Source organism: Eleutherodactylus coqui, chromosome 10 (genome assembly GCF_035609145.1).
Source record: "Eleutherodactylus coqui strain aEleCoq1 chromosome 10, aEleCoq1.hap1, whole genome shotgun sequence".
Taxonomy (NCBI): Eukaryota; Metazoa; Chordata; class Amphibia; order Anura; family Eleutherodactylidae; genus Eleutherodactylus; species Eleutherodactylus coqui.
Window position 1 is genome coordinate 55,085,994 of NC_089846.1, and position 72,089 is coordinate 55,158,082.

Here is a 72,089-nt window from a genome sequence, read left to right on the forward strand (position 1 = left end):
TACGTAGGGTGGCTTTTCTCCCCTGCTGTCTGATTAGGATAGCAGTTCAGCTCTATAGCAGCCACCCCTAGGAACTGCTGGTATTAGTGTATCTTGACGCCACCGGAAGAGTGGGTGGTGACCAGATACAGTGTTTTTGACACGCCGGCCACTCTCCCCTGTCAGGTCCTGGCACTCACTAACAGCGGCTTAGCGGCGTTGGAGTGCCCTGCGTATCCGGACAGTGAGGGAGCAGCGGCACAGTGAAGTTCCCGGGCGGCTGTCAGCATTCTGCAGCGGTGGGGAACACAGAGTGAGCGGCAGAGCCGCTTCCACGTCGGCCTTCCTGTACTCACCATCGGCAGCATCAGCAGCAGCGGCCGCCGTCCTGCGATGCCTTAGGGTGCCTACCCACTAGCGTTTTTTTTACTGCGAAATTCGCAACGTTTTTTTTTCCTGCAGGGGTCTTTGGGCTATGGGACATGTAAAGCTAAAATCGTGATCGCGCAAAGTCGCGATACTGCGGTAAATCGCTATTTTCCCCCAGTCGTCTCCACGACAGCACCAATGAGATTGCCTCCTCCTGGTAGGACAGGAACATACTGAGAGGTTAAAAGCTCCCCCCCTTCCCCACTTTCCTCAGTGTCTTCCTGTCCTGCCAGGAGGCAGGATCTATGAGAGGAGCTGGTGGAGAAGCCAGCGAAAGCATACAGGCGGATCGGAAGGCAGTGGCTCACCCTGTCATCCCTTCGCAGCCAGACGACTCCCGGGACGCCACATCAGGGTGGTAACCCCCGGGCCAGGTTCCTCCCGCGGCGGCCCATAGGGGGTTCAAAGCGGGAGCCTCAGTCCCCCTCGTCCTCCGGCAGAAATTACAGCGCGGCGCTCCAGGAAGCCCTTTGACGGCAGGGGGCGGGGCGCCGCATCTCACGTCCAGCGCGATGACGTCATCGCGGCTGCATTAGGAGCGGAGGGGGCGGGGCTTAGCGCAGGAGCGCGAAATTCAAATAGGAACCTGAGAGAAGCCAGAACACCAGCATCACAGGTCGCAGGGTGTCTGCAGCACTGGTATAAAGATGAGTGCTCCAGCCCCAGAGACAGCTGAAACCTCAGCCTCAGCGGCCGTAAGTAGCCAGTGCGGCAAAAATACAATGCAAATATCCAGTATGTTGTGTATGGAAAAATTGCATGTTTACCCGCAAAAATGCTTTGTTTGTCAGGGGGATAAAAAAGACATCCCCCCCAGAACAAAACTGCGAAAGTGCGTGGAATGCGGGACGAGACTGCCAGCCACGTATCAGAGGCCTCTATGCAAGGCATGCGTGGCTAGGCTAGTCAGAGAGGAATCGGGGGGATTCCTGGATGACGTTAGAAAGCTGGTGAAGGAAGAGGTTCAATCAGCTCTAACGTCACTGCCGGCACCGCCAGCAAAACGCCGAAGAAAGGCATATGTTCCCGAGGAGTCTTCTGATTCTGAGAACTCCATCGGATCAGAGCAAGAGGAGCAGGCGGCCGAAGAGTCCTCAGAAGAGGAGGACTACAGGAAATATTTGTTCCATCAAGATGAATTGACGGAACTAATTAAATCAGTTAGGGCTACGTTAAAAATAGAACAGCCCAGAGAGCCGCGGACCCGACAGGATGAGATATTCAGTGGACTTGGGGAGAGGCGCAAACATACCTTCCCGGTCCACAAAAACATCTCTAAAATAATTCAGAGAGAGTGGAGTAAACCAGACGCAGGTTCCTACTCCGCTCGAGGCGTAAAAAGGAGATACCCCCTGGAGGAGGAAGCTTGCGCAAGCTGGGACGAAATACCTAAGGTAGACGTCCCGGTGGCCAAGGTAGCCAAGAGGACGACTCTGCCCTTTGAGGATGCCGCACAGCTAAAAGACCCCATGGATCGCAAGGCAGAGGGACTCCTAAAGAAATCATGGGAGGCAGCGGCAAACATCCTTAGGCCAGGGATCGCAGCCACTTGCGTGGCGCGGACCCTGGGGGTATGGTTAGAGCAGCTGGAACTACATCTGACCAACAAAACGCCGAGGGATCAGATCCTTAACTCCCTTCCCATACTGCGCATGGCCACTAACTTCTTAGCGGACGCCGCAGCCGAGACAGTCAAACTCTCAGCAAAAGCCACAGCCCGCGCTAACTCAGCCAGAAGGGTGTTATGGCTGAGGTCATGGTCAGGCGACCTGGCCTCGAAAAACAAATTGTGTGCCCTCCCTTTCTACGGCCAATTTCTATTCGGACCGGACCTAGATAAAATTCTAGAGAAGGCGGCCGACAGGAAAAAAGGGTTCCCTGAGGAAAAACCACAGAGAGTGAAGACCTTTCCCCGGGCCCCAATGCAGCAGCCCGAGGCCTACCGAGGCAAGGGCAAGACAGGCCGCTGGAGTTACCCCAAGGGGGGCAGAGGAAGGAATATCCTCTTCAACCCCCATCAGGGGGAGCCGAAGCAAAGACCCTGACGCCATCCCCGTAGGGGCAAGGCTGGGGAGCTTTGTGGATCAATGGGCCGCAATCTGCGGGGGCCCATGGATCCCAAAGATCCTACAGCACGGATACCAGATAGAGCTGGTATCCATCCCCAGAAGGAAATTCATTACCACGCGAGCCCCAAAAAAACAGCTACATTTACTAGGGCAAAGCGTTCGCGACTTGCAGCGGTTAAACGCAATATCTCCCGTACCGCGAAACGAGGAAACCCAGGGCTATTACTCCAGGCTCTTTTTAGTAAAAAAAACCCGGCGGGAAACACCGGACGATAATAAACCTGAAAGACCTGAACACCTGCGTCCGATACAGGAGATTCAAAATGGAAACCATCTCCTCGACAATAAAGTTGATCCCCAGAGGAGCCTACATGGCGTCCATCGATCTGAAGGACGCGTATTTTCACATCCCGATCCACAAAGATTCACAGAAATACCTGCGGTTCGCAGTGGACATGGGCGGAAGAACAGAGCACCACCAGTTCAGATGCCTGCCCTTCGGGATATCCTCAGCTCCCAGAATCTTTACCAAGATTATGGCGGAGGTAGCCGCCCACCTGAGAGAAAAATCGATCCTAGTAGTACCATACCTGGACGATATTCTATTAATAGCAGAGTCCAAAAAACTCCTAACCAAACATCTGGAGACAGTGCTACAACTTCTCCAATCATTGGGATGGATTATAAACTGGGAAAAATCCAGCCTAGATCCCGGCAAGCAGAAGACGTTTCTGGGAATAACTCTCGACTCAGAATCGCAATGCTCCTACCTACCCGAGGAGAGAATACAAAAAATCCGCAGAATAGTCAAAACCTTCCTACGAAGACGATTCTGCACAATTCGGGAGGCAAGGTCTCTTCTGGGGAGCTTGACATCATGCATCCCAGGAGTAGCATGGGCCCAGGCCCACACCAGAGCCCTACAGGCCGTAGTCCTATCCTCGTGGGACAAAAGGCAGTCCTCGCTAGGGGCAAGGATGTACATCCCAAACAGGGCAAAAACATCCCTGCGTTGGTGGACATCCCCAGAGAACCTGCGGAGAGGGGTTCACTGGCTACAAAACCCAGCCATCCACATCACAACAGACGCAAGCGCCTGTGGATGGGGAGCGCATGTGGGGAACCAATTCTTTCAGGGTCCCTGGCCTCAGAGGATAAAAGAACAATCCTCAAATTTCAGAGAACTACAGGCAGTTTGGCAGGTTCTACAGCAGTTGGGCAACTCGCTACAGAACCATCACATAAAAATACTGTCAGACAATGTCACCGCGGTCGCTCACATACGACACCAAGGGGGCACAAGATCTCCCCCACTGCAAAGCATCGCACAGAAAATCTTTCACTGGGCGGAGGGCCGGATCCTCTCGATCACGGCAACCCACTTAAAGGGGACACTAAATGGAAAAGCAGACTTCCTCAGCAGGAAGCAGATAGACCCAGGAGAGTGGTCCCTCTCCCCAGAGGCATTCAGAATCTTAACCAACCGGTGGGGGACCCCACAGTTGGACCTCTTCGCAACCAGGGAGAACACGAAAGTAGGCAACTTTTTCTCCCTCCGGCCAGGAGATCGTCCGATAGCGGTAGACGCCCTGGGCCAGGACTGGGGACAAGGACTGGCCTACGCCTTTCCTCCCATACCACTAATCCCCAGGGTTTTACAACACTTCAGAACCCAGGGATGCACGCTAATCCTAGTGACCCCCTTCTGGCCAAAAAGAAGCTGGTTCGGTCTTCTGACAACACTGAGCGTCCAGGACCCAGTCACCTTGCCTACCTGGACGGATCTTCTATCGCAGGGGCCACTGAACCACCCCGGCCTAGACAAACTCCATTTAACGGCATGGCTCTTGAGGAATCCTCGCTAAGACAGAAAGGATTCTCAGAGAAAGTAGTAGAAACCCTAATGTCCAGTAGGAAAAAGACGACCCACCTGATCTACCAGAAGGTCTGGAGAAAGTTTTCCTCATGGAGACAGGGAAGGGATCGCGGGGATTCTATCCCCGACACTCCGCTAATCTTAGAATTCCTGCAGGAGGGCTTAGAGATGGGCCTCTCCCCGAGCACCCTAAAAGTCCAGGTTTCAGCCCTTAGCGCTATCTGCGACACAAAATTCGCAGACGATAGATGGGTCCACAGGTTCCTAACAGCAGCAGCTAGATTACGCCCTAGGCCCATAAACCTGTTCCCAGACTGGAACCTTAACTGGGTTCTAGGGGCCATGACAGCGGTACCATTCGAACCGATCAAAGCGCTACCTATAAGAACGCTGACAATCAAGACCATCTTCCTAGTAGCCATTACATCCGCAAGACGGGTTAGCGAACTACAGGCCTTGTCCATCCGCCACCCGTTTATGAAAATTACAGACACCAAACTAATATTTAAAACAGACCCGGCCTTTATGCCGAAAGTAGTGTCAGATTTTCATAGGTCCCAGGATATAATAATCCCCTCATTCTTCAGCAACCCAAAAAACGAGGAGGAAAGAACCCTAAGCTGCCTGGACGTTAGGAGAGCAGTCCTAACCTACATAGATACAACGAGCCACTGGAGGCGGGATGACAACCTGTTCGTCCAGTTCAGTGGCCCAAATAAGGGTAGCAAAGCAGCGAAAAGTTCCATAGCCAGGTGGATCCGCCTGGCCATCATAGAATCCTATAAAGCCCTCGGGAAGGAGATCCCGTTAGCGCTTAAAGCCCATTCCACAAGGGCAGTAGCGTCCTCATGGGCCGAACACAGTTCAGCCTCGGTCGAGCAAATTTGCAAGGCCGCAGTCTGGAAAAAACCCCACACGTTTACTAAACACTATAGGGTAAAAGTGCAGCAGGACGAGGACATGGCCTTCGGCCGCAAAGTCCTCTCGGCAGCAATCCCACCCTAATAAACTTTAGTTGGTACGTCTCATTGGTGCTGTCGTGGAGACGACTGGGGGAAAAAGTGGATTATACCCACCTGATAATCAGGTTTCCAGTAGTCTCCACGACAGCACCCGTACCTTTCCCGCCCTAGAAAAATAAAATAATAAATTTAAAATTAAAAAACCCCGGTTAGGGGAAAAAATTTAAGTTTAGCTCCTGCCCCGGCAATTCGTTAGAATCCACTGAGGAAAGTGGGGAAGGGGGGGAGCTTTTAACCTCTCAGTATGTTCCTGTCCTACCAGGAGGAGGCAATCTCATTGGTGCTGTCGTGGAGACTACTGGAAACCTGATTATCAGGTGGGTATAATCCACTTTTTGCGTGATCGTGATTTTAACATTACAAGTCCCATAGACCCCTGCAGAAAAAAAAAAACGCTGCGAATTTCGCAGTGAAAAAAAACGCTAGTGGGTAGTCACCCTTATACTGAGTAACGGAGGGAGAGGGAAGGCCAGCGGCGGACGTAGAGGAAGTCGCTTTCCCGTCGGCCTCCCTTCACTCTGCAGCGGACCGCGAGACACGGAGTGGGGGAGTTGCGGCCCTGACTGTCACTGAGGGAGACACTGAGGGAGCGGTGCAGTGCCGCCAGAGCCACTATCCATCGCCCTCCCTGCACTGTGCAGAAAATAAAGGACCTTCCAGCCTTGAGCCTATCAGGAGCTGGGGGTGTGACGGGCGTCCTCCTGTCTAAACCCTAGCTGCTGGTGGCGTCAAGAAACACTAATACCGGAACTGTTGGTCCCCCATCAATCAGCTTACTGCTCTCCTCCATTCCTTATCACACAGCTGGCTACATAGCAGAGGAGGAGAGCTGTAAGTACAGCTCATTTCAGCACAACTTGGCACCAATGTATACCTCACTATAATCAGAAGTGCCATGCAGGGTTTCCCGAAAATTTGTGTTACTACTAATGGAATCGTCCTTTCATTGTAGCTCAGCTCTTCAAGGATTCTGAATGCCAGCTGCAGAGTTATGCAATCATTACATTGCTATAACTAGTCAAACATGGCATTCAGGGAAAGCTGAGTGACAAGTAATAAGATCACCATTACATTTACACGCAGCTGTCCCTGGATCCTGAATGGCAGGTTGACCTAGTGGTGTATATACTTCATTCCGAGGCGGTACTACTGCTCTTTATTCCTCCAACACGTCCTGGTCTGGGTTCAAAATATTTTTTCCCTATTTTCCTCCTCTAAAACCTTAGGGGCGTCTTATGAAGCAAAAGATACGGTAATCTTTCATGGTTTTTGAAAAAGACTGCAGATTCCAAATTCGCAGCGTGCCTTTTTATGCTGTAGCTGTCTGATGCCGAATTCAGTCTTTGGAATGCAAGGGTTAAAATTCTTGACAAACCCACACCATTTAGGTGCAGATTTGGCCCCTGTGGATTGCCAGCATGTGTGGGATGGAAAACCTGTACAGTCACGCTGTGTGAAGTCCGACTTTGAGAACAAGTTGTATTTTATTTCCATGAAATTTCTGCAGTTTTACAAACAAACTAAAACGTGGCAATTTGATATAATCACATTAATAAAATGCGACTTGGCTGCACTGTCTGAATAAACCCTTAATTAGACTTATTAGTCTTGGGCAGAGTCCATTCTTCTCATGTGAGATGCAGCTGCTTCTACCTGCAGCCTGTTCTCCTTCACTCGCCTCCCCCTGTGTGTCCCAAGGTTATCCCCATCATACATATACACCCGCCGCCGCCTCCATCTGAAGCTTCATTATGGTCCCTCTGCTGCTGCTCCCATCCCTCCTCATCCTGCTGCTTCTATATGTAGGATGTTCTCACATCAAATGTCGCCTCTCAGGATTCAGCCAGAACCAGTTCCCTCCTTGCCCCACACCTCTACCTTGTTTGGGCAATCTGCTGGATTTGGGGCACAGCGATCTACCTCTCCACTTCATGCATCTGGCCCAGAAATATGGCCCCATCTATCGGCTCAGCTTCTGGGGTCACGGTGAGTATATGATGGTCGGGGAGATTTTGGGAAAGTTCTTACTATAACTTTGCATTATTGCTAAAACTCTTTTAAGATGTTGTTTTAAAGTTACAGTAACCTATTTTTAGCATTCATTCTGCACCATACGATGCTTAAAGAGATACAACCTATAGTAATGACCTGCTGTTTCCGCCACTTCAGACATTGTCATATTGAACAATGCAGCTTTGATCCGTGAAGCTCTGATTAAGAAGTGGGCTGACTTTGCCGGCAGACCACTGAGCTACGTGGGTAGGTCCATGTTGTATTGGGGTATTGGATGGCTTTCCTTCTCCGATTTAGTCGTTATACGTAAGTTGACTATTGTTAGCGTTGGCTTACGCTCTACCTTACGTTGCAGGTGATCTGATCTCACTGGGCGGGAAGGATCTTTCCCTTGGAGATTACACGCCTATCTGAAAAGTGCAGAGACGTCTCACTCACATGTCCCTACAGAAGCGGGTGAGAAGGAGGCTGGAGGTGACCTTGGTGGCAGAGGCCAAGGAGATGTGCCAGGTGGGGACCACTTATCACTATGTCCCTCAGTTCTATAATAATTGATCATGATAGGTGGTAGAATTAGAAGTGGGCGCACAATCCCCGTTCCTGGCAGAGAAGTTGGCAGACTTGACTGCATTTATCAGCCAGGGAGTTGGCACCAAAGGTTATAGGATAATTGGGTTCCAGAGTCCTCACCAATCACAGCAGCTCTAGTGAGGAATCCATATGGGATACTGAGGCCCCTTCTCTTTTGCAGGACTTTATGGACAGAAATGGGGATCCAATCAACGTAGCAGAAGACTTCTCCCTGCGCACATGTAAAGTGATCGCAGAGCTGACATTTGGCATATCAGTAAGATTTCATTCTACTCCATATCTGTATTCCTGCTGTACAACTACAGGTGTAGCAGAGCTGAGTGTGCGACAGTCATCGTGATACCATGATGTGCTATGCATCCTTAAAATTGAAAGTGAACTTATTGCAAAATCACGAGTTATCCCAGTGCTCAAAAGAAACGGACGAACTGAGCTCTGCTACATCTATAGAGGAATATTCATAGTTACATACCTTAAAAAAAGTCATCTGTCAAAGCTCAATCCTACAGCGTACAAATAAGGCTGCTATCACTACTTTTCAAGAAAGTGGGTGCGGTTTAGCGGAGGGGCGGGACTCGCAAAACCCAACATATTAAGTGTGATTCTTCACCAAGAAATCAGCATAAACTGTAGTGCAAATCTATGCCAGCAAGTGTAAATTTCAGTTTTTGCTATATGGGTATATGGGAACAGGAGGTGAGCCGCCAGCAGATGGACACCAGGTGGAGCTCACCATGAGGAACTGAAACATACAACAAACTAAAAAGTTGTAGAACTTGATATGATGATTAAGCTTTATTTACATAAATATGTTAAAAACCTTTTAAAGGGGTTTTATTAATATCCTAAAATATTTTCTAGCGGGCTGGCCCGAAGTAAAATAAAAAAACATATACTCACCTCTCCTCAGCGGCCCGGGGCGCCGTTGAGCAGCTCTCTTGGTTTCCGGGAGTATGGCCCGTTGGAAGTCAGTTGACTGCTATGGCCAATCTTGGCATCAGCTCTCAAATCTTGGGCGCCATGATGTCAGGAATTTGAGATTGACGCTGTGGCCTCTGATTGGCCGCAGTGGTCAGCCGAATTCCATCGAGCCATACACCCAGAAGCCTATGTCAGGGCCATAGGAACAGCTCAGCTGCGTCCCAGGTTGTCAAGAGGTGAGTATATGCTTTTCTTTATTTTAAGCCAGGCCCAGCCACTAGAAATCATTTTGGGGTAGTGATAAAACCCCACGTAAATTCATTCTGCATTTGTGCACTGTATGGCGGTATTAGCACAGCGGAAGATAGCATGAAACCGCTTCCCCGCCTACCGCCGCCGCGTCATATGACATGGCCGGCCGCGTCATGTGACGCTGTGGGCATGTCATGTGACGTGGCCGGCGTGTCACGCAGAAGCATCATGCGGGACTTAGGACGCCGGATCCGCAGGTAAGTATTGGGGTCTCTGGGGGGCGCGGTGGCGGAGCCTGTGATAGACATGATGATTAGTCAGTGTAAAATGTCTATTGATTTGTACTAAACTAGAGGTATTATGCAGCTGTAGTGACTTTACCTCTTAGAGGCTAATGACTGCATAATTTCATTATAGTAATTGCTGGACAATGGTGAAAAGATATGTGTTTTGTGACTTCAGCCTAATGTGGAACTCTGCTGCATAAGGAAAGAGTTAAATCACAGTGTTATATGTTATTGCTTGTGTTCATCTTGAGTGTTTTCCCAGTCCTTCCATCCCCCCACACAGAATCTTCTTCAACAAAGAGATACTTACTTTCAGTTTCAGGTTTGAGCACATGTTTGTAAGACAAAGACTTGCTTATACATTGGAGTTGAGAGAAGGTGGGCAGGAAGAAGGGGGGATTCTATATGATCCGACAAATGAGAATCCTATATGTTACTGATGTAATCTGTTGCACGCCCATTAAAGGGCAGGTGTTATGCTTTACAATAAAAGGGGCTGTCTGGGTGTTTCTGCCCAGAGAGCCATTTTGGATATGAGACTAATAACTTGTGTCTGATCTGGTCGATGATGTGTGCACACTATACAATTTGGAAGCTACAAAATACCCCGAAACCTGCTGGAGAAAACCATAATCCAGATCAAGCCCGCCATGGCCGTGTGCAGCCGGCCTAATGCATGGAGAAATTTTTGGGATACTTCATCTCAGGAAGGATGTCCCTCCATAATGTTTTTCTCAAGGATCTCCACAGATCTTGATCCAGCCCTGTGACACCTGCATACAGGTATCACTTTCCCTATGTACAGTCTGGCAGTTGTGGGGTACAGCACCCCTCTCATACACATCATTTATATCTACTCCTTTCTATACACACAGTCACTTTGCAGACTTTATACTTCAGCTCACATTTCCTCCTAGTTCCAAACTGAAAGCAACTTCTCTGGAAACCCCCTGCGGGACAAGTGTGTGTACCAAGGCCAGAAGTAATTTATATCTCCACCCCAGCAAATAGAGGCAGATATAGCAGAAGCAAACTGTAATTTAACTCCTTATGGGCTACTCACACTTTTTAAAAAGGCTGACCTGCAGTCCCATGTAAAAATCACAGGTGAAATATTTGTATGCCGCAAAATGAGTAATGAGTCGGCGTGGGACTGGGGGCGGGGGGAAGTAAGTAAGTTTTTTGAATAGCGAGCGGTTAGGAGGAAGGGGCGGAGTTATAGACAGGAAGAGAAGAGAGTGGGGAGCGAGAAAGGCAGTACGAGTGGAGCTAGCGAGAGAGAAGGAGTAAAAGAGAAGACACCCACCCACCCGCCTGGTGGAGGGTAGGAGGAGAGGTTGTTTTGGCATAGGGACATTTAGGGAAGTTGTCACAGCGGAGGTAAGGCCGGGAGCTTCCCATGCGGGCTACGGCGCAAAGGAAGGTTTTCAGGCCCATGGATACAGGGGCTTACGAACGTCCTATGGGCCGTTACGGTATTAAAATAGTTCAATTAGGCATGGGAGGTTTATAGTCAGAGAAAGTTAATAAAGTTAAATTAAATAAATAAAGTTAAAAGTATATGTTTGAAAATATTTAATAAAGCTGTGGCCAACCCACGTTTTCACCAAGAAGTTGTTGGTATGTTTTTGTTATAGGTAAGTGAGCTAGAACTAAGGTAAGGTGCCCCCAGTCTCAGGCACACAATGTTGGTGTTAATCTGGATTTGTCCATAGCGCATCATCCTACAGGCTCCTTCGCACGGGCATATCTCCACACACAAAATTTACACGTGCAAAATGCAGAGAATAGAACTAATTGATTTCAGTGGGTTTGTTCACATGCATGGATTTTCCTGCACATTTTGGTCACGCAAAAAACGCAGCATGCTCTATTTTTCTGAGCATTTACTCACCAAAGGTCCCCATAGAGTCATTGGGGGGGTGCGCAAATGCTCACGCAATATGCAAGGAGATACATGATACGCCGTGTAATTCCACTGGAAGAACACATCTGGAACTAATAAGCCATTTCAAGCGGTGCGTTCTTTGCCACCTGTAAATGAACGTGCCTTTTGGGGGCGGGAAAAGTACAGTAAAATACGTTGATACATGCACAAAAAAGCATCATTCGTTCCATAAAAACACAGCGCTGAGGCACGTGCAAATATGCATACAGTCATGTAAAGGAGCCCTATCACTGGTTCTGGCCACCAATAAACCAAATCACCCCTTGAAGGTCTATTGTCGTATCCTACATGTGGCTGTGCCCTGTACTGCAGAACAGCCCCATGCAGGTACCAGTCACAGCCCCTTTATTCCGTCGATTTAGTGGGGGAGACGAGAAAAGAAGACCTCACTAATCACATATTTATGGCCATTGCAGTGACCCAGTATATCATCCTGGTCCCCTCAATAAATTTCATACATGTTTGTCTTATGTGGATGCACTGTGCAAAGCTTTTCCTGTCATATCCAGTGTGTGTGTTGCACAGCTGCAGCGCTTGAGGGGTTAACTTTAATAAAATCCAAAGCCTGCATGTAAATGTATCAAGTCTATCATGTCATGTGGTATGAAAGAGATTATAAATATGAGTGTTTGAGAGGGGAAAGAGAGTCCATGCCTTCAGGAGTGTGCTGTTCAGGAGGTCCAGGTACATGGGGGGTACCTTTAGGCCTCCTTCCCACAGACGGATTTCCGCTGCGTAATTCGCGGCGGAAATCCGCTGCGTTGCCCGCAGCTATTAGGTTCTATTGAAATGCCGCGGGTGAGGTCGGGTGAATTCACGGTGCGGAATTCCGCGGTGGAATTCCGCACCGTGAATTCACCCGACCTCACCCGCGGCATGCTCTATTTGCCGCGGGTGTACGCGCGGACGGCTTCCATTGCAGTCAATGGAAGCCGTCCGTTCACGCTATCTTCCGCTGTAGCACAGCGGAAGATAGCGTGAAACCCCTTCCCCGCCCACCGCCCATAGGCTGTGTCCTATGACGCGGCTGACGTGTCACATGACGCTGCGGCGCGTCATGCCGAAGCGTCGTGCGGGAGCAAGGACGCCGGATCCGCAGGTAAGTTTGGGGGGCGCCGTGACGGGCTCTGCCGCGGAATTCCGCGGCGGAGTCCGTCACGGCCGTGTGCAGCCGGCCTTAATCCTCATGTACTGAAGCATAGAAGAGAAGGAGAGATTTCCCGTGTTGCTTGTAAGGAGAATGAGCCCCGGGAGAGTGAGATCTGTATAGCCCCCTGTCCACGGGTGTGATTCCGCCGGTGGTAATTCGCGGGCGAATCACGCCATCTAAAGCTTTCCATAGCTATTCTATGGAAGATGCCGGCCCCTGTCCACGAGCAGAGAATCATTGCGATCAGATAGGCTGACAGCGGAGATCCGGCTCCTGTGGTGTAGATCCGCTGCGGGATACCGCAATGCCCGTAGACAAGGGGCCTAAGTGTCAAACTGTTCTTGTGCAAGGCCAGGGCAGAGGTACTATCTTAGCTGTCATTTTCCTACATGGCTGTCTGAAGCTTGGATCACCATGTAGAGGTACACCCTTTAATTGTCACACGCACGCGTCTGCAAGTTTATAGTCTCTGTTTACACATGTGGGTCTTGGAGTCTGTAACAGTCTGCACAAGTGAAATTACTGAAGTGTATTCATTTTCCTGCACTGAGAAAACTGTCATTGAATTGCCTTGTATAATTGATTACCATTCAAGTAAAGTTATTGCCGGGCTTTAACCGTTCCTAGCCACAGATTCAATACTGTCTGTGGCTGCATTTATTACTCGCAAGGGTCATACCGGCATATGTAGGAACGGTGGCGTCACGTGTGACAATTTACTCACTGCCTCCAGTTTGTCGTGTATTCCCTATCCTAGGAGTGGGCCATGGCGCTACTCTTGCCTTTGCTGCGTGTGTCCCTCTGGGATGGAACATGATAAGTGCCACCGTGGCAAGTCAGCACTCTACCCTCCCAGCTCCCCACGTATGTCAGGTGCCCGGGGTCTCCCTATGGAAACTCCGTGCCTGCCCCACCATCAATGTATTTTCCCAGTAAAACCCTTTAGTTGTCTGCTTCTCAACCATATCTGCTGGAAGGCTGCGCAACAGATCCATCCCTCTTTCGGGTACATTCACACGGGATGGGTCCAGGTTAGCGGAAAATTCACAGCCTATCTGCTGAAAATTCGCAGTGCGTAATTGCTGTGGGTTTTGCAAATTTCACCATATGCATTGCAAAGATCTGCGGTGAAAGCCCACGGCATAATTAGAAATACTGTGGATTTAAAATTTGCAACGCAGGTCATTTATGGCATTGATCCCATGCAGATATGATTGGTTTAAATCTGATCCATTTTGCTGTTCCTGTAAGTGCTGCTCCACATGGAAAATCTGCAGCGGACCCTTCCCATGTGTACATGCCCTAAGGCCTCCTTCCCACGAACGGATTTCCGCCGCGTAATTCGCGGCGAAAATCCGCTGCGTTGCCCGCAGCTATTAGGTTCTATTGAACCTAATAGCTCAGGGCACACGGTGCGGAATTTCACCGCGGAAATGCTCTATTTGCCGTGGGCGTACGCGGTGACGGCTTCCATTGCAGTGAATGGAAGCCGTCCGTTCACGCTATCTCCCGCTGTAACACAGCAGAAGATAGCGTGAAAACGCTTTCCCGCCTACCGCCGCCGCGTCACATGACGCGGCCGCGGGCGGGGAAGCGCCAGAGGGAGGCGGCGGGCGGGGAAGCGCCAGAGGCCAGATCCGCCGGTAAGTATGGGGTCTCTGGGGGGCGCCGTGACGGGCTTCGCCGCGGAATATTCCGCGGCAGAGCCCGTCATGCTCGTGTGCAGCCGGCCTTACATTTCCTTAAAGATGATTTCTCCTTAAATCAAAGTCTTGTGGTGACTAGCTCATCATGCCTGACTGCAGAGGGGCAGGGGCAACTTAGTCCTCTGGACTGTTTAATATAATACCTGGCCACAGGGTTGGCTCTAGGTGTATAAGTCATTCATACGACCAATGATCGCCCTCTCCCTAGCAGCATTGTGGCAGAGGCCATAAAACCAAGCTTTTCTCGTGCCGTCGCTAGGTGACGACGCAGGTACCCGCGACCTTTCAACAATGTCATTGTGGAAAAGCCGCGCATCGGACGACTTCCATTGAGTTCAATACAATCCGTCTGCGCGAAATCCGCTTAAAAAGAGAGCATGCTGCGATTTTTATTTATTTTTTTCCTCCACAAGCAGAAAATTGCGATTGATTTCCGCCCGCGTGCAGAAAAAAGCGGTTTTTCATTGCATACTACGGGAGGTATTTGCTGTGGAATCAGGAGGCAGACGCCCACACTGGATTCCGCAATGCAAATATGCCCTTGTGCAGTCCGCCTAAGGCCTCATGTCCACGGCATGCGCGGGGCAGTGAATCTCGCACGGAATCCAGCACTGCCCTCGGCCAGTGAACACTAAAGAAAGCTGAAGATTCTTGTTATTTTGAAGCAATAAACTGTTCAATCTTTGCACCTTTGATTCTCCTGGAGTCCCTTCCCACCACTCACTACCTGCACTAAAGTACCGCACTATACTTCAGGGGAAAGAAACGTTTTCATTTTTCACATTATTTTATTTGGTCTGTATACGGACTAGCGTCATGAACTTGACTGTACACCTTTTCACCTGTCGGAAACTGCACCATAAACACATATTTTCTAGGGAGGAGAGCAGCGGCGCCACCGTGACAAAAAGCTGCTTTTCCACTGCTCTCACACCTGGGTCTGGTTTGGCTTGCTGCATAATAAAATTAAAAAACAGTCCATATTCACCTCCTCTGTCGCTTTCCGGCAGCTGTAATGAGCGCGCTGTCCCACATTGACTTCTGTGTTGTGTGATCATGTGACAAGAACACGATTGGTGTTGACATTTCCCAGCCTCACCAATGCTGGGGCCAGTAATTGACTACTGTGATCACGTATTTGTCACATGATCCCACAACGTGGAAGACGGCGAGTAATAGAACGGCCATTGCAGCTGACACGGAGCTACAGAGGAGTATGGACTGAGTTTTCTTTTAATTAAACACACTTCAAATTAAAATCAGGAAAGCTTGACTGCTGTGCCTGACTCACCAGCCTGGGTTCCCCCTCCGCCCCATCTCTAGTCAGCGAGTGGAGTGGGCCTCGGCCACACAGAACTGTATTTAGAGTGACCCTCCAGGTTCCTGGACTGGAGGTTGGAGGTAGTGTTGCCACCTTTGTCACAAAAAAATACCGCCCAAGATCAAAGGGGCGGTGATTTGGGCATGTGGTTAGAAGCATGGCTTATCACAACATACGTTTTTGCCCCCCCCCCCCCCCCCCCCCGTTATTCTAGGGGCTCCAACTAGGGGCCCCAATCGTAATAGTGCCCCCTTAGTGGTCCCAGTAGTAATAATGTCCTCTTTGTGGTCCCAGTAGTAATAGTGCCCCCTGTAGTAATAGTGTCCTCCTTAGTGGCATCAATATTAATAGTGACCCACCCCCACCTTAGTGTTCTTCGTAGCAATAATGATCCCACTAGTGGCCCCAGTATTAATAGTATCCCACTATAATAATAATAGTGCCCCCTCTTTGTGCTCTCCCCACCCCTTAACCTCCAGCTAGGCAGTAACCCACACAATCAAGTATTTCACTCATCCTCTACTGTAGCTTCAGTCCAGCCACTGCTGACATAATCAGAGACTCTGACTCTTTCCTCCCTCCTGGCGAAGCTAGCCTGTATGTCTTGCATGCAGCAGAGACACTCGATGGGGATATCAGGAGTCAGAGTCTCTGATTACGTCAGCAGCAGCCGGACCAGAGCTAGAGAGATGTGGGGTTACCGCCACCATCATGACTGCAGGAAAATGACAGCCGGAAGTGGCAGAATGGAGAGACTGTTGAGAAGATCATCTACGAGTAATATACCCCCTCCACATTCTGATCCTGGGACTGATTTGCTGAATTTAAATGGGGTTGTAGGCTATTAGAAAAACATGGCAGCTTTCTACCAAGAAATAGTCGCAGCTGCTCACAGGTTGTTTGTGGTATTGCAGTTCAGCAGTATGAATGTGAAGGGAGCTGCAATGCCACAAACAACCAGTGGACAGGTGTAGTGCTGTCTTTTGGTAGACAACAGCCATGTTTTCCTAATCCTGTACAATCCCTTTAAATCTGTGTCCCTCTAATTTCAAGTTTTGGAGACTGCAGTAATAATCATTGTCTTGTAGGGCAGCAGTATGTGTTACCATGCAGGGCGGCGCTGGGTCCCGCGGCCGGCACGCGCCGCTTCGAGCTCGGCTTCGGCGTCCCGGAGCTGTGCTGTCAGGGATCTCCCGGCGGCGTGGAGCAGCCAGCGTGCAGCAGCGTGGAGCAGCCAGCGTGCTGCGGCGTGGGCGTGTCCGCCCGTAGGGTGCCGCCCGCTCTCATCCACCTCCCTTATGCAACAGGGGGAGAGTCGGCTCCTCCCACTCTCCGCCCCGGGGCGGAGGCTTTTAGTTAAAAGGCTGGCAGTGACCTGAACTCACTGCCAGTTATTGGTTCTGCTAGCCTCTAGTCAGGTCTATTCTAGTCTGTCCTAGTTGCTTGTCAGTTTCCTTTCGTTTGCCTGTGAGCTACACCTCCAGCCTTGTTTCACCTAGTAGTTTTGTTGGTCTGTTACACCTGCCTCTTCTGTCGGCACTCTGTCCCCTGTTAGTAGTTCCATCCAGGTAGTCGCCAGGTCCCTAGCCAGCGCAGGGACTGCCGCCCAGTTGTCCGCCTGGGGTTAGCCAGGGCCGAGGCAAGTAGGCAGGGACAGTGGGGTGCAGGAGATCAGGGCACCCCCAACTGGCGCTCGGGGGGCAGAGTGCCGTAACATAATAACTGGCCCTTTAAAACCGTGTTTGTCATGGAGGCGATCAGTTCCCTCACGAACCAGCTGCAGGCCCTGGTGCCTGTGATCCAGGATTTATCCGCCCGCATGGTGGCCCAGGAGCAGCGGGGGGTGTCGCAGGGGTCGGACGCCTCAACCAGCCCCGAACCCAAGTGCCCTCTTCCCGAGGTGTTTTCTGGGGAGAGGAATAAGTTTTTTGTTTTCCGACAGGCGTGTCGCCTGTTTTTTCGCATGCGTCCCCGTTCTTCCGGGTCGGAGGCTCAGAGGGTCGGGCTGATAATGTCCCTGCTGCGGGGCTCGGCACAGACATGGGCTTTCTCCATCCCCGAGGGTTCCTCCTGCCTGCAGTCCGTGGACTCCTTTTTTCAGGAACTCGGGGGTATCTTCGACGAACCGGACCGAGCGGGGTTGGCGGTTTCACGGTTGTTGGCGCTGCGGCAGGGGTTGTCGTGTGTGGAGGATTATTGCTCCAACTTCAGACGCTATGCGGGGGATACGACATGGAACGATAGCGCGCTGAAGGACGTTTTTCTGCAGAGCCTCTCGGACGCAGTTAAAGACCTGTTAATTTCCCATCCCGTTCCCGGGTCCTTAAGGGAGGCTATGGAGCTAGCGGTGAGAGCAGATAGGAGGCTCAGGTCTAGGAAGCAGGACAGGCAGACCCGTAGAGTCAGGGAGGTCAGTGGCCCTGGTCCCTCCTCCTCCTTACCAGTCTCTGCGCCCGAGCCGATGGAGGTGGACCCGCTGGACCCCAAAGAGCGACGCCGGATCCGTTTGTTGCATCGTCTCTGCCTCTACTGCGGGAAAGCTGGACATCGGGTGATAACCTGCCCACTGAGGTCTCAACGCCCGCAGCCGGAACCGGCGGAAAACTCCGAGTCCTAGGCGATTGCAGGGAGGATCGCCTAGGACTTCAGGTACTTCCTAAACTTTTGGTACCGTGTCATGTTAGATTCAGGGATTTTTCCCGATCAGGGCGGGCGTTTATTGATTCCGGAGCAGCCGCTAACTTGATAAGTCTGGGTTTTGTCCGTTCTCTGATGGCGGAATTTGTGGCGTTGAAGACGCCAATTCATTTTACCAGCATTGATGCTACCCCTCTCTCTACAGGCTTGGTACGATGGAGGACCCCGAGAGTACAGTTCACGGTGGGGGTCCTCCACTCGGAAGAACTGTCTTTCTTGGTTATGGAAAAAATGTCGGTTGATGTGGTGCTTGGTATGCCCTGGTTGGCACTGCACAACCCCCAATTTGATTGGTCCACCCGGGAATTGACTCATTGGGGGTCATCGTGTCACAATCACCTGTCTACCATAGCTGTGTGCTCCGCAGATACGGTGCTCATTCCGGAGTATTTGTCAGACTTTCAGGATGTATTCTCCAAACGACTGTCTAAGGCTCTGCCCCCCCATAGGGAGTGGGACTGTGGTATCGACCTGATTCCCGACGGTCCCATCCCTAAGGGAGCCATTTTCAATCTGTCAGGTCGTGAGCATGAAGCCCCCAAGTCCTATGTCTCGGAAGCTCTGGCCAACCGACATATCCGGCCGTCCAGGTCCCCGGCCGGGGCAGGTCTCTTCTTTGTAGAGAAGAAGGACGGGACACTAAGGCCTTGTGTGGATTATCGGGCCTTGAATAAAATCACTGTGAAGAACCAGTGCTCCTTGCCCCTAATTCCTGACTTGTTGAATCAGGTGGTAGGGGCTCACTGGTTCTCCAAACTGGACTTAAGGGGGGCTTACAATTTAATTCGCATCAGAGAGGGAGATGAATGGAAGACAGCGTTCAACACCCCGTTAGGACATTTTGAATGTCTGGTCATGCCTTTTGGACTCTGTAATGCCCCCGCTGTGTTTCAGGGTTTTATGAACGCAGTCTTCCACGACTTCCTGGGGGTATTTCTGGTCATTTATCTGGACGACATCCTGGTGTACTCACCTGACTGGGATTCACATGTGCGGCACCTGAGGTTGGTCCTGACCCGTTTGCGCGAGTATCAACTTTTTGTCAAATTAGAGAAATGTACATTTGGCTCTAAACAAGTATCCTTCCTTGGTTATGTAATTTCCCCCACAGAGATTCAGATGGAGTCTGATAAAGTAGCAGCAATCTCCCAATGGGTCAGACCCGACAACCTCAAGGCTCTCCAGCGGTTCTTAGGTTTTGCAAATTTCTACCGCAAATTCATTAGAAATTACTCAGTTATTGCTCAACCTCTGACCGACCTGACTAAGAAGGGGGCTGACTTGGGTAAGTGGTCGCTTGCAGCCCTTGAGGCCTTTAGCCGTCTAAAAAAGGCATTCACGACTGCCCCGGTGCTAATACAGCCGGACGCACGACTACCCTTTTTTATTGAGGTAGACGCGTCGGAAGTGGGGACAGGAGCAGTATTGTCGCAGGAAGTCAGTGGGAGGTCTGGCTATAGCCCATGTGCGTTCTTTTCGCGAAAGTTCAATTCAGCAGAGCGCAACTACGACGTGGGTAACCGTGAATTGTTGGCTATCAAATGGGCTCTGGAAGAGTGGCGACACCATCTTGAGGGTGCTAGACACCCAATTACCGTATATACTGATCACAAGAATCTGGTATATCTCGCCAATGCGAAAAGACTCACTGCTCGTCAAGCCCGGTGGGCGTTGTTCTTCGCCAGGTTTAACTTCGTCGTGACATATATCCCCGGAGAGAAGAACGTGAAGGCGGATGCTTTGTCACGGAGTTTCGGGGTACCAGACAGTGGGACCATGACTCCCGAGAATATCTTAGCCCCCGGCGTGGTGGTGGCAGTGTTAGAGTCTCACTTCAGCCCTCAACTACAGGATGCTCAGCAGGACGCTCCGTCAGGGGTGCCGGAGGGCAGATGGTTTGTGCCAGAGACCCTACGCCCTAGAGTCATGGATGAGTCCCACTCGTCGGCTCTCGCCGGGCATCCAGGGTTCCAGGGGACCCTGGAGCTTTGCTCCCGATACTTCTGGTGGCCAGGCATGTCTCAGGAGATCCGCAACTTTGTGAGGGGTTGCTCGGTCTGTGCTCGCAATAAGAGTCGGCGGCGTCCTCCGGAGGGTCCTCTGAGACCACTACCGGTTCCTTCCAGTCCCTGGTCTCACTTATCAGTAGATTTCATCACTGACCTACCAGAATCCCAGAAATGCACCACTATCTTAGTGGTGGTCGACCGGTTCTCAAAGATGGCACATTTTGTGGCGTTAAAAAAGCTACCCTCGGCAAAAGAATTTGCCACGATTTTTGTAAAGGAAATAATTCGCCTACATGGGGTTCCCCAAAATATTGTATCTGATCGCGGGGTTCAGTTTGTGTCGCAGTTTTGGCGTGCCTTCTGCAGAAACCTGGGAACGTCGCTTTCCTTCTCGTCAGCGTTCCACCCGCAGACTAATGGTCAGACTGAGCGGAAGAACCAAGACTTAGTGCAATATTTACGGTTGTTTGCCAGCGAAAAGGCTTACCAGTGGGCAGAGTTCCTGCCGTTGGCAGAGTTTGCACTAAACAACCGCCTTTGTTCTTCTACTGGGGTGTCTCCATTTTTTAGTGTATACGGTCAGCATCCTCGCTTCCTTACAGCAATCCCTACTCCGTCGCTCTGTCCGGCAGCGGATGACGCCACAGATACGCTTCGGGGAGTATGGAAAGAGGTGCAGAGAAACTTGGAGGCAGCGGGGGCCCGTATGCAGTTGCGCAGTGGGAAGAGTCTGTCTGTGTCTGAACCTTACAGGGTGGGACAGAAGGTATACCTGTCTTCTAAAAATCTCAAATTGCGGGTCCCGTCCTTGAAGCTGGCGCCAAGTTACGTGGGGCCGTTTGCCATCACACGTGTGGTGAACCCACTCGCCTACGAGCTGGGGTTGCCAACCACATGGAGGGTTCACAGGGTATTCCATAAGTCGCTGCTGAAACCTTTTGTCCCTTCGGTGATACCCACCTCCGGTCCCCCTCCGCCCACCCTGGTCCGGGATGAAGTCGAATACGAGGTCCAGGAGATACTGGACTCTCGTCGATGTCGAGGAATCCTACAATACTTGGTGGCCTGGAAGGGTTTTCCACCAGAAGATCATTCCTGGGTGGCCGCATGTGATGTTCATGCTCCCGTGTTGGTACGGCGGTTCCACCGTCGTTTTCCAGATAAGCCTGGTCGAGTTTCCGGGGGCCCGGAGGTCCCCCGTCAGAGGGGGGGTAATGTTACCATGCAGGGCGGCGCTGGGTCCCGCGGCCGGCACGCGCCGCTTCGAGCTCGGCTTCGGCGTCCCGGAGCTGTGCTGTCAGGGATCTCCCGGCGGCGTGGAGCAGCCAGCGTGCAGCAGCGTGGAGCAGCCAGCGTGCTGCGGCGTGGGCGTGTCCGCCCGTAGGGTGCCGCCCGCTCTCATCCACCTCCCTTATGCAACAGGGGGAGAGTCGGCTCCTCCCACTCTCCGCCCCGGGGCGGAGGCTTTTAGTTAAAAGGCTGGCAGTGACCTGAACTCACTGCCAGTTATTGGTTCTGCTAGCCTCTAGTCAGGTCTATTCTGTGTATCTGTGTATCCTCCCTGACATCTGAACCTTCTTTCTCTACCTGCCTGTGGCGTGGCTTGATAGATTTCCTCTCAGATTGCAGTATAATGTAATACTATGGAATTACATCATACTGCAGAAGCGATCAAACCATCACAAGTTCCCCCCCCCCCCCCCCCCCCTCTCTGCTTGGCCCTGTCATCCCCTGCCGTAAGCACTGTGATCGGATCAAGCGCTGGCTGTGATTGGCTGGCGCTCGATCCAATCACAGCGCTTACTTACGCAGCACTGACGGCGGGGGATTTGAAAGCCGAGCAGGGAGATGATAGCAGGGAGAATTCAAGCAGCTTGCCGCACCGCCACCGGGAACATAGAAATTGAAGCAGCTTTCCGCACCGCTGCTGGGGACACAGACGCCGGCTGGGAGGTGAGTATGGAGGTTTTCTTTTTTTAACCCTTCCCTGACTCAAGTGTAAGTCGGATTTTTCAGCACAACAAAATGTAATGAAAAACTCTGCTTATACGCGAGTATATATGGTGTGGTGGAGATGAGCAATGGCCAGCGTAAAATGTCTATTTGTTGCACAGCTATGTATTTCTATATTTCTACCACAGCTATGTGGTATTATATGCGATTAGCCTATTTGGCTATTACAGGTCTGGATATGGCAGGCCTCTTACAAAAATATTATGAGCAGCAGGGGTGTAACTAAAGGCTCAAGGGCCTGGGTGCAAAAGTTAGGCCCCCCAACTTCTCTTAACGCAGAGGTGTAACTTGAAGCTCCTGGGCCCCAATGCAAAACCTGTAACAGGGCCCCTAACTGTAATTCTTTATTCATAGTACTGGGCTCCCTATATGGAGAGAAGAGGCCTTATGGGCTCCTGGGCCCGGGTGCAACCGCATCCCCTATAGTTATGCCAGTAATGAGCAGAAATGACATTCAGCGCTTCTCGTTTCTGAGAAATAACACACAAACTCAGAAAATGGGTGTAACAATTTAAATTTTTGCAAAATTAGCCCGTAATAACTTAAACCAGTTAAACTGTTAGGCATGTGGACTGATTGTACCTGACACTTTATTAATAGGACTGTCTTCGAGTAAACAGATGTACAATGTCCAAAGACAGATTTACCTTTATACAAAAACATGGAATAGTAGTTATAAAACATTTTATTGAAGTCCCCATAGGTCGCCTAGTACTGGATGATGGCTGTTATACAGAGCCACTTCATACAGCTCTTTTTCAGGATGTGTAAAAAACACCATGAATTGAAATGTTCATGGTGTTTTTTGTTTTTTTTATAACATTTTGTACAGGCTTTTCTGGGCCATATGTAGAGTTCAGAGCGTTTTTGAAAAAAAAAATCCCACTGACCTCAAAAATGTAACAAAAACACCCAAAACGCTGTGTTTATGTAGGATTTTCAGTATTTTACTGTAGACTTTAAATGTAACATCTGGCTGCAGGGTCTTTAAGCTAAAAGAAAAAAAATCAAATGCCACAAAAAATGCAGCAAACGCCGTTTGTGAATCCAGGCTTCTACTGCTAGCATTTTATTAAGCTGTTTGAGACTGTTAAATGCATTCAGTAACACAGGAAAGCCTTCCTACTTCTTGTAAAGGCTGAATAAGAAGATTGCCCATGTGTTGCCCGCACTAAGTGTTTCTCTTCTCCACATCTCTGAAAAATATAAGTAACAAATATAAGTAACAAATCATTGTTTTAAATTGTAAAAATTGTCAGTTTTTGATCTCTCATGCACCTTTTCATCGACCGGGAAGTGTAAACGTTAGTTATTCTTAAGCCAAACAATACTTCTGTCCGATGTGTAGAAAGGGGGTCCAGTGTCACGAATTCAGGGTTGGAGATTCGTGATTTTCAGAGTCAGCATCTGCAATATGAAAAACAGATTAGTAAGAACCCCAAACTAAATCTTACATTCTTAAAGAGGCTCTGTCACCTACTTGTAGCCCCATAAGTAGATCATCTACTTTCAGCCTGTAAGCTTAGCTTATAGGGCTAAAAGTGTTATACCTACCTCCCCGTCGTTCCCCCAGTGTGATCCCTGGAAGCCGCCGCTACAGTGCGTTGAGCGGAGTTGATAAGTAGTCCACCCATTATAAAATTAGAATAGGGGGGACTACTTAGCGCACCGCTCAATGCATTGTGCAGAGGCTTTCAGCATTTACATTGGGGGAATGATGGGGAAGGTAAGTATTTACATGCCTGAGCTCAGGTGTTCACCTAATGTAAACATATAAGCTTTACCTTAAGGGCTAAAAGTAGGTGACAGATGCCCTTTAAAAGGTGTCTCAGGACGAGCACTTTAATAAGAGTAATGGTCGCTGTGGGTCTGGCTTTGGAAACCTCCAGCTGAGAGCTAATTTTTTCATGTAGAAATCTACTGATTCAAGCAAAAATCATGCAACTTTCATGTGACTTCCACAGTTGGCATATCAAAAACAATGGGTCAGATCAGAGGTGTAACTTGAAGCCCCTAGGCCCCAGTGTAAAATCTGTAACAGAGCTCCCAATTACATTGCTTTATTCATAGTACTGTGCTCCCTATATGGAGAAGCCTTATGGGCCCCCCAAGGCTTCTGGGCCTGGGTGCAACCGCATCCCCTATAGTTACGCCCCTCGGTCAGATATTAAAAATGTGCCAGTAAACAATTTTCTATATTTTATAACACAAATGGGGTGCAAACACTTTTACACATATTTTTCTTCATATGTTAAAAAAGGGGGTGTAGCCCAATGAAACGTTTTGTGCCAAAAATTGCACCAAAATTTTGACTCAAAATGTGATGTAAACAAAGCTGGTATAGAATTAGAATTGTCACATTTCTCATCCAGCATGATTAACTGTGATACATTTTTGCCTTGTTTTAAGACTTTGCCGTGTCTCACTAATAATATCAGTAAATCTGCACCATTAAGTACAAACCAGTCATGTGACTGTTGCTACCGTCTGTGTTGGTCGGAGTTGTAGAGGTCGCACCACCACTGATCAGACACTTATGTCATAAACATGCAAATTGAAAAAACTCCCCAAATGAACTTACCCCTGTATTCACACAAGCGTACTACGCTCAAATGTTTCCGCCTGTGTTACAAACGAGTGTCCCAGCTTGACCGTGGGTCTACTGACCCAGTAATCACAGTATTATAGTATAATGCTGTGCACTTGGGTTAGTAGCCCCATTTTCTAAAGTGGGCACTTGTATTACAGATGCATTTTCGCATCCATACTTGTGTGAATGCAGCCTAACGCAGACAAGTACAAGGTCATTATGTAAGGTTTAAATAAAGAGGTTTTCCTGGAGTTTGATGTTCAAGTCTATCCATTAATATCAGATTAGTAGGGGGTCTGACTCTTTGGCCCCTTACCAATCAGCGTATTGTGGGAACTGCAGTGCTTTGGTGAGCACTAACATCTCCTTAGCTGTTTACCAACCACAGCTCTGCTGTACCGCAGACTGCTACTGCAGCTGGTTGGAGGAATTATCCCATCAATGAATAAACTGCAAAGCGCCACCTACTGGATGGTAGTTAATCATCTTTTTATACTGATTCTTGAAAAACCCTGAAACAGTTGTTTGTACATGAGTCTTCTGCTTTGGCTTACAGTCCTGGTCATGTTCCAAGGCCTTTTTAAAAGCTTAGATAGGGTAGCTACTATCCAATAGAAGGTGCTGTGGAGGAATTATTTCAATGTTGATTTTGCATAGCTTTTTCCCAGAGAGCATTGCATGGCCTATATAGACCTTCTTGCATCCCCCTGGTGTTCTCCACAAGGAGAAAAATTACTATCCTGCACTAATATTAATGGCCTCTTACCCAGCCAATGAAAACTCTACTGTACACTGATGAGGGATTAAAAACTCCACAACAACTGTTTGTACATGAGTATTCTGGATTGGTTTGCATCCCCAGTCATGGTGCTCTCCACAATGAGAACCACTATGGCCAACAGACTCCACTTCAATGTAATGGAGCTGCAGTATGATGCTGTGCCTCGGAAACAATGGAGACATGGTTATTGGTGATGGTGGCAGGAGGCAGACTCAAAGCGATCTGATATTGATGACTTATCATAAGGATAGCCCATCAATATCAAAAACCAGGAAACCCCCTTTAAACTTATTTATTTTATGAACAGTAATACAAATGTATACATACCACATAATTCCTTATCTCTTGTACTTGGAAAAGCAATTCTTAACTTTTCCATGATGTCTTCCAAGTGTAAGCTGACGTCCCTAGTTCCACGGCCTACATCATCTGGAGAGAATTATACAGGGAGATTATTGTAGGCATAGAAATGTTTTAAAGAAGTTTACATCAAAGATATGCAGTGCTACTAAAAGATGTCTCTCAAAGACAACCCATTGTCCATAGGCCCTATTAACCCTTTCCAATCAGCTGTCTGATGTCTAAAGACATTCTGATTGCAGGCTGTACAGCTCTGAAGTCGGAAAACATCCAGCAGGGTATTACTGTATATTACTGGCCGCTCTGTTTTCGGGGCCCTCTCCAGTATGTCACATACCGTAGTACTGGCTCTAGCCAGTGGATGGTGCCATTGTATAATGGCAGAAAGAGAAGGCCCCCTAGGAAACCCTGAATCCAAAATTGGATTGCAAAGGGTTAAACCAGCAAAAAATATTCTATTGAAACAGCCCTCCAGAAGTGATCCTGAGTACTACTGTGGCTGTTTATTGTTATAGAATTTATTTATCTAATTACAAACCAGTGCCCAACCTACTCGAGAGGGAGGGTCATCGAGGTAGTGCAACGTGTGAGTGACCTGGAATATCGCCAAAACCTCATGCAAGCTACACTCGCTGAAGTGACCTCCTGTCTTTACAGACTCCACCCAAAGATGGAAGACCCAGAGAACAGGCTTCACAGATGTAACTTGTGATTTGTGGGGACCCTCGAGAGTAGAGGGGTAGAACCTCTCTACATTCCTGGAAGACCTTATAACACCATTTCATTGCAACCCATTTTCAGGCATTATTGTGGTTGAAAGCTCACCAAATTTCACCTAATCTTGCATTAGAAGAGGCTCCTCCCAGAACTTTCAGAGCATAATTCTCCAATCCCAAGGTACTGCATGTTGCCTTTGAAAAAGGACCCCTGCAAATCTCCACAGAAAAGCCCAATTTTGAGATGTCAAGACACATCTGCCAACAGTAAACCTAAAATACACAATCCTATAACCTTCTAGAATACTTGTGGTAGAGGGCAGCCAAGTCAGATTCTATGACTTCCCAGAAGAGGTTTCCATTTGTCTAGACTCTCAAGTGGCCTGCTCACCTCCCAAGCATTAAAACTGACATTGATGACCAGCTATTACAACACAAAAATGTTTACTGCCGTCATCATATTCTATTTGCCATGCCTTGTGCCTCCTTTACAATTCATGGGCTTTCATAAAGGAAAGGCGTCCCCTTAAAGTTTTTTTGCACATTTCATCTGATTTCCACAAGCAGCAATTAAACTGATAAATTCAACTTCCTTCCCTTTTAGCAAAGAGGACTTGCTAGTGTTAAAAATGTTTGCAAAATGCCTGTGTTGATTAACCACTATTCTTTTTCAGGTTTTAAGTTGGAGTGAAATGCCTCTGCACGTTCAGGGTGGCAGGAAATATTGTTTTTTCTAATGCCATGTGCCTATATGCATAGCCTTAAATGTGTTTGCTATGCTACCTGAGCTTGTACACTCAATGTTTCTCCCTTTGGCCATGGCTAAGACAGATCTTATGTTCATTACTAGAGATGAGCGAGCACCAAAATGCTCGGGTGCTCGTTACTCGAGTCGAACTTCCCGCGATGCTCGAGGGTTCGTTTCGAGTAACGAACCCCGTTGAAGTCAATGGGTGACTCGAGCATTTTTGTATATCGCCGATGCTCGCTAAGGTTTTCATTTGTGAAAATCTGGGAAATTCAAGAAAGTGATGGGAACGACACAGAAACGGATAAGGCAGGCGAGGGGCTACATGTTGAACTGCATCTCAAGTTCCCAGGTCCCACTATTAAGCCACAATAGCGGCAAGATTGCCCCCCCCCCCCCCCCCAACAATTTTTAGTTCTGAAAAACCTTCATTAGCAAGGCATACCTTAGCTAAGCACCACACTACCTCCAACAAAGCACAATCACTGCCTGCATGACACTCCTCTGCCACTTCTCCTGGGTAACATGCTGCCCAACCGCCCATTTCAGTAATAGTAGCAGTCAAGACAGGCCCCAGTAACAATTCCAAAGCAGCAGTATAGGGGGAGCACAGTATTAGTTCCATTTCAGTAGTAGTTGCAGTCTAGACAGGCCCCAGTAACATATCACTAGCAGCAGTATAGAAGGAGCACAGTATTAGTTCCATTTCAGTAGTAGTAGCAGTCTGGACAGGCCCCAGTAACAATTCCAAAGCAGCAGTATAGTGGGAGCACAGTATTAGTTCCATTTCAGTAGTAGTTGCAGTCTAGACAGGCCCCAGTAACATATCACTAGCAGCAGCATAGGGGGAGCACAGTATTAGTTCCATTTCAGTAGTAGTAGCAGTCAAGACAGGCCACAGTAGCATTCCTGTTGCAGCAGTTTAGGGAAATAACAGTCTCTTTCACATTTCAGTAGCTGCAGTATAGACAAGGCCCCAGTTACATTTATGTAGCAAAAGTGTAGGCCAACCCCACACACCTTGCTGTACCATGAGTGCAGGCGAAGCCCATAACAATTACTAGGATTACACTGTAGGCGAGGGCCCAAAAAAATTGGTGTACCAACAGTACTAATGTACCTCAGAAAAATTGCCCATGCCCAACCAAGAGGGCAGGTGAAACCCATTAATCGCTTAGCGTACTGTGGCTTAATTTGTAACTAGGCCTGGAGGCAGCCCAGTTAAAATAAAAATTGGTTCAGGTGCAAGTTTCAACGCTTTCATGAGAATTGAAACGTATAAACATTGTTTGCAAAAGTAATATGACTGAGCCTTGTGGGCCTAAGAAAAATTGCCCGTTCGGCGTGATTATGTGAGGTTTCAGGAGGAGGAGCAGGAGGAGGAGGATGAATATAATACACTGATTGATGAAGCTAAAAGGTCCCCGTTTTTTATGGTGATAGAGAACGATGCTTCCATCCACGGTTGCAGCCTACGTATTGTTTAGGTACCACTGCTGTCCGCTGGTGGAGAAGAGAAGTCTGGGGAAATCCAGGCTTTGTTCATCTTTACGAGTGTAAGCCTGTCGGCACTGTCGGTTGACAGGCGGGTACGCTTATCCGTGATGATTCCCCCAGCTGCACTAAACACCCTCTCTGACAAGACGCTAGCCGCAGGGCAAGCAAGCACCTCCAGGGCATACAGCGCGAGTTCAGGCCACGTGTCCAGCTTCGGCAACCAGTAGTTGAACGGAGCAGAGGCGTCAAGGAGGACGGTCGTGCGATCGGCAACGTTCTCCCTCACCATCCTTTTACAATGCTCCCGCCGACTCAGCCTTGACTGGGGAGCGGTGACACAGTCTTGCTGGGGAGCCAGAAAGCTGTCAAAGGCCTTGGAGAGTGTTCCCCTGCCTGCGCTGTACATGATGCTTGATCTCCGCGCCTCCCCTGCTACCTGGCCCTCAGAACTGCGCCTTCTGCCACTAGCGCTGTCGGGTGGGGATTTTACCATCAGTTTGTCCGCCAGGGTCCTGTGGTATAGCATCACTCTCGAACCCCTTTCCTCTTTGGGTATGAGAGTGGAAAGGTTCTCCTTATACTGTGGGTCGAGCAGTGTGTACACCCAGTAATCCGTAGTGGTCAGAATGCGTGTAACGCGAGGGTCACGAGAAAGGCATCCTAACATGAAGTCAGCCATGTGTGCCAGGGTACCTGTACGCAACACATGGCTGTCCTCACTAGGAAGATCACTTTCAGGATCCTCCTCCTCCTCCTCAGGCCATACACGCTGGAAGGATGACAGGCAAGCAGCATGGGTACCCTCAGCAGTGGGCCAAGCTGTCTCTTCCCCCTCCTCCTCATGCTCTTCCCGCTCCTCCTCCTCCAAAACACGCTGAGATATAGACATGAGGGTGCTCTGACTATCCAGCAACATACTGTCTTCCCCAGCCTCCGTTTCCGAGCGCAAAGCGTCTGCCTTTATCCTTTGCAGGGAACTTCTCCAGAGGCATAGCAGAGGAATGGTGACGCTAATGATTGCAGCATCGCCGCTCACCATCTGGGTAGACTCCTCAAAGTTTCCAAGGACCTGGCAGATGTCTGCCAACCAGGCCCACTCTTCTGTAAAGAATTGAGGAGGCCGACTCCCAATATGCTGCACATGTTGGAGTTGGTATTCCACTATAGCTCTACGCTGCTCATAGAGCCTGGCCAACATGTGGAGCGTAGAGTTCCACCGTGTGGGCACGTCGCACAGCAGTCGGTGCACTGGCAGATTAAACCGATGTTGCAGGGTCCGCAGGGTGGCAGCGTCCGTGTTGGACTTGCGGAAAATGTGCGCTGAGCCAGCGCACCTTTCCGAGCAGGTCTGACAAGCAAGGGGAGCTTTTCAGAAAGCGCTGAACCACCAAATTAAAGACGTGGGCCAGGCATGGCACGTACGTGAGGCTGCCGAGCTGCAGAGCCGCCACCAGATTGCGGCCGTTGTCACACACGACCATGCCCGGTTGGAGGCTCAGCGGCGAAAGCCAGCGGTCGGTCTGCTCTGTCAGACCCTGCAGCAGCTCGTGGGCCGTGTGCCTCTTCTCTCCTAAGCTGAGTAGTTTCAGCACGGCTGCTGACGCTTGCCCACCGCTGTGCTGCCACGCCGCGTGACACCGACTGCTGGCGACGTGCTGCTGCTGAGACATCTTGATTGCAAGACAGAGGAGGAGGAGGAGGAGGGTGGTTTAGTGGAGGAAGCATACACCGCCGCAGATATCAGCACCGAGCTGGGGCCCGCAATTCTGGGGGTGGGTAGGACGTGAGCGGTCCCAGGCTCTGACTCTGTCCCAGCCTCCACTAAATTCACCCAATGTGCCGTCAGGGAGATATAGTGGCCCTGCCCGCTTGTGCTTGTCCACGTGTCCGTTGTTAAGTGGACCTTGGCAGTAACCGCGTTGGTGAGGGCGCGTACAATGTTGCGGGAGACGTGGTCGTGCAGGGCTGGGACGGCACATCGGGAAAAGTAGTGGCGACTGGGAACCGAGTAACGCGGGGCAGCCGCCGCCATCATGTTTTTAAAAGCCTCCGTTTCCACAAGCCTATACGGCAGCATCTCCAGGCTGATCAATTTGGCTATGTGCACGTTTAACGCTTGAGCGTGCGGGTGTGTGGCGGCGTACTTACGCTTGCGCTAGCGATGGCTGGACGCTGCGCTGAGAGACATTGCTGGATGGGGCCGAGGACAGCGGAGATGAGCGTGTGGGTGCAGGCCGGGAGACGGTCGTGCCTGTGTCCTGAGAAGGGGGTTGGATCTCAGTGGCAGGTTGGGGCACAGAGGGGAGAGTCAGTGGTGCAAACCGGAGGCGGTGAACGGCCTTCGTCCCACCTTGTGGGCTGCTTGGCCATCGTATGCCTGCGCATGCTGGTGGTGTTGAGGCTGGTGGTGGGGCTCCCCGGCTGATCTTGGCGTGACAAACCTTGCACAGCACAGTTCATCGGTCGTCTGCACTCTCAGTGAAAAACTGCCACATCATTGAGCACCTCGGCCTCTGCAGGGTGGCATGGCGCGAGGGGGCGCTTTGGGAAACAGTTAGTGGATTATTCGGTCTGGCCCTGCCTCTACCCCTGGCCACCGCACTGCCTCTTCTAACCTACCCTGCTGCTGCACTTGCCTCCCCCTCTGAAGACCTGTCCTCAGTAGGCTTAGCAAACCAGGTGGGGTCAGTCACCTCATCGTCCAGCTGCTCTTCCTCCGAATCCTCTGTGCGCTCCTACCTCGGACTCTCTGCCCTTACTACTACCCCACTAATAGACAACTGTGTCTCATCGTCATCGTCCTCCTCACCCACTGAAACCTCTTGAGACAGTTGCCAGAAGTCCCCAGCCTCATCCCCCGGACCCCGGGAACTTTCCAAAGGTTGGGCATCGGTCACGACAAACTCTTCCAGTGGGAGAGGAACCATTGCTGCCCAATCTGGGCAGGGGCCCGAGAACAGTTCCTGGGAGTCTGCCTGCTCCTCAGAATGTGTCATTTTCATGGCGTGAGGAGGCTGGAAGGAAGGAGGAGCAGCAGCCAGAGGATTCAGCGTTGCAGCTGTGGACGGCCTAAAAGACTGGGTGGTCGATAGATTGCTGGATGCACTTTCTGCTATCGACGACAGGACCTGCTCACACTGCTCAGTTTCTAATAAAGCTCTACCGCGTGGACCCATAAATTGTGAGATGAATCTGGGGACCCCAGAAACTTGCCTCTCTCCTAATCCCGCAGCAGTCGGCTGTGATACACCTGGACCAGGAGCTCGGCCTGTGCCCACACCCTGACTTGGGCCTCCGCGTCCTCGCCCGCGTCCACGTCCTCTAGGCCTACCCCTACCCCTCAGCATGATGTATTACGAGTAGAGCAGAAACAGAACGCTGTAATTAAATGTGCCGCTTATTGGCCTGTGGTTGGAGGCTCACTTTGCTTACGGAACGCACAGCAGAGCCAGGAAACAATTATGCGCAAGCCTGTAGTCACACCTAGGTGCGTATGACTGAGCTGCTGGAATTCACAGCGCAGAGCCAGTCCAGTGGCCAAAGGCCACTGGTAGGCCTTAAGTATTTTGCTTCAATTTTTTTAAATGGTGAGGTAAAAAACCAGACAGACACCGCATGCAGCGGTTATATGTATACTCCTTCCCTCTGGCGGGATGACGGCGATCATGTAACGGACACAGCAGAGCCAGGTAACAATTATGCGCAAGGCTGGGTATTAATGAGCGACTACTACCCCCAGCAGACAAGCAGTAAACTGAAGACGGTCACAAGCAGCCCAAATATAGTATTTTTTTCCCAATTTTGGGGGAAAAGCCCACTGCCTGTGATATAGCCTGTATATGGATTTCCCTGTTGGAGGATGACTGTGGTTATTGAAAGCACAGTGCAGCCAGAAAAAATTATGCGCAAGGCTGGGTATTAATCAGCGACTACTACCCCCAGCAGACACGCAGTAAACTGAAGACGGTCACAGACAGCCCAAATATAGTATTTTTTTTTTTAAAAAGCCCACTGCCTATATAGACAGTATATCTCTTTCCCTGTACCACTGTCCCAGACTCAGCAGTACTGCCTCTATACTCTGTAAAATGACTGCAGACTGAGGACGCTATGGTCTGCACGCCCGATATACAAAAAAAAAGAAAATTGTGCAAAACTGCTAAAAGCAGCCTCAACAGTACTGCACACGGTCAGATGTGGCCCTAAGAAGGACCGTTGGGGTTCTTGAAGACTAAAATAACACCTAACACTCTCCCTATAGCAGCTACAGCAAGACAGCACTTTTCCTGATCTCTCTTAGCTTGTGTCTGTGGCGAGCCGCGGGAGGGGCAGATTTAAATACTGGGGTGTCATCTGATCTCCCCAGCCACTCACTGCAGGGGGGTGGGATAGAGCTGGAATGTCACAGGAGGAAGTTGTAATGCCTTCCCTGTGTTTCTATTGGCCAGAAAAGCGCGCATATTTCTCAGGGAAGGAAATGTAATGGAGTCGAGCACCGCGTGGTGCTCGTCTCGAGTAACGAGCATCTCGAACACCCTAATAATCGAACGAGCATCAAGCTCGGATGAGTACGGTCGCTCATCTCTATTCATTACCTGAAATGCAAGAGGGCATAATTATTGGAGATCTCACAGGTTTGATGTCATATGTCTGCAGGAGACTTAAATGGTTGCAGAGACCTTGGATCGGTTAAGAGTACCACTCTACCTTCATTTATAATAATAATCTTTATTTATATAGCGCCAAACATATTCCGCAGTGCTTACAAAAATGGGGATACAGAAAGACAAAAGTAGAAAAATACAAAAACCACGGTTACATTCAGTAATCAGTTGATGGAAACAATAGGGGTGAGGGTCCTGCTCCAACGAGCTTACATACTACAGATAATGGGGTGATACAGAAGGTAAAGGGGCTGGAGATGTGCACGGTATGGCGAGGTGGAGAGTGTGGGGTGCTATACACATAGACAATGGTCAGGCTAGTGGCTAGCAGGAATTGCAGTTGGTAGGACAGGGAGCATGTTATCAGGCAGAGTACAGAGGGGTTTGGTTTAGGAGATGTGGTATACCTCCCTAAAGAGGTGCGTTTTTAGAGTTTTGTGAATCAGTGATTGCAGTTTTGGGTAGCACATTCTAGAGGACTGGTGCTGCTCTGGAAAAGTACTGCAGGCGGGAATTAGAGGTTCAAATTAAAGTGGCACTCAGTCTGATTTCGTTAGCAGAGCGGAGGGCCCAGGCTTGGTGATGGATTGAGATGAGGGAGGCAATGTAGTGTGGCGCGGTGCTATGGAGAGCTTTATGGATGAAGGTAGTGAGTTTAAATTGAATGCTGTATATGACGGGCAGCCAATACAGTGACTGGCACAGGGCAGAGGCGTCCCAGTAGGGGCTAGACAGGCAGATGAGCCTGGCTGCCGCATTCAGGAAGGATTGGAAGGGGAAGAGTCTGGAGCAGGAGAAGCCGATCAGCAGCGAGTTGCAATAATCGAGGTGAGAGTGGATGAGGGCAACAGTGAGCATTTTTAGCGTGTCCATGGTGAGGAAGGGGCGGATTCTTGTGATGTTATTGAGGTGCAGCTGACATGTTCGGGCCACAGATTGGTAGGGGGGTATAGGAGAGATCAGAATCGAATATGAACCTGAGGCAGCAGGCATGCTGTCTGAGAGTTATGGTGGTGCTACACACTGAGAGGAAGATGTCAGGATGAGGTTGGTTAGTAGAGTGCGGGAACACCAGTATTTATAATACTAGAGGGGTCCTGATCCTCGTTGGCAAATCAGTATCTTTTGAACTTTTAGAGTTATCAACTGATAAAGCTGTCCATTATATTTTGATTCACACTGAGTTTTGGGTCACCATTAGTTTTGGGATATATATGTGCCTCCCTCATTCCACTGCAGTATGCTGCAATCTGTTAGACTTATGCTATCCTGTCAGGGAGCACCGGTTGTGTGGATGGGAGACTTCAACAGTATATGAGATAAAGTATTTAATCATATGTCAACTGCTTTCTCAGTGCTGTTCCCCTCCTTGTCCACTACTCTTGAGGCCTTTACGGAAGATTTGGGTCTGGAGGATGAATGAAGACTTTTTCACCCTACTAAAAGAACTTACTCATGTTTCTCTACCTCCCACGATTCCATGAGCTGCACAGACCTTATCTTGCGGCAGCATAATATTGCTTTTCATGGCATCTGCATTACACTTATCACATTTTATTTCCCTACTAACAATTACAGGTGCCTGGGGTATACACCGTCCTTGCTCCTTTTGTAAACTTAACCCCTCCTGGTTTGCACAATCTGTTCCCCATGCAGTAAAATAGCAAATGGTGATATACTCGCCACTTCTGCTATGCCCCCGGGCCGGCGCTCGGTCACTCACTATGGTTTCTACAGCTGCGGTCCTGCCCGTCACAGGGGCTGCAGCCAATAACAGAACTCAGCAATTGATCACAAGCAAACTGAAATTACTTATGTGGCATAAATGGGAGCACCCTCTTATATTTAGGGGTGTGGTTGTGTTCAGAATTAGCCAATCACATTGAAACTCATGTTGAATAGTAGTCAGTACTCTGCTGCCATGTAAAGTGAATCTGATTTACCCCATATTAAGGTCAGCTGTTCTAGTAGGATTTTCTTGACAAGCCATGGCCCGTAAAGAGCTTACAGCACATCAAAGGGATCTGATTGCTGGAAGGTATCAGTCAGGAGAAGGGGACCAAAACATTTCCAAGGCATCGCATATAACATGGAACACAGTGAAGACGTCATCAAGAAGTGGATTTAATTAGGCCCAACAGTGATATTACCACAAACTGGGCGTCCCTTAAAAATTGATGAAAAGACCAAAAGAAAAGAGGCCTACAGCAACAGTAAAGGATCTGCATGAGTTTCTGGTTGTGTAGTGCATGTGACTGCCATCTCCCGTATTCTTCATATGTCTGGGCTGTGTGGTAGAGAGGCAAGAAGGAAGCCTTGTCTTTTTTTTTTTTTTTAAATCAATTTTTATTAATTTTTCAATAAACAGGGTTTCATACATACAAGCTTGCACTGATAAATCAGGTAGAGTTGAGAGAGTTTGTCTTAACACAGACTCTATCAGTATAATTACAATTATGAACAAAACTCGTGTACATTTCTTTCTTAACTTTCTCAAAACTATAGTAAACTACATACCTATTCCAAGCAACTATGCAAGTGGCTCCTAGTGATTTTCCATCTTGTCTGTTATAGCTATACACAGAATGAGACATGGAGCCACCTCTATAACAGAGAATAACAATGGGGTGGGCGAGGATGGGGGGGTAGGGAGTAAGGAGGTGTGGTGGGTGGTTACGAGAAAGAGAGGGGGGGGGGAAGACAGACAGATAAGAAGTCCAGCTCCGACATATATGTAGTATGATTCTTACCCAGTCCGGGACAGCGAGGGTTCCGAATTCAGCTTTAGACGGGGCACTTCGCTAGATGTCGAGCGTCCGCAGCCCAAAGGTCTCCTTGGGCTTAGTAATATAGAGGCTCCGTCCACCGAGGGAAGGAAGCCTTTTCTAACAAAACAAATACCATCACAGCCTGGCTATGTTTTGCCAAAACTTACATCTAGTCTGCCAAAAGTATGTGGAAGATTATGTTTTGGAATTATGGCCAAAGACTTCAACCTTGGTCACATCATACCATAAGCTATGTTCAGAGCAAAGCCAACACTGCGCATCACCAAAAGAGCACCATACCCGCAGTGAAGATGGTGGGGGCAGCATGATGCTTTGGAGTAGTTTTTCTGTCTGCTGGAAGCGTAGCTTTAATCAAGGTGGGGGAAATTATGAAAATTTCCAAATATCAGCCCATTTTTGCACAAAACCTTCAGGCCTCTGCTAAAAAAAAAGGTGAAGATAAACAGAAATTTCACCTTCCAGCATGATAACGACCCAAAGCATGCCTCCAAATGAACAAAAGAATGGCTTCACCAGAAGATACATTTTTTATAATGGCCCAACAAAAGCCCACACCTGAATCCCATTGAAGATTTGTGGGTTGACTTGAAGAGGGCGCTACACATGAGATGCCCTCATAATCTGACAGATTCAGAGCGCTTTTGCAAGGAAGAGTGAGCAAAGATTGGCAAGTCAAGATGTGCCATGCTGATAGACCCCTACCCAAAAAGACTGAATGCCGTCATAGGGTACATGAACAAAATATTAGTTTTAGAAAGTGCATTTTTATGAAACCACATTATTTTAGTTTGTTTTTCAATGGAATTGTACAGATAATGCGTCAAATTGAAGGTGGAAATAAATCGGAAATTATTCATCTTTGTCAGATTTTTTAACATTACAAAAACATGGCATTTTAACAGGGGTGTGTAGACTTTTTATATCCACTGTATAATCGAAACTAGAGATGAGCGAGCATGCTCGGATAAAGCAGTCTCAAATAACTGCTTACTGGTCCGAGCAGGCTCGGGAGGCGGCGGTGGGTAGCGGAGGGGGAGATAGATCTGATAACTGCTTTATCCGAGCGTGCTCGCTCATCTCTAATCGAAACCCTTTACCATGTACAGAATCTCTATGGAATGAAATCCATGGAAGGAAAAATAAGGAAATACTTTTAGAGGTTTGGTATAAGGCGCCAATTTTAAACACACAAAAACTTTACTGCTGTGGCAAACAGATGAGGCAGCAAAACAAAATGAGGTAGTCATTATGGGCAACTTCAAAAAGGGAACATGTTTCTCCCAATAATTAAAAGGTAATTCCTACTTCCTGACTGTTAGAGAACCCAACTAGAATCAGGGCTCTTTTGGACTTTATATTTACCAACAATCCGGACAGAACAACAAAGCTACAGCTCCGGGTACACCTAGGAAACTGTCACCATTCTGTGTGAATGGAGTGGAGCTTTTACGTCAAGCACAGCCGCTATGAAAAGTATGGCACCAAGCCTGGTATGCAGTGAAGTGCTCACCCAAGTGCCACAGCCACTTCAAAAGGCAAATCTGCAGGGGTACCTAGAGGGGAATCCCCACCATTTTGATAGATATTTTAGTCCCACTTTAAGGAGGCATCCCAGACAAGTTCTGCTCATCTACTACGGTAGCTTATGTTAGTCTTATCATTTTTGTAATATACTTGCATAAAAAAAATATATTGTTGCTTTCCCACTGTAAATCACATTTGAAGTGGCTGCCACTAGGGGTCTCCCTTCCAGCTTCTCTGCAATGTACCCTCTGTTAGGTACAGAGCATACTTCATAACAAGGACACAGGGACTTATCCATAGCAGCAGAGGGAGAGGCTATCTTCACAGGTAGCTCCCCTGCACTTGCAGGCTGCAGCATGACAGATCTGCAGACACTGCGATAATAATCTCCACAAACTCTATATTTCCTACTGTTATAGCGTGTGGGTGTACTAACCTTTTGGCCAGAATGTCTTTAAATGCCTGAATTGTCCTGGGAAACAGGTGTGTATTCAGATACTGCCTCCCTACTGATTGGACCACAGGCTGTGCAATGCAGCATAGGAAATGAGGGCAAAGAAGTGCAGCTCACTACTGCAGTTGCAGATCTAAATGTCTTATTACTCAATAGTAATTTTTGTAATACTTTCTTTATTGAAAGGATTTTCAAACATTTAACAAACTGGAGAGGTAAACCCTTAACATCATAGGATGTAAAGTTACGTCATGTGGATGGCGCGAGATCTATGTAGATTGCGGCATGTAAAGGGTTCAAAGAGGGAAGGCGCTCCCTCGATGACTACATTGTGGAGATCCAATGACATCACGTAGGGCCGACAGGTTGCCATGGCAACAGCACACTAGATACAGGCGTCCTGGCTTGTCATTGCCTATGATCGCTATTACAATAGAATCATAGATAAAATCATAGAATGGTAGAGTTGGAAGAAACCTCCAGGGTCATCTGGTCCAAAACCCTGCTCAGTGCAGGATCACTAAATCATCCCAATAAAATCATAGAATAGTAGAGTTGGAAGCCCTGCAATTCCTTATAATAGCGATCATAGCTGCTATGGTAGAGGTCCCTTATAGCGACATAATGAGTGTAAAAAAAAAAAAAGTTTTAAAAACCCATTTTTTGCTAATTTTCCCCTATTTGTATGAAAAAAGTTAAAAATTTAAGAACAACCTCACATATTTGGCATCATCATGTCTGTAATGATCTGTACTATAATTTGAGCACACTTTTTATCCTGCACAGCACAAACCGTAATAAAAATGAAAGGCAAAATGCTTGTTTGTTTTACCTCCCAAAAAGCACAATAAAATTGAATAAAAAAGCCATATGTACCCCAAAATGGTACCAAAAAAACCTTCAGCTCGTGATGCAAAAAGCAAGACCTCACAGAGCTCCGTCCATAGAAAAATAAAAAAGTTAATGGCCAAAATAGGCCATGTCCTTAAGGGGTTAAAGGGAACCCGTCACCCCTGAACAGCACCTTAAACTAAGTTATAGTCACAGGCAACCTGTGGGAAACATGTTTATACTCACCCGCTCCCCCATCCCATGGGGTCTGCCAGCGAGAGCAGTGCATGGTCTGACAATCTGCCTCTTTTCAGACCACCGTCCGATCATTTATGCCAAGTCTGTAGAATCATTGTACATTGTGCCATGTGCCGGCGTGGGGGGTGGCAGGAACTGTATTTAGGGTGGATGGCGACATATCTCAATATCTCTGCTAGGAGTGGTGAGGGTGCGGCGACAGCGGGACGAAAAAAGCATAAAATACATTTATATCTATGAAAAAGCTTATTGCCTTCTATAAGTGCATGTTCATGCGGGGCGGATTTACTGTGGAATGTCTGTAGCAGATCCGCAGCTGGAAGGCTGCATCTAAACCCGCAACTATGTCACTTTTCACAGGGGTTTTGTGCAGATTTTTTGGCACATCTTGGGTGCCAACGTGTGACCTTTTTGGTCTCTAAAGGGTCATTTACACAAGACGATTATTGCTCAAAATCCGTTCAAACGAATGAAATTGAACGCTAATCGTCCCGTGTAGATACAATAAAATCATTTACTATTCTTTTACTTCTTATCCAGCATAAAAAACATCGCTGGATCACGACTTTCTCACTAAGTGTAAATGCTTACCGCTCAGTACTTCACATAGAATGATACGTGCACTTTATATCAGATTGTAAGCTGTTAGGATTAGGACATGTACTGTACATTAGATTGTGAGCTATTAGGGCCAGGGAGTGTAAGGTATATTAGGTTAGACTCTTAAGAGAAAAAACAGCAGTAGAATGTATGATAAGCTCTGTGACATCATTTAACTTGTGATGTTATGACACCATCATTGTCGCAGAATGTGAAAGTTCTAAACCGGAACAATCTGGTGTCACTTCAGCATAACAGCCTGACGAGGACGGGTCCTGGTAAGTAATTCCTCACTTAGTGCTGAGGCCTTGTTCACACATCATGTAGCCCGGGGGCGAGGGGTGAAGTTCAGAACGGCACTATTTTATCTCACAAAAATCTCAGCACAGACACCTGTATGACGTGTTACTGGCTGTGATTATCAGGACAAAACTTTAAAAACATATTTTAAAGAAATGATCTTCGACCTGATTTTATGGAGAATGTGCGCATCTGGGCACCGTGAAGTTTGCCTATCCAAAGAGAACAAAATGCGCCATGTGTGAACCCGGACTCACATGGGTTTCTTATAAAGAAATAGTATAAAGAGGCAAAGGGTGGAGGGAGGTCGCCTGAAGCCGGGGCCTGGGGGCCGAGGGAGGTCGCCTGAAGCCGGGGCCTGGGGGCCGAGGGAGGTCGCCTGAAGCCGGGGCCTGGGGGCCGAGGGAGGTCGCCTGAAGCCGGGGCCTGAGGGCCGAGGGAGGTCGCCTGAAGCCGGGGCCTGGGGGCCGAGGGAGGTCGCCTGAAGCCGGGGCCTGGGGGCCGAGGGAGGTCGCCTGAAGCCGGGGCCTGGGGGCCGAGGGAGGTCGCCTGAAGCCGGGGCCTGGGGGCCGAGGGAGGTCGCCTGAAGCCGGGGCCTGGGGGCCGAGGGGGGTCGCCTCAAGCCGGGGCCTGGGGGCCGAGGGGGGGTCAGAGGAAGCCGGGGCCTGGGGGCCGAGGGGGGGGGGTCGCCGGAAGCCGGGGGGCCGAAAGGGGGTCGCCGGAAGCCGGGGCAAGGGGGTCGCCTGAAGCCGGGGCCTGGGGGCCGAGGGAGGTCGCCTGAAGCCGGGGCCTGGGGGCCGAGGGAGGTCGCCTGAAGCCGGGGCCTGGGGGCCGAGGGAGGTCGCCTGAAGCCGGGGCCTGGGGGCCGAGGGAGGTCGCCTGAAGCCGGGGCCTGGGGGCCGAGGGAGGTCGCCTGAAGCCGGGGCCTGGGGGCCGAGGGAGGTCGCCTGAAGCCGGGGCCTGGGGGCCGAGGGGGGTCGCCTCAAGCCGGGGCCTGGGGGCCGAGGGGGGTCGCCTCAAGCCGGGGCCTGGGGGCCGAGGGGGGGTCAGAGGAAGCCGGGGCCTGGGGGCCGAGGGGGGGGGGGGTCGCCGGAAGCCGGGGGGCCGAAAGGGGGTCGCCGGAAGCCGGGGCAAGGGGGTCGCCGGAAGGCGGGGCCTGGGGGCCGAGGGGGGTCGCCTGAAGCCGGGGCCTGGGGGCCGAGGGGGGGGGGTCGCCGGAAGCCGTGGCCTGGGGGCCGAGGGTGGGGGGGTCGCCTGAAGCCGTGGCCTGGGGGCCGAGGGTGGGGGGGTCGCCGGAAGCCGTGGCCTGGGGGCCGAGGGTGGGGGGGTCGCCGGAAGCCGTGGCCTGGGGGCCGAGGGTGGGGGGGTCGCCGGAAGCCGTGGCCTGGGGGCTAAGGGTGGGGGGGTCGCCGGAAGCCGGGGCCTAAAGGGCCCAGGGGGTCGCCGGAAGCCGGGGCCCAGGGGGGTCCCCTGAAGCCGGGGCCCAGGGGGGTCCCCTGAAGCCGGGGCCCAGGGGGGTCCCCTGAAGCTGGGGCCTAAAGGGCCCAGGGGGGTCCCCTGAAGCCGGAGCCTAAAGGGTCCAGGGGGGTCCCCTGAAGCCGGGGCCTAAAGGTCCCAGGGGGGTCCCCTGAAGCCGGGGCCTAAAGGGCCGAGGGGGGTTCCTGAAGAAGAAGGCAATATGCAGCAGGACAGCTTAGATCCAGAGTAATAGCCGATCGCCACATTTGGGGTCAGGAAGGAATTTTTTCCCCCCTGAGGTAGAACTCTCCAGGGGTTTTTTCGCCTTCCTCTGGATCTTTGGGTCCGGCGACTCTCATGTCAGGACATTGGTGGACTGGTCAGAATGACTGCAGCAAGTTCTGTGGTCTCCAGCTGTCCTAACCCGAGAGTCACTGTGATCATAGTGTAATTTATTAAAAGGCCGGTAATATTTAATTACAATGTTGCTTATTACTCTTCAAATAAAACAGAATTCTAATCGTCTACGTGGTGGTATTTGTCTTTTGTCTGGATTTCTCCTTAGGACACAGCAACCAATATTGCTGCAGCCCAATACTCCAGAAGTAGTCTTATCCTACATATAATATAGTGTATCATGTACCAAAGACATGGCGACAGCCGCTGCAGGGCAGGAATTATAGGGGCTCCATATAGAGATCTGAGAACCTATAACTCCACCTACAGTGATGTCATCATGTCAGCTCCTATCTCCAGGTACGCGTGTTATGGGGTTCAGTCTCTGATGGGGGCGCTAACATGGTCTGTGTCCTCACGTCTACACAACAGACTGCCTGAAAAAGGCTGAAGACTGCGACAAGAAGAGCAACTTAATTCAGAAGAAACGGGAAACAGGGTCTTGTATAAAAATAGGAGACAGACTTAAGAGGTGTCATTCGTAGGGGTGCAAAAACTAGTCATAGTGACCCAATAAAGCATAGAAGGGAGCGCCTCTCAGCAAGGACCGGTATTAGGAAGTAATCGCACACATTTACTAAGCAGGCTTTTACACTGAACGATTGGTTCAGTGTAAATACGGCCCAGGATTGAACGATGAATGATCATTCAATCGCTTATCGATCATTGTATGCAAGCATAAAAATCACTGTTGACTCGTTTGCTAGACGTTCAGTTTAAGCAGCGCCTGTTCCGCCGTTCTCATTTACTGGTGCAGCGAACTGAACGACTGAAAATCCTGCTTAAAAAAAAAAAGAAAACACATTTAGGGCTCAGTCAGATGGGCGTTTTTTGCTGCGCATGTTTTTTGCGTTTGCAATTCGCATCTATATACAACTAATGCTTTTCAATGGTAGCGGTCACATGTGGTCACATGATCTGTTTATGCGCGAATAAACGCATGTAAAAAAAGCCAAGCTGACTGAGCTCTTATCTTCATGTTTAAACTGATCGCCCAAGTGAATGAGCAAACTGTAAAAGCACCCAAAAATGGGTAGATTGTATGCTATTCTACAGAAAGAGGATAGTTGGAGTGATTTGCGTACGCCTCATAATAAATATGACACATTTGGTTGTCTGTTTCTGGATTTTTTAAATCCCCATAAGTAATTAGTGTTCATATCACGAGGCGAGGTGCACAATACCGGATTTGTGTATATCTGGCATATAATATGTCTGTCTCATCCATTACAATGTAGTGAGTCTGCGACTATTGCACGGTGCAGTCTGTCTCTCTCCAGCTGTAGTAAGAGGAGGCCGGAGCAGCGGTTGAGCCTCATCCATATCACAATTCACACAGCTCTTTGGATGCACCTCTCACCAGCTTGTTATGTTCCTGCAGGCCGTATCTAGCCGACTGAACGAGGAGTGGAAAGCGAACATATGAACAGACATCATATACATCGAAACATAAACCGAAAGTGCAAACAACAACAGCAGCTGTCAAAATACTTACTACATGTACTAATACACAAGCAGATTGTAATAGGAATAAGTACGAGGTATTGGTTTGTATTTCGGCCAAAACACGTAAGCTCACAAGCCCACGTCAAGAGTTCTCGTCTTAGGAGTCCATACTCTAACAATGCAACCCTGCCTACAAAGCTATGCGATCGCCCCAATAAGGATGGCTCCACTCTGGAACCGAGGGAAACCTGGCTCGCCCTAGATGATAACCGGCAGGAACACCAGACAAGTACTTAAAGGGGTTGTCCCGCGGCAGCAAGTGGGTCTATACACTTCTGTATGGCCATATTAATGCACTTTGTAATATACATTGTGCATTAATTATGAGCCATACAGAAGTTATAAAAAGTTTTATACTTACCTGCTCCGTTGCTGGCGTCCTCGTCTCCATGGTGCCGACTAATTTTCGCCCTCCGATGGCCAAATTAGCCGCGCTTGCGCAGTCCAGGTCTTCTCCTGTTCTCTATGGGGCTCCGTGTAGCTCCGTGTAGCTCCGCCCCGTCACGTGCCGATTCCAGCCAATCAGGAGGCTGGAATCGGCAATGGACCGCACAGAAGAGCTGCGGTCCACGGAGGCAGAGGATCCCGGCGGCCATCTTCACAGGTAAGTATAGAAGTCACCGGAGCGCGGGGATTAAGGTAAGCGCTCCGGTGAGCTTTCTGTACGTCCCTGCATCGGGGTTGTCTCTCGCCGAACGGGGGGGGGGGGGGGGGGGTTGAAAAAAAAAAACCCGTTTCGGCGCGGGACAACCCCTTTAACACACAACAAACGTCTGCAGACGTATAGACTAAGGGGAATTCAAACATAGGATATCATTCACATAATGCGCCACCTACAGACAGACAAGACAAAGCCCTAGCATTCACCTACCAATGGACAAAGGGGAATGAACTGGACATGGTTCGGGCATATGCCCACCAACGGACAGGCAGGACAAACAAACATGGAACAGGCATCCAACTACCAACGGACGGGTGGATGAGACAGGACAATGTTTAGACAAGGGACATCAGACAAAAAACGAACAGAAACGCATGCATGCATGCAGAATAGAAACCAGACGGACAGAACAAGACAGAAACAACACCATGCATCCTAACACCCAGGATTATTTAGGATATGTAAAGGTATATATCATGACCAGCAACCTCTAGTGAGCTTGGCTGCTATTTACGTGCACAGACCCATGGTGATTGGCTGGCTGGAGCAATCCACACACAGCCAACCAAATCAACCACACCTACATAGTACTACAGGTCCCAGGAGCACAATGTGACACAGCTGTTATGCATCACCAGGACTGTGCCAGAGTCTCTGGGATTCTTTCTGTAGTGGTTACATCTTCTACCAATCCCGTGTTACATCCTGTATTATACTCCAGAGCTGCACTCACTATTCTGCTGGTGGTGTGAGGGTATATATATATTGCCATATGTGTTTTTCATGCTTTCATACCTGTATGCAAGTTTTATTCAATTCCAAATGAGAAAAAACTTTAATACTTCGCCTTACATCAGATATCCCAAGGCTGAGAGAGATGTTCTAAGAAATTCAGAGAAGATACGGAACCAGACACAAGGCCGCATGTACTTGGCCGATTTCCCAGAAGCGCTGGAACAAGATATCAAGATGTTCAAATGTACATGACTGTTATATGATTTTCACTGTCTCAGTCCGCAAATCCGGACTGCCCATATATGGTTATGAGCCCATCACCCCCTAGTGGTGAGAGGGCAGAGGGTATAAGATCTCATGTAATCTGTAATAAAGGGCGCAGTTTTTTCTCCCGTGTGAGGAGCTAGACCAGACTCCTGTGTGTGGTGTCTCTTCTTGCGGCCGGCAACGGGGCAAGTGGGGTGGGCCGGATTGGTGCTGTACTTAGAATTTTAACCCTCATAAATAGCGCAACCAACTGGGGCGGTAAAATCGGAGCTTACAGCGCAATTCACCCGGATCCACGCTACTGAGAAACCGTCCTACTGCAAACCGAGCCTGATCAACTCACTTAGAACTCCAGGTAAGACAAACATATATTTATGTTGTGTTTTACACTGCGAAGTCTTGCAGCAGGAGGGACTATCTGTGGTTTGTGACCGGACGGGTTGGGTTAAGAGTTCTACACGGTAACTCGTGTGGGCTCCGGGTTTGCCGTCATGGACCACTGACCGTGATATGCGCACCAATGGCTCACCCAGAAACTAGTCTGTAGTTTATTTGTACTTTGAAGTCCGTAGCGTTTTAGCGATAGTGGAGATTGTTTGTTGTATCTGCAGAATTTTTTTTTCTCTTACTTTTCATTTGATCTCACAAGAGAAGGGACCCTCAGGTTAGTTTAGTTAGTTGTTAATGGTTTAGCAGAGAGGGATGCATTTTGTGAGATGTCTCATAGAAAGAAGGGACTCTCGGTCGGTTTGCCTTATATATGGGGCTAGCGATTTGATTTCAGAGAGATGCATTTTTATGGGACTGGTTCCATAAGGAGAAGGGACCCTCGGTTGTCTGCCGGTATATAAGGGGCTGACAATTTGAAAATTAAGAGGGATGCATTCTATGGAGCGTGTTATTATTATTTTTGTTGTTGTAATATGCGTAAGACCTTATTAAAGAAGATAGAGCCCCTCAAGGGCTGCCGCCGTGTGGATGAATCTGTAGAATGTAAGAAAACTCTAATGAAAATGTGTGACACCGACCCGCATGGCAGATTACAAAATGGTGTCTGGGAGGAGGTCTTTAGGACCGAGAGGTGCCTTGGAAGACCAAGGTTTGCTAGAAGCAGAGAGACAGTCAGAGAAAGTTACGTATGTACACATTATTTGTTTAAGAAAGTGTCCGTAAGTGAAATGTTGAAAAGTACAGTAAGTGATCAAGAGGGCGTCAGGAGAGTGTCTATTGAAGGTTATATTGGCAGTTAGGTAGGGGAGAAAAGTGCTGAAGGAGCAAGAAAGTCGATAAGTAAGTTACAATGCACGTGATTTGTTGGTAAAGAGAGATGAAAATGTGTATAATACAAGATAGATAATAGATAATGTATAATCCATACTAGGTGGATATATATGTGTATATATATATATATATACTGTAAGTGCAAATAGTTAGCTGAAGGGGAGAAGAGTCTGTTGACATATAGCTGTGAGCTTGTGTTCAGTCTCCAAGGTCAGGAAGATAACAGCGAGAGAGAAAATACAATAACATCCTTGGTTAATATCTTGGCTTGCTTGCAATGAATTGAAATGAATTTAATTAGTTATACTGTCTTAGTAGGCAGGGAAATATAGTAATTTTTAATGTATATTCTTACTTATACAGGGGTTGAAAATGAATGTTGTAAGGTCCCAGCATATGTGTTAATTATGATTTCAAATGTTTTTTCAATAGTTTAAGCTAAAACAAATCAGTTTGTGTTTCATAGTCGCGGAGAGATAAGAGGTTTGTTTTAAAAAAGGGTGGGGACTTTCAGAATTCACTCCAAATTCAGGGTCACAGAAACTAAATACTTCAGCGTTTAATACAGCATATAATAGCTTCAGTAGATAAGAAATATAGAATATTTCAGTCACTCAGCAAACTTTTTCACATAATTTGTCAAAGATAGCGCTCATTCACAATCTCATCTCAATAGAATCATGTACTTTATAAAATTAAAAGCACTCACCTCAATGTTTTTCAACTGATGTATGTATGTTTGTCAAACTTTTTTTGTCCATGCATCTGTATGGACTGGTACACCTTTAAAGGGGGGCGACGGAGCGGGCTTGGGAGCATGGATGGATGAGAGTTAGTGACCCGTGTTCAAGCTGCGGTGAGTGATGGAATGTGTGATGTGGAAATTGACTGGGGGTAAAAGTCCTACCCCATGCATGGGACTTTGCTTGGTTGTGATGTGGATGCTTGGACTGTTACACTGAAATTAAGTTGAGAAGACGGACGCAATGTGCCAATATCGAAGGGGTGGAGCTAGATGATGTAATAGTACGTAGTAATGTTTCATCCCTCCTCTCGACGAGGGAGGGGGTGAGCAGCTAGTTTTTTGTTTTGTTTTTTTTTCTCCTGTCTGAAATTTAGATAAGACTGCAGGCAGGAACAGACTAATAATGAATTCACTTAAAGGGATATCACATTTCAAATATTAATAGGTGTTTGTAGATTATTCTTCCCCGATGTAACTCATGTTTCTGCTATAGGTGCTAACATCTTACAGGCCTTATCTGCTTCCATCAAATCTTTTTACAATGTTATAATAACTTAAACCCGGCTACTATTGTTCCAATTGCGTACCCTGGTTTAAAGGGGGGGGAGGAGAAGGCATAGGTGATCTAGGTATTGCAAGTCAGCCATTTTAGGTATTGCAAATCAGCCATTTTTAATTTTTTTTGCAAGTCATTTTTACATTTTTAAATTTTTTGCAACAAGGTTCTAATCTTTTTCAAATAGAATACCAGCCTGATTGTCTAGCATTGATGCAACAAGAAAATTTAAGTTTTAAAAAAAAAAAAAGTTACTCAAAGCCCTTGTTAATAATGCATATTTTGAGTTGTTTTTTATAGATGGTACCCAGGGTGATTGACGACTCCACACTGGATATACAGTGGTTGCACAACAAGATGTCCTAAAAGCAGAATGTCTCCGCATGTCGCAGTACAAGAAGCGGAATTAAAAGCACTCACGGAGGCGTGTGGAGTGGCCACAGGTAAGACGGCAAACATTTACACTGACTCCCGGTATGCATCTGGCATAGCTCATGATTAAGGCCCAACATGGAAGGCCAGACAGTTTTTTACCTCAGCAGGACAGCCAATTAAGAATGATGCAATGGTGCAGAGTCTCATGGAGGCCCTATTTCTACCTGACAAAGGTGGAAAGTTCACACCAATTCCTACACCAGAGAAGCAAGAGGCAACGCCATCACAGGCCACACAGCAAAAGCAGCGGCCCTCAAGCCGTGGAAGAAAGAAGAAAAGAAGAATTTAACAATAATTTTGGACTTTGATAAAAATCTTGGACTTTGATAAAAATCTTGGACTTTGATAAAAATCTTGGACTTTGATTTGAACTTGAATTTTGATAAAAACATTGGACTTTGATATGCTAAAGACTTTACAGTTAAGAAAAGGAAAAATGGACTAAAAAGGGACGGCGTATGGTGAACAGTCAACAGAACTTGCTTACCATAGTCCCTGTGCCCCATGATGGCCCAGCTGACGCACGGAAAGACACACCTCTGGAAGCAGTAATGATGTCGACGCTTGAACAAGGACGGGTGGCTCCTTGGTTTTCTGTAGCTGCTGCATCATTTGTCCAATTTTGCATGATCTTTGCCATAAAGCAACAGGGCAGAAGTAAATTTGCCACACCACACTTGCCTAGACCACTCTACCCATTTCAGGGATTGCAAATTGGCTACACTCAGCTCCTACTTGTTGGGAAGCATGAATATGTGCTTGTTGTTGTTAATGCTTTTCAGGTTGGAGACCTACCCTGTTACCAAAATAAATAAGCAGGTAATCGCACAGAAGCTCATGAATGAGGTAATCCGCAGATATGGGGTACCGGAAGTGATTGAGTCAAACAAAGGTACACACTTCACAGGTGAAATAATGCAACACATCATGTCTGTTTTGGGTATATTCCAGGCTTTTGACACACCCTACCATCCGCGGAGTAGTGGGAAAGTAGATACAAAAGGCGATGGAGGAAATGGTAAAATTTTGAATTGAGTGTCTTTCTATTAGTTTTTCTTTTTTCCAGGAGGATACATGCCACAGTAGCAGAGTTTGGGGAATGATTTTCTTGTTAATTTTGTCATGGGTCTCCCCAAGGAATTGTTAGTAATGCATTCTGTAGTCTCTGCTTTTCTCCCAGGTCCTACAGATGAGTGTCACAATCTGAAACCAGGTGACAGGGTCTATGTAAAAAAGTTTGAGCGAGAAACCCTGTTTGAATGTCCCTACCAGATGTTGTTCACCCAACTGCAGTCAAGCTTGAAGGAAAGCCCACTTGGATCCACACTTCGCACTGAAAAAACTAATGATCCTGTATATCCTTTACATGCTATAATTTGGTACAATTCCTCTAACACACACCTTTGACTACTGTACACTAGCCCCCTGTTTCAGAACAAATTAATATAATGAAATGTGCAATAAGCCTACACTGAGGGTGAGAATCCAACACCGCATCGTGCTAGGAGAGACGTTGACGCTCCAGGTGGTAACTTTGATCCACATGTACACATAGATACAATAGGAGTGCCAAGGGGGGTGCCAGATTAATTTAATTCTAGAGATCAGGTTAAAGCAAGTTTTGAGTCCTTATTTGCTATTGTCACTGTTACTAATGTAGATTAGATGAATTATATCTATTACAATCAGCAGAGGTTTGTAAACTACACTAGAGATGCTTTTGCAAGGGTTAGCTGACCAGTTAGGGCCCACTGCATCCATGGCGTTCCAAAATAGAGTAGCCCTGGATATGATTTTAACAGAAAGAGGTGGGGTATGTAATTTCCTGTTTGTGTATTATCCCTTTAATGTGACCAAAATTTCCCTTGTTTGAAAAAGATGAAGAGCCAGTTCCGATAATGCCAACCAGATACGTTACCAGAAGAATGGAGAGATGGACTAGTACTGTGTCTGCCTCAGTCTCATAAGATGGACTGTCAGTGGATTTCCCATTTGCCTAGGGAAAGTGCAGAAGACCTTAGGTTCCGGCGAGGGCACACCCTGTGGGGTGTTAACTTGTACAGATAGAGGGTATGGAGGCCCGGAAATAAGCCCAGGGAATCCATGGCCTCCTTCTGAGGTTAGGTAGGGATCCCTTCCCTTTTAGGAGTAGGGACTTACGGGCAGTGGAGAAACCCTGACGCAAGGGAGAGACGACCGAGGAAGAGTGCAAGGTCTGATGCTTGATCTCCATATTAAGTTTTTTAGGGGGTTTGTGAGGGTATATATATATATTGCCATATGTGTTTTTCATGCTTTTATACCTGTATGCAAGTTTTATTCAATTCCAAATGAGAAAAAACTTTAATACTTCGCCTTACATCAGATATCCCAAGGCTGAGAGAGATGTTCTAAGAAATTCAGAGAAGATACGGAACCAGACACAAGGCCGCATGTACTTGGCCGATTTCCCAGAAGCGCTGGAACAAGATATCAAGATGTTCAAATGTACATGACTGTTATATGATTTTCACTGTCTCAGTCCGCAAATCCGGACTGCCCATATATGGTTATGAGCCCATCACCCCCTAGTGGTGAGAGGGCAGAGGGTATAAGATCTCATGTAATCTGTAATAAAGGGCGCAGTTTTTTCTCCCGTGTGAGGAGCTAGACCAGACTCCTGTGTGTGGTGTCTCTTCTTACGGCCGGCAACGGGGAAAGTGGGGTGGGCCCGATTGGTGTTGCACTTAGAATTTTAACCCTCATAGTGGAGTCACTGTTTACATACATTACTTATCCTGTACTGATCCTGCGTTATATCCTCTATTATACTACAGAGCTGCACTCACTATTCTGCTGGTGGAGTCACTGTGTGCATACATTACTTATCCTGTACTGATCCTGCGTTACATCCTCTATTATACTCCAGAGCTGCACTCACTTTTCTGCTGGTGAAGTCACTGTTTACATACATTACTTATCCTGTACTCATCCTGCGTTATATCCTCTATTATACTCCAGAGCTGCACTCACTATTCTGCTGGTGGAGTCACTGTTTACATACATTACTTATCCTGTACTGATCCTGCGTTATATCCTCTATTATACTCCAGAGCTGCACTCACTATTCTGCTGGTGGAGTCACTGTGTGCATACATTACTTATCCTGTACTGATCCTGCGTTAGATCCCGTATTATACTCCAGAGCTGCACTCACTTTACTGCTGGTGAAGTCACCGTTTACATACATTACTTCAGGCCCATTTAGATGGAATAAATGTCGGGCAAACAATGCCAGAAACATGTCCCCGCACATACTAGCTCCCATGCACCTGCACGGGAGCTATTATCGCTGGCTCACAGCAGGCGGCAGGAACAGATTTCTTTCCTTGCGCTCCCCTGCCCCTCTCCATTGCCTTAACATACCGGCCGTTCAGTACTGAACGGCTGCTATTTACACTGAGCGATCAGCTCATCGTCCATCGTTTATGCTGCATAAACGATCGCTGATCGCTCAGTGCAAATAGCAGCTGTTCAGTACTGAATGGCCGCTATGTTAAGGCAATGGAGAGGGGCGGGGGAGCGGGAGGAGAAATAAAAAACTCCTCCTGCCGTCCCGCTGTGAGTCAGCGATACTAGCTCCCGTGCAGCAGCACAAGAGCTAGTATGTGCAGTGTCGAGTGCCGGGCATCATTTGCCCGACACTCGTCCCATCTAAATGGAGATTTATCCTGTACTGGTCCTGACTTACATCCTCTATTATACTCCAGAGCTGCACTCACTATTCTGTTGGTGGAGTCACTGTGTACATACATTACTTAGGGCTTATTCACATCAGCGTTTTGCATTCTGTTTTTGTATTACATGGATAGCAGAACAGATTTAAAACTGAAACCTTTTTTAACGGATCCGGTAGACAGATGTGCAAAAATAAAAAGAACAGTAAAGTATAAGCATCATACAATAGAGCATTACACATAAAAAATAATATCCTGCTAACCTTTTTATTCCTTATCTTCTCATCGTAAAGCTGACCTGAAGAATATTTCAAAGATGGCGCTGCCGGTGTAGTTCCCATGATGCACTGCTCTCTCTCCTCCTCAGCGTGCACACTCCCTATGACGCTGGTCACATGACTAGAAGAATCGTGTCATTATGGGAGACACGCTGTGATGGGAAGAGCGATATCAGGCTGTGAGTGACGGTCAGATATAGCTCTCTCAGTCCATGCGAGTCCCTTTACTGCTTTCAATGCAGCCGGCAGCCGCCTGGCCCCATTCAAAACAATGGGAGAGCAGTGCGATCTCCTGCTAGAGCTGTGACAGCTGTAGAAGGAGATTCCTTCATCTCCCTGGCATGTCCCCTCATCACTGGATACTGTGACAATGATGTGACAGTGCTGTCACAGTGTCCAGTAAAGAGGGCACATGCCAGGGAGATGAAGGAATCTCCTGCTACAGCAGTCAAAGCAGTAGCAGGAGATCGCAATCTCTATCATTACTTTCAATGGCAGAGGATCGCGATCCTCTGCCATTGAAAGTAATTAAAAGTGAAAGTAACACCTCACATGCCCCCACACAGTGCCCCCCACAAGTACATTGCCAGCACCCCCCGCCCCTCCTCCCACAGGTGCAGTGATGGCACCCCCCACGCCTCCTCCCCACAAGTACAGTAACGACAACCCACACCCCTCCCACCCACAAGTACAGTGTCGACACTCTATGTCCCTCCCCCCACAAGTAGTGACGACACACTATGCCCCTCGCCCCCACGAATACAGTGACAACACCAGCCGCCCGTCCCCCCCACAAGTACAGTGACGACACTCCCCACCCATCCCCCCACAAGTACAGTGATGGCACCCTACGAGTACAGTGACGGCACCTCCTGCCCCTCGCCCCACAGTGCACTGACAGCGCCCCTCCCCCCACACAGTACACTGACAGCGCCCCTCCCCCCAAAAGTATAGTGACAGCACACTTTGCCCTTTCCCCCCACAAGTACAGTGATGGCCCCCTCCGCCGCTCTACCCACAAGTACAGTGACGGCCCCCTGCCCCTCCCCCCACAAGTACAGTGATGGTCCCCGCCCCTTCCCCCACAAGTACAGTGATGGCCCCCACCCCTCTCCCCACAATTACAGTGACGGCACCCCCGCCCCTCCCCCCACAGGTACAGTGACAGCACCCCCCACAAGTACAGTGACGGTGCCCCCAACAAGTACAGTGACAGCGACCCCACAAGTACAGTGAGAGCACCCCCCACCCCTCCCCCCACAATACACTGACAGCACCCTCCACCCCTCCCACCCACAAGTACAGTGACCCCTTTATATAGATAACACAGGACCCACCATTCACAATAGTTACAGCTCACCTCCTCCCCTCCCTGCACAAGCAGGATTACACAGAGGTGACACCTATATGTAGAGAACACATGAGCCACCATTTACAATATTCACAGCTCACCTCCTCTCCTTCCTGCACAGGATTACACCAGGTGTGATAAATTACTGTGACAGCCCCCACCCACCCCATGTGCCAAATTACTGTGACAACACCCCCCTCTTTCCCCAGCAACAAGTCTATGTGATAACATCCCCCCATCCTTAGCGACAAGTCTATGTGACAGCACCCCCACTCCTCAGCAACAAGTCTATGTGACAGCACTCTCCCCAGCGACAAGTCTATGTGACAGCACCCTCCCCAGCGACAAGTCTATGTGACAGCACCCCAAGTTTCAAGTCTATGTGACAGCAGACTTAGTGCAGCGGACTTAGTCTTCATGAGTTGTGAACCTTTAACCCTTTGCAATCCAATTTTGGATTTAGGGTTTCCTAGGGGGCTTTCTCTTTCTGCCATTATACAATGGCGCCACCTGCTGGCTAGAGCCAGTATTGCGGTATGGGACATGCTGGAAAGGCCCCCCGACAACAGAGCGGCCAGTAATATATAGTAAGAATACCTTGTTGGACGTCTTATGACATCACAGCTGTACAGCCTTCAATCAGAATGTCTTTAGATGTCAGACAGAGGATTGGAAAGGGTTAAAAGGAAACCGATCAATGTTCAGCAAAAGTTGACTTTGATCATTCTTGCCTTCATTGAATGCCACGATACAATCTTGATCATTTTCAAGCTTTGTATTTTTAAAGAAATCTCTATTTGCAACAAGTTTATAAATATTATATACACCCAGCAGGGAAAATATGATGAAACATCATTCGCAAGGCACTTTTATGAAAACAGACACCCCATTAATGAACTAAAGTGGCAGAATGTAGAAGCCAGTATATAAGGAACAAGGATGGATCCACGAGAGGAAGGGGGAGAGAAAACGGTGCTGAAATTTTTTACAAAATCTGTGACAAAGTACTCTGGATTTGTAGCAGATTACCCCCTCTGCAGGGCACACAAGGCACCATGGCCTAAAATCGGAATATTTCATGTTGTAAACCACAATCTCTAGCATTGTACTGTGCTTTATTGCAAATATCTGTTGCATCTGAATGTGGCCTTCCATCTTTGATCGTCTGATTGTACATAAACATTTAATCTCAAATGAAAATGGAATTATACCTTATACATCTGTATTTTACCTGCAGCTTCAGTATCTGGGGTTCCCCTCTTATCATCTGTAGGACACTTGTTCTCCGAGGTGGAAGAAGTCTTACCATCATCTGCGTTAGGCTAGAAAACACATAAATCACAGTTACAAACACACAAGACAAACACAAGCAACACTGAGGTTCCTATTTGAACCCCTCAGACAGTGGAGCCGGTCAACTCATTTCTAACTAATAACCGACAAAGTCAATGGCAGGAATTCATTATTCTAAAACGGCTGTGATTAAGTCACAAAATGTAACGTAAGCGACTTTGTTAACTTTTCACAGCTTCAGCTGGTTTGGTTTCCAAAAAAGGAAGCATGGCTTTTTAGAAGGTGGCATGGCCCACCCCCACTACCCCAGATTGACAGATTTAATTATAATTTATATTTAAAATTAGTGTAAATTACAGCAGAAATCGACTTCAGCTTGTAGATGGTGTAGATTTCAGGAGCATGCCCAGTAGGAAGAGGCATGTGCCATTAGGTGCATCTTGCGCCTGCAAGAATGATTTTAAGACTGCCTTTTAAAACTTTGCCTTTATAAATTCCTCCATTTTTTGTCATATGAACTGAACTCCCCAACTATTAGAGAAATGGAATGAGATGTAGTGATCCCAGTCTGCAGATTCCCGTTTGCTATTGTGTATAGCACTCTCCATTGAAGTCTATGGGAGTTACAAAATGAGCTGAGCATTTGTTCTCCCAATAGGCAGTGATCCCAGAGGGGGGTCCAGCAGCTATGTTGGGTTTGCTGCAGATTGGTGCAGTGGATTTCACATCACAAATCCACAGTAAATTACCCTACAATACATGTGGGTGGAATTTCTGAAATGCCATTCATATGCAGTGGAAAAAAAAATTGTATTACAATGAGGATGCCGTGGATTTTCAGTTCACAGAATGCTCATTCTGTTGCAATTTCAGCCTTTCAGTGTATAGATCTGAAAACCGCTATGAGTCCGCAGCAGAATCCAGATGTATGCAGATTTTGCTGTGGAATCCCAGCATATTCTCCATGGATTTGTCTCGAGCTCCACAGCGGAAATATCCTGGATTAAGCCTGTATATTTGTACCCTTCTTGCATTGCTAAATTAGGCCTTAATCACACGGGCATATTTTGCATTAGCATTTTGTAAGCCAAAACCAGCAGCGGGTCCAAAATACGGAAGAAATGCTAATTCTCCCATTATAGATTCTCTTGGTAAGTTCCACTCCAGTATTTTACATCAGTATTTTGTGAGCCCAAACCAGATGTGTTAATAAGCCCTTAGGCTTGTAAAACAATGATAAACTCTACACATTGAATAATCTGGTGTTGGTCATAAGACATAGCTGCAGGCCAAATGGTTGTTTAGGAGAGATGCATGTCAGCTAGAGATGAGTGAACGTACTCGTTTAGGGCAATTACTTGATCGAGCATCGCCTTTTTCAAGTAACTGCCTACTCGGGTGAAAAGATTCGGGTGGCACTGGGGGGCGGCGTGGTGGAGCGGGGGGTAGCAGTGGGGAACAGGGGGAGCTCTCTCCCCCCCCCCCCCCACTCCCCTCTGCAACCCCCCGCTCATCCCCGGCGCCCCCGAATCTTTTCGCCCGATTAGGCAGTTACTCGAAAAAAAGCCATGCTCGATCGAGTAATTGCCCTAAACGAGCACGTTCACTCATCTCTAATGTCAGCCAATCTCCCCATATAAATACTTGGCATGTTTACTTTTAAAGGAATGTATAATCTACATGTTTTACTAATGAAAACCGGATACTGATGATTATTATTTATTTTCTGATTGTAGAACTTTTATTCTATTATTTGTATAGGATTATAAGGACAGCCATATTGCCTGAGCTTCTAGTCACATTCAGAGATATACGAGGGTGGATCAATAAGTAATTCCTGTGTGTTTGTAACTTTTTATCCATTTAATTGACTGTGAATGACCATGATTGATGCTATATGGGTGTCCTTACTCTACTAATGGATGCTTTCCTTTTCTAGCTGAGTGATAAGAACTATGGATCTGAGGCGAATGTAAAAAATTGTCATGGAATTTCTGGTGAAAGAGGGGTGTTCCCCTTAAGAAAATGCAGCTGTTGCGGAATATTCCGTCCTGTGTGACAGGCCCTTAATGGTAGCTTTAAGAGATTCTCTGACCCGTGTTAATCTTTCTCTGCTAATATCCACTTCTTTTAAATTCCAGAATTCTAAACATTTCACTTGTTATTTATATGACCAAAATTGTGAATGTAAAGGGATATTCTCATCTCAGACTTTTATGGCATATCCACAGGATGTCATAAAATTCTGGTAGATGTGGGTCCCTCCTCTGGGATGTTCACCTATGTCAAGATGAGGCCTCCCCGGCCCAGCTTATGGTTGTTGGAAGTAGACTGTAGTACAGAAACAACTTAGTTGGCCATCTAAGGCGGTCTGCACATGGGCAGGTGGGACCCTGCATGCAGGATTCCCGGGGAGGAGTTCGACCTGGTGCCCGGCCGGTGACCCCAACGTACCTCTCCGCAGTCTTCTCCTCTGCTGCTGATGTGCCGGCCAACGTGCCGTCGCTATAGCCATGATGCGGCTGCCGCGAGCATTCTGCAATAATGATTGCAGGATGGACGGCTTCCATTGACTTCAATGTAATCCAGCCATGCGGAGACCGCACAAAATTTCAGCATGCCGCGATTTCTCCCCCGCGAGTGGAAAAATCGCAATAGATTTCCGCTCATGGGCAGGAAATCGCGTATTGCCATAGCATGCTATGGGCTGAATTTGCTGCAGAATCTGGAGGCGGAATCCTGCTCTGGATTTCGCAGTGCAAATCTGTCCGTGTGCAGGAGGCCTTACGCTATTATTTATCCGTGTGCAGGAGGCCTTACGGTATTATTTATCCATGTGCAGGAGGCCTTGCACTATTATTTATCCATGTGCAGGAGGCCTTACACTATCATTTATCTGTGTGCAGGAGGCCTTACGCTATTATTTATCCTGTGCAGGAGGTCTTACGCTATTATTTATCTGTGTGCAGGAGGCCTTACGTTATTATTTATCTGTGTGCAGGAGGCCTTACGCTATTATTTATCCGTGTGCAGGAGGCCTTACGCTATTATTTATCCTGTGCAGGAGGCCTTACGCTATTATTTATCCTGTGCAGGAGGCCTTACGCTATTATTTATCTGTGTGCAGGAGGTCTTACGCTATTATTTATCTGTGTGCAGGAGGCCTTACGCTATTATTTATCCTGTGCAGGAGGCCTTACGCTATTATTTATCCTGTGCAGGAGGCCTTATGCAATTATTTATCCTGTGCAGGAGGCCTTATGCAATTATTTATCCTGTGCAGGAGGCCTTACGCTATTATTTATCCGTGTGCAGGAAGCCTTACGCTATTATTTATCTGTGTGCAGGAGGCCTTACGCTATTATTTATCCTGTGCAGCAGGTCTTACGCTATTATTTATCCGTGTGCAGGAGGCCTTGCACTATTATTTATCTGTGTGCAGGAGGTCTTACGCTATTATTTATCCGTGTGCAGGAGGCCTTACGCTATTATTTATCCTGTGCGGGAGGCCTTACGCTATTATTTATCCTGTGCGGGTGGCCTTACGCTATTATTTATCCGTGTGCAGGAGGTCTTACACTATTATTTATCCGTGTGCAGGAGGCCTTACGCTATTATTTATTTTAAAGCACCAATAATTCTGGGAGCTGTATACATACATTATAAATGAAAAATAACAGGAACAATAAACAAACTGACACAGGGGGAGTGAGGACCCTGCCCACGAGGACTTGCAATCTTCCGGAACGTTCATAGAAATAATTAGTAGTTATGGAAACAGTATAGCACAGCGAATTACAGAAACAGTGAAGCTACTTCCATAACTCTCCTTCACTTCTTTGGGGATACGAGAACAGAATATGACAGCCCACTCGGCTGTTTTCCGATCACCCTGGCTATCATGTACAGAGGAGTATTGCCATCTCGCTCATGATTGGTTAAGATGAGAATACCCCTTTAATAGCAGTCTGTTTTCTCCATACCTGTAAAAAAAGCTCCCTGAGCAATTGCAGCTGGGATTCAAGTTGCTTGTTGTGATCCTCCAGTATCTGCATACGAGTCTCTAAACGATTTTTGTGATGCCGCAGTATCCGTGCTTCACTTAACAATTCTTCACTCTGTATGTCACCACTGCCGCTGCCCCCAGAATCAGGCAACACTTCCCCGTATAAAGCAGCCTCTCCTACTTCTGCATGCTGCCATTTTAATCGCTTTAATTCTCCCTGAAGAATTCTGTAAAGAATGTTGTTGAATGCTGTAATCATTGTTTGGTCAAATGGATGTGAATACTTAAGTATACCTAATTTACAATTGTTGTTTAGTTGCAATGCAATTATATGGTTAATAGTTAATTAATTATATAGTTTATAGTTAATAAATACAGTAATTAAACCCAGAGAAATGTTTAGATGAGCAAGTGCTCACCCCATATATGCCAATCAGAGGCCAAGTGCGCTTTGTGATTGATAAAGGGCCCTGAACAAAGGTCCATGTCATCCCTCTCCCTGGGATGATCCAAAGCCATGCAGGAATAGAGGGAGAATTCATTAGGGTATGTTTACATGGGCGAGTGCAACATCAGTCCGAAAAACCTGGAACAATATTGCACTTGCAATTATTATGCAAGTGTGATGCAATTTTTGCGCATCACACTTGCATGAAAGCCACATGTATTTTTTTTTTTCATACTGTGGAGAATGGATAATTCTTCAACAGAATTGCGCAAAAATAGGACATGCTCCGATTCTTCACTTGCAATGCTTCTCGCAGCGCTGCGAAAGCAAAATCCCACGTCTATATGCACCCATTAAAAGCAATGGGTTCTTTTCCCCTGGGATTTCTGTGCATCTCGCAAGACACAGAAATTGTGCGGGAAAATCACCTGTGTAAATGCACCCTTAGGCTCCATTCACACGGGGCAGTTCAGTTGCAACAAAAAAATGCACCAAAAAGTGCATTTGCAAAACTGAGTGCGTTTTTTGCCACAGTTTACTACAAACACAGTAAAAACACACATGGTTTTGCCAATGCACTATTTGGTGCTGTTTTTATTGCAACTGAAATGTGCCATGTAAATGCAGCCTCAGGGCTTGTGCACACGAGGGTATATATATCGGCCGCCGTTTTCATTTGGAGTGAGGCCTTTTTTTTTGCCAAACTTTTGTCTCTACTAACATTGGTTGCCTCTGATAACACTGGCATGTGCCAGCCCACGTGACCTTGCGGCTGAACCCATGTGATCTCCTGCTCGGCATCTCCTGCTACTGCTAGTGCAGCCCACCCTTCTCCATCATCGACGATGGGTAATACACTGGTACAGTACAATACTGTACAATTGCACTCCAATGTAACAGCACAGAGAACACAGTGATAACGCTGGGGACAGATAATGATGTCACTTGCAGTCCTATGTAACAAGACAGAGAACACACAGTGATAACGTTGAGGACAGAAAATGATGTCACCAGCAGTCCTATGTAACGCCACAGAGAACAAAGTGATAACACTGAGGACAGATAATGATGTCACCTGCAGTCCTATGTAGCAGCACAGAGAACACAGTAATAACGCTGAGGACAGATGATGTACTGTAGTACAGCAGATATCACTTGCAGTCCTATGTAACAGCACAGAGAACCTAGTGATAACGCTGAGGACAGATGATGTACTGTAGTACAGTAGATGTCACTTGCAGTCTTATGTAACAGCACAGAGAACACAGTGATAACACTGAGGACAGATAATGATGTAACCTGCAATCCTATGGCCTGTATCGGCAGTCTATGTATGAAGAATGATCGCGCGGCGATCTCCCTTCATACATCGTGGGCACGGGCTGTTTCTTACAGCCCACACCTAGCGGCAACAGGTGTGATAAACTGCACTGCTCATCGGAGCAGTTAATCAATTCTGACAACAGCATTTAAATCCCCCACACATCGTCCCGTATGGCCCCCACGATGAAATCACAGGGAGTTGTGCGGGTATCATGGCAGCCTCAGGCTTTCTGAAAGGCCCCAGGGCTGTCATGGCAGAATGCCTGTCAGTGTAAATGCAATTAATTTGTTCAAGACATTCCAAAAAACACACCAAACCACATTTTCTAAAGTATTTAGCGCTGCTTTTTCAGCACTAAAGGCTATACAACGCTCCCATTCATTTCAATGGGGCTGTTCACACAAGCGTTTTCGGCCCTGCATCGCCAATTGAAATGAATGGGCAGTGGTTTCAGCGCTGCTAAAAACATGGCGCGACTTGATACCACGTTTTTGGCAGCGCCAAACGCCCTAGATACACTGCCTGAGAGAAAAGAAAAAAAATCAATATACTCACCTAACGGGTGCCATTGGTGTCTCGGGGGCCACTCTCCGGAGCTCCATGCAGGCTGCTGGGCACTTGTCCAGCCATCAGAGCATCTTGCTAGTGACGGGGGATAGAAATTCCCTGCCTCCAGCAAGAGATTACTCTGATTGACTGAGTCAGCTGAGTGACAGCTAACTCAGTCAATCACAGACAGAGCTGGATGCATCAATCATAGCCATACATTCATCAGTGGCTGTGATTGGAGCAATCCATGAATGGCTGTGAAATTAGCACCGAGGTCACGTGGGCTGGCAGTGAATCTAGAAGCAAGCGATGGAAGAAGAGGCAAGATTCTGCAATGAAGAATCGTCGAAACTGGAAATCGGTGAAAGACGAAGATGACAAAAGTAGAGGTATGACTGTATTAATAATAAAGGAATCTAAGTAATAAAACAAAAATACATATTTGGTATCATTGTGTGATTTGGAATGATCCATAAACCTCAGATCTATCAAAGTAACGCATAATTTACCCCGCACGGTGAACGTTGTCAGTAGAGATGAGTGTGCACGCTCGTTTAAGGCTGATGCTCAAGGGAACATCGATCTTTTCGAGTAACTGCTTACTCGACTGAGTACCATGCAGGAGGGGGGGGGGAGAGGCGGGGAGAGAGGGAGATCCCTGCTTACTCGAAAAGACTGCATCAGCCTTACACGAGCGTGCTTGCTCATCTCTAGTCGTCAGAAAAAAAATAAAGAATGCAAGAAATGCTCTTTTTTGTTTACCCCGTCCAAGAAAAAATGCAATAAAAAGCGATCAAAAAGTGCCAACGCAAACTACAGGACATCCTGCAAAAAATGAGCCATCACACAACTATGTCAACAAAAAAATAAAAAAGCTATTGGGCGCAGAAGATGGCGGCAGAGGATATTTTTAAAGAATTAAATATCTTTGAAAAAAAAATACAAGTAGTACAGCAAAAACAAGAACTATACAAGTTTGATATCGTAGTAATCGTACTGACCCATAGAATAAAGTTATCATGTCACTATTGTTGCAGTTTGTGCGCCATAGAAATAGGACGTACCGAAAGATGGCAGAACTTAATTTTTTTTTCATTTCTCTCCAATTAGAATTTTTTTAAAGTTTTTCAGTACGTTATATGGTAGATTAAATAACACCATTGAAAAATACAACTCGGCCCGCAAAAAACAAGCCCTTAGACAGTGACGGTGAGGGATAAATAAAGGGGTTATTAAAAGGGGGAAGAAAAAAACAAATAGAAAAAAACTAAAAAGCTTTGTCACTAAGGGGTTAACAGTTACCATACCTACTTTACATTGTAATCATTTTATTTTATTTTTAACCCCTTAGTGACAGCCCTATCGTAAAACTACGTCCTGCTGTTGCAGGACGTGTATGGAGGGAGGTAGCGGCGCTATCTCCCTCCATACAGCGCGGGCATCAGCTGTTTATTACAGCTGACACCCGCGGGCAATAGCTGCGCTCGGCCGATCGCGGCTATTAACCCTTTAAATGCCCTGAACGCTGTTCGGGGGTCCCGCACGGCCCCCCCGCGGTGAGATCAGGGGAGCCGTGCAGGTGTCATGGCAGATGGGGGCCTAATGAATGGCCCCAGGGCTGCCTTAGCAGACTGCCTATCAAGCCATCCACACAGGGTGGCTTGAAAGACTGCCTGTAAAAAAGCAGTATGACGTAATGCTATAGCATTACGTCATACTGCAGGAGCGATCAAAGCATCGCATGTTAAAGTCCCCCAGGGGGACTTCAAAGTAATGTTAAAAAAAAAAAATCAATAAAGTTTTTTTAATTGTTAAAAAAAAAGTTATAAAAGTTTTAATCACCCCCCTTTTGCCATATCCATTATTAAAAAATCAAAATCATAAAATAAAAACATGTATTTGGTATCGCCGCGTCCGTAAAAGTCAGATCTATCAAAGTAGTGCATTATTTTTCCTGCACGCTGAACGTTGTCTGCAAAAAAAAAAAAAAGAACGACAGAAATGCACTTTTTTAGTTACCCTGTCTCCCAGAAAAAACACAATAAAAAGCGATCAAAAAGTCGTATGTATCCCAAATTGATACTATCGGAAACTTCAGGACATCCCGCAAAAAATGAGCCCTTGCTCTACTACGTCGAAGAAAAAATAAAAAAGGTATTGCGCGCACGAAATGACCGCAGAAAATAATTGAAAAAAATTAAATATCTTAAAAAAAAAATTTAAAGTACTACAGCAAAAAAAATACTATACAAGTTTGGTATCGTAGCAATCGTACTGACCCATAGAATAAAAATATCAGGTCGTTTTGGTTGCAATTTGTGTGCTGTAGAAATAGGACGCGACAGATGGTGGAATGTCGTTTTTTTTCCATTTCTCTCCGCTGAGAATTTTTAAAACGTTTTTCAGTAAATTATATGGTACAATAAATAGTGCCATTGAAAAATACAACTCATCCCGCAAAAAAAAAGCCCACATACAGCAACGTCGATGGATAAATTAAGGAGCTACGATTTTTTGCGATTTTTTTAAAAGGGAGTAGGAAAAAACAAAAATGTAAAAAAGCAAAAAAGCTCCGTCACTAAGGGGTTAATAGGCTTCTGTAGAAGAGCACACTACCAGTCACTAAACAGTTAATTATGGGTGACTTCGAGTGGATGAGGCCTTGGTGATAAACACCTGCAGTCACCATGGCAACTGTGCTGATGTCATCCACAGCTAGGCCTATGTCATAAAGAGCCTACACAATAAAACTCCATGCCGGCAGGGGACACGGCCAGATGCAGCGTGGTGCTTGGTGTGTCTGGAGACCTGGAGCTTCACCATCTGTGAGGGAGGAGGGGACGCCCGCCTAGCCAGCCAGATCAGCCATATTTACCTAGCCAGCCCGATCAGCCATAACTGCGCAGCCAGCCAGATCATGTCTATTATCCCTAGCGATCCATGGGGTGACAGATGCTGCAGCCAGATCTCCATCATATCCAGTATCCGCTGCCCGGAGAGGTCACATTTGGATATCTCCATTAGGCATCACACGGGGCCTCTGCTTTGCCCTCGCCTTGTTTACTAATAACCATCATATGTAATGTTCTGTTATAGGATGTATGACTGTAAGTATGATAAAGTGTATCAATTCTGATAAAAGATGCTGTTACATATTGGCAATAACCCCCTAAGGCCTCATGTCCACGGGGAAAATAAGATCCGCTGCAGATTCTCCATGTAGAATCTGCAGCGGGTCCCTCCTGCCCCGCGGACATGAGCGCCGAAAATAAGAATTTAAAAGCATTTACCTATCTGGCGCGGGCGGGGAAGGTCAGCTGTTCCTCACGGCCGGATCTTCTTTTTCGGCCGGCGGATGAATTCCTGACGCCGGCGGCACGTCGCCGGCACGTCGTCGACGTGCCGCGCGCATGCGCCGGGCACATCCGCCGAGCCGAAGCAAGGAAGATGCGGCCGTGAGGAAGAGGAGACCTTCCCGGTCCGCTACGGATGGTAAATACTTTAAATTCCTATTTTAGGTCTCCCGCGGATCCGGACGGCTTCCATAGGCTTCAATAGAAGCCCGCGGGAGCCGTCCCCGCGGGAGACCCGCACGAAAATGGAGCATGGTCCAGATTTTTCCATGCTCCATTTTTTTTTAAATCCCTTTTATTGACGATCCGCGGGTATTTATGTACCCGCGGGTGGTCAATGCATCCCTATGGGATGCGGATCCGCATGCGGGAGATCCGCTGCGGATCCTAAATCATATTTTCCCCGTGGACATGAGCCCTAAGCCCGGAGGGAGGGCCGTCCTCCAGCCATGGCTCCCCAGAGGTTTCCTCCACAGGGGGTTTTTCCTCTCCTGAGTGCCGGACGATGACTCTTCGTGAGTCGGAGGTGCGCCATTTTCATCTACTTATAGCAATTGGTCTGAATTTATATTTGAGATACAGAAAAAAAATATAATGTTATTTCAAATAAAATGTTGTCAATTTAACACAAATGAATGTGTCTTGTGTATTTGTTTCACAATCTTTGGTTCGGGTGAGGCTGTTTGGGACTCAAGATCCATCACATATGACACAATGATGAAGCCAGACATCGGTGGGGGCATTTTTAATCCAGATTTATCTCCTGGTCACCAGCACCCCCGCTGGCTGTAGATCTCGATTCAAAGCTTCTAAGGACCAGCGGTACAGGTTCTGAGATGTCTACTTGTTTGTGGGATCTTGAATAGGGACAATACCGTTAACACCATTGTAGAACACAGCTCTGGTGCTTTTCATGCTGCATGCAACTCCCACCTACCCTCCAACGAACCACAACTCAATATAAAATGTCTTCTCCTACAGGGTCCCCTCCCGACACTCACAAAGCCAGACCACACAAAGCTGTCATCCTGGGCTGCCGGGGACACCCCCCCCCCCCCAACAATGCGATTGGTACTATCTGATAGATAGCACCGATCACATTAAAGTGAAAAAAAGTTTTTAAAAAGTTAAAGATTCAACTGCCCTCATGGATCAGATCCATGAGGGCAGTTGAGATTACTCACCCACGTCCTCCGCACTGTGCCCCGCTGACCTGGTCCTCCAGGACCTGACACTGGCCGCCTGCATATGCGCGCCAGGCGTCATTACATCAGCCTCATGCGCAGAAGGCCGGGAACCCTATCAAATTTAAAATCTTTTGGTTCTGGGCTCCTGAAGGTAGCAGAGGTCACCGGGGACCGCCGTGATCACGGAAAAGTGAAAAAAAAAGTTTTAAAAAGTTAAAGTTGGACCTCCTCCCCTCATGGATCGGATCCATGAGGGGAGGTGAAAATACTCACCCCCCTCTTCCATGATGTCCTCCGGTGACGGGGCCTGCCGTGGGCTTCTGCACATGTGCCAATGTGTCGTGCATGCGCAGAAGGCTGGAGAGCCCGTCAAATTCCGAGATAGCCGTGTGCAGGGAGATGTCACTGAGGACTGCTGTATGCGGTTCCTGGTCACATGATCACTGTTATCCATGGGATAACGGTCACCACGGAAAGGTAAAAATTGTAAAACAAAAGTTTAAAAAGATAATCCTTCAAGATTGATCGTCCATGGACCCTTCTGGCTTCTGTGCATGCGCCCACCGGCAAAATGCCAGACACATTCGCAGGAGTCGGGGAGCCCAGGAAATTTCAAATCTCCTTGCTCTTGGCAACCAACAATCGCCGAGTGCCTGGAGCAGTGACTGGTGGCCTCATTCAGCGGTCCCTGGTCACTTGATAAAAAAAAGTAGCGGTCTACTATTAGGACAGACTCACATGACTAGATAGAAATTGCAGATTCCACATGCGTTTTATCAGTGGTAAAACGCAGATCAATCAAATGCATTGAATTTTACAATTCTGCTCAAATTAGTGAGTATGCAGTTATGCGCAGTACATGGCCATTCGCAGCGCCACGGACGGGCTCACAGCTGGGGTCCACTGCGGGCCTCCACAAGTGGATTCCACATACGACCGTGTTAGTCCGGCATTATTCGGACCGCTACCTGTAATACGTAATTTACAAGAAAATCCAGGAATGCTCGCCTTCCTGCAGTTCCAGGAGCAGCTAGTTGAGCGCCTTCTGTGTGAGACCACCGCACCACAGCAAGCTTACGAAGTCTCACAGAGCGCCACTTTTTACACCCCATCCCTCCCGCTGGGGTCAGGAAATACACCCCCAAAAAGCATGGGAGCAGGAGGGATACCCGGTTTTATTGCCTCATGTTCCCATCCCAACCAGTCTCCGTAATTACCCCTGTCTTCGGACATACCACGCAGTTTACATTATTACTTTTATCTAAGATTTAGGGAGTGACAAAAAATGGAGATGGGGGGATTATTTTTAGGGAGTCAATTTTTTTTTTTGCACAAGTGGGCATTGGGCCTAGAATTTATTCAGTTGTGCCCTGAAATCCATCGTGTGTTCTCTCCATTAAAGGCCTAGCCATGTGTCCTATAAGTAGATTGGGGCTACAGTCAGTATGTTTCTGAACACAGGACAAGCAGGGGGATCTATTTTGGGATGCAGGTCTCCATTCATATGTGTGCTGTACAAAAAAAACTGTTTTTAAAACGACACAATTGCCAAAAAAAACCCCGTACTTATTTCTTTCTGCTTTGCTTAAATTCATTCAAAAACTGTGATGTCAAAATACGCAGTACACTCCTAGAGGAATTCGATAAGGGGTCTTGTTTTCAAATTGGGGTCATTTGTGGGGCTTCTTTATCGTTTTGGCCGCTCGAGAACTTTACAAGTGGGTAATGGGGCCTGGAATTTATTCGGTTGTACCCTAAAATCTAACGGGTGTTTCCTCCATTATAGGCCAAGTCATGTGTCCTGTAAGTAGATTAGGGCCACAATGGGTATGTTTCTGCACACAGGACAAACAGGGGTATCCATTTTGGGGTACAAGTCTTCATTTATATGTGTGCTGTACAAAAAAACTTTTTAAATTGACACAATTGCCAAAAAAATTAATATTGTAATTTTTTCCTTCCTTTCCTTCCCCAATACTGTGGGGTCAAAATATGCAGTACACCCCTTGATGAAGTCGTTAAGGGGTCTAGTTTTCAAAATTGGGTTATTTGTGGGGGTTATCAATCATTTTGGCCGCTCAAGGCCTCCACAAGTGGGGCCTAAATCACCTTCAGCAAAATTTTCTGTTGTTGAGAGCCAACGGCTGCTCCTTTCATTTTGGGCCCTGTTGTCCATACAGACAGAAGATTAGGGCCACAATGGGTATGTCTCTGAACACAGGACATACCCCAAATCCATTTTGGGGTGCAAATCTCCATTCATATGTGTGCTGTTAAAAAAGATGTTTTTAAAATGGCACAATTGACCAAAAATTAAAATCGTAATTTCTTTCTTCTGCTTAGCCTAGATTCATTCAAAACCTGTGGGGTCAAAATATGCAGTACACCCTTAGATGTATTCGTTAAGGGGTTTAGTTTTCAAAATGGGGTCATTTGTGGGGATTCTATTTTGTTTTGGCCGCTCAAGAGCTCTATAAGTGTGCAATGGGGCCTGAAACACCTTCAAGCAAAATCTCTGTTCTGAAAGCCATCGGCTGCTCCTCTCGGTTTGGGCCCTTTTGTGCACACAGACATAATATTAATTATGCTTTTAATAAATACACATACATTTTATCTGACTTTTTTACCACCTAAATGAAGTACAATATGTGTAGAGATGAGCGAGCACCAAAATGCTCGGGTGCTCGTTACTCGGGACGAAATTTTCGCAATGCTCGAGGGTTCGTTTCGAGTAACGAACCCCATTGAAGTCAATGGGCGACCCGAGCATTTTTGTATTTCGCCGATGCTCGCTAAGGTTTTCATGTGTGAAAATCTGGGCAATTCAACAAAGTGATGGGAACGACACAGCAACGGATAGGGCAGGCGAGGGGCTACATGTTGGGCTGCATCTCAAGTTCACAGGTCCCACTATTAAGCCACAATACCGGCAAGAGTGGGCCCCCGCCCTCCCCTCGCACTGTCAGCGTAAAGATCGTTCTCCTCTGCCATAGCTGTAACAGCTGTGGCAGAGAAGAATGATGTTTGCCCATTGAATTCAATGGAGCCAGCAATACAGCAGGTTCCACTGAAAGCAATGGGCTGCCGGCGATCGCAGGATGAATTGTCGGGAAGGGGTTAAATATATAAGCCCTTCCCTGCAATTCATCCAGAAATGTGTTACAATAAAAATATATACCGGCGTATAAGGCGACGGGGCGTATAAGACGACCCCCCAACTGTCTCCTTATACGCCGGCAATACAGTGGAGCAAAGAATAAAAATCATTACTCACTTCTTCTGACGTTCTGCGGCGCTCCTGCAGGCTGTCGCTCCCTCCTGGTTCCACAGCAGAGCATTGGTTTCTGGACGCAGGGCTTGAAATCCCCGCCTCCAGAAACACAGCCAATCACAGCCATTCAATTACATCATTGTCATTGGCTGTGATTGGCTGAAGGCACGTGTGTTTCTGGAGGCGGGGATTTAAAGCCCTTCGTAGAGAAATCAATGCTCTGCCGGGAACCAGGAGGGAGCGACAGTCTGCAGCAGCGGCGCAGAACACCAGAAGAAGTGAGTAATGATTTTTATTCTTTGCTCCACTGTATTGCCGGCGTATAAGGTGACAGTTGGGGGGTCGTCTTATACGCCCCGTCGCCTTATACGCCGGTATATATTTTTATTGTAACACATTTCTGGATGAATTGCAGGTCAGGGCTTATATATTTAAGCCCTTCCCGACAATTCATCCCGCGCTCGCCGGCAGCCCATTGCTTTCAGTGGAACCTGCAGTATTGCTGGTTCCATTGAATTCAATGGGCAAACATCGTTCTTCTCAGCCACAGCTGTTACAGCTGTGGCAGAGAAGAAGGATTTGTCTTCTATATGTTCTTAATGGGGTCGGCGCTGCTGCCGCCGGCCTCATTGAGCGCAAATAGAGAAGATTTATGGCCTTAAGAAGGACCGTTGGGGTTCTTGAAACCTAAAATACTCCTAACCCTCTCCCTATAGCAGCTCCACCAAGATACCACTTTCCCTGAACTAATGTCAGAATGCATCCGTAGCGAGCCGCGGGAGGGGCAGATTTTAATACTCGGGTGACACCTAATCTCGCCAGCCACTCACTGCAGGGGGGTGGTATAGGGCTTGAACGTTGCAGGGGGAAGTTGTAATGCCTTCCCTGTCTTTCTATTGGCCAGAAAAGCGCGCAACTTTCTCAGGGAAGAAAATGAAAGTAACCCGAACACCGCGTGGTACTCGTTACGAGTAACGAGCATCTCGAACACCCTAATACTCGAACGAGTATCAAGATCGGACGAGTATGCTCGCTCATCTCTAAATATGTGGCAAAAAAAAAAAACTGCCAGAATCACTTGGATAAGTAAAACCTGTTGGCCACTGTAGGATGTCACTTTTACTACTGGGGCCACTGTGGGATGTCATGATTATCGCTGGGACCGCTGTGAGATGTCACTATTTCTACTGGGGGCTGCTGTGGGATGTCACTTTTACTACTGGGGGCTGTTATGGGATGTCACTTTTACTACTGGGGGCTGTCGTGGGATGTCACTATAACTGCTGGGGCCACTGTGGCCTCACACTTACCACTTAGCGCTGCTGTGGGATGTCACTTTTACAACTAGGGGCAATGGTGGGATGTCACTATTACCACTGGGACCGCTGTGGCATGTCACTAATACTAGTGGGGCCACTGTGGGATGTCACTATTACTACTGGGGGCTGCTGTGGGATGTCACTATTACTACTGGTGCCACTGTGGGTTGTCAATATTACCGCTAGGACTGCTGTGGGATGTCACTATTACTACTGGGGCCACTGTGGGATTTCACCATTACTGCTGGGACCGCTGTGGGATGTCATTATTACTGCTGGGACTGCTGTGAGATGTCATTATTATCGCTGGGACCGCTGTGGGATGTCACTACTTGTCACCATGCGGTGGTTGTTGGTCATCCCAGGGCGGAGGAGTCCGGGGTCCCACGGTCAGGGCGCATCCCCCCCGGCTTGTTGTTTGGCTGCCGGGGGGCACGGGTGCCTGGTCGGCATGGGCAGCATGGTGCTGGTGGCGCACGGCGCCGGGCGTGCGCGCACCTGTGAGTGCAGCTGCCGTGCATGAGCTCACTTTTATTATGTTCTGTTGGGAGTTGGCTGTCCCCCTCCCTCCGCCCCTGGGTGGAGGCTTTTGTTTAAACTTACAATCACTGCCAGTTATTGGTTTCCCTCAGTATGCTAGCTGGACTGCCTCTGTTGGTCTCCAGCTTCTGTCAGCTTCGCTGCTATACTTTGCTATTATCAGCCAGGTTTTTCCATCTGCTTCTGTTCTGCTTAGTATTGTTCGATTTGGTTATTTACATCTGCCTTTACTGTCGGTATTCTACCCTTTGCATCCAGGTACGCCAGCATCCCTTTTTTGGTCCCTTGTTAGAGTAGGGACCGCCGCCCAGTTGCCCGCCTGGGGGTTAGCCAGGAGTGGAGGCAAGTAGGTAGGGGGGGGAGGGTTGTGGGTGAAATCTAGGGCAACTGGACTGGCGTATCATGGGTAGTATACCGTAACACTATTACTACTGGCACCGCTGTGGGATATCACTAATACTACTGGGGCCACTGTAGGATGTCACTAATACTACTGGGGCCACTGTGAAATGTCTCTATAACTACTAGGGCCACTGCGGGATGTCACTAATAATGCTAGAATTGCTGTGGGATGTCACTATTACTACTTGGGCCAATGTAGGATGTCACTCTTACCACTGGGGGCTGCTGTGGGATGTCACTATTATTACTGGGGCCACTGTGGGATGTCACTATTACCACTGGGACCGCTGTGGGATGTCAATAATACTACTGGGGCCACTGTGGGATGTCACTACTACTACTGGGGCGACTGTGGGATGTCACTATCACTGCTGAGGACACTTTGGGATGTCACTATTACTACGAGGGGCCACTGTGGGATGTCACGATTACAGCTGGGGCATCTGTGGGATGTCATTATTACCACTGGGGCCACTGTGCAATGTCACTATTACCACTGGGGCCATTGTGGGATGTCACTATTACCACTGGGGTCACTGTGCAATGTCACTATTACC

At 47.8% G+C, this 72,089-nt stretch overlaps 1 protein-coding gene across 2 annotated transcripts; it reads right to left on the reverse strand.

The window, feature by feature from the left end:
• Nucleotides 1-23,263: 23,263 nt before the first annotated feature.
• Nucleotides 23,264-59,355, reverse strand: LOC136579745 (dystrophin-related protein 2-like). Of its 2 annotated transcripts, XR_010786906.1 has the most exons (5): nt 59,117-59,355; nt 55,072-55,162; nt 25,982-26,083; nt 23,562-23,690; nt 23,264-23,479 (listed from the first exon to the last, which is right to left on the reverse strand). XR_010786906.1 is itself a non-coding variant. In XM_066579806.1 (4 exons), the coding sequence occupies exons 1-4, from the start codon at nt 59,186-59,188 to the stop codon at nt 23,647-23,649; spliced, it is 309 nt and encodes a 102-aa protein (XP_066435903.1). In that variant the 5' UTR covers nt 59,189-59,355; the 3' UTR covers nt 23,543-23,646. The 2 variants fall into 2 exon arrangements, 1 of the variants encoding a protein (XP_066435903.1); XM_066579806.1 differs by lacking the exon at nt 23,264-23,479 and having other exon boundaries at nt 23,543-23,690.
• Nucleotides 59,356-72,089: the final 12,734 nt, after the last annotated feature.

Coding starts and splice junctions, on each gene's coding strand:
- LOC136579745 (XM_066579806.1), bottom strand. CDS start 59,188: ATGCAGATACTGGAGGATCACAACAAGCAACTTGAATCCCAGCTGCAA. Junction 26,084..55,071: donor CCCAGATACTGAAGCTGCAG/GTAAAATACAGA, acceptor AATTCTCTCCAG/ATGATGTAGGCCGTGGAACT. Junction 23,691..25,981: donor AAGAGATAAGGAATTATGTG/GTATGTATACAT, acceptor TTCATATTGCAG/ATGCTGACTCTGAAAATCAC.